Source organism: Rousettus aegyptiacus, unplaced genomic scaffold (assembly GCF_014176215.1).
Source record: "Rousettus aegyptiacus isolate mRouAeg1 unplaced genomic scaffold, mRouAeg1.p scaffold_m13_p_9, whole genome shotgun sequence".
Classification (NCBI taxonomy): domain Eukaryota; kingdom Metazoa; phylum Chordata; class Mammalia; order Chiroptera; family Pteropodidae; genus Rousettus; species Rousettus aegyptiacus.
This window is the reverse complement of record NW_023416312.1, coordinates 78,493,249-78,565,337: the sequence shown is the minus strand read 5'-3', so window position 1 is coordinate 78,565,337 and position 72,089 is coordinate 78,493,249. Positions and strand designations below refer to the sequence as shown.

Here is a 72,089-nt window from a genome sequence, read left to right as displayed (position 1 = left end):
GTATCCAAAAATATAAAGATAGTTTAAGGGGCCTCTGGGACAACATCAGGTGTGCCAACATTTGCATTATAGTGTTACCAGAAGGAGAAAAGAGAGAGTGAAGAAATGAAAACCGCTTTCAAGAAATAGTAATGGAAAACTTCCTTAACCTGATGAAGGAAATAGACATACAATGCCAGAAAGCACAGAATCTCAAACAAGATTAACCCAAAAAGGCCCATATACAAGATACGTTTTAAATAAAATGCTAAAGGTTAAAGACAAGGATAGACTCTTAAAAGCATCAAGAGAAAAGCATCTAGGTACCTAAAAGGGAGCTCCTTTAAGACTCTAAACTGATTTCTCAACAGAAATGTTGCAGGCCAGAAGCAATTAGTATGGGTTATTCAAAGTGATGAAAAACATGGACCCACAAACAAGATGACTCTACCCAGTAAAACTATCATTTAGAATCAAAGGACAAATAAAGAGTTTCTGAGATAATAAAAGGCTAAAGGAGTTCAGCACCAACAAGTCAGTCTTACAGGAAATGTTGGAAGGACTTCTTTAAGAAGAAATTTTTTTTTAAGATTAAAACTATGAATACTAAAATGGCAATAACTGCATATACATACACAATTATCAAATATAAATGGACTTAAAGCTCCAAAATGGTGTAGGTGTTAGAGGCTTTGTTCATCCCTCTTGCAACCAAATCAAAGTTGTGACAGAAATACGGAGCAAACAACAAGGAAAGTTGCCTGGGATCTAGATGAAAAAGCCCTGCAACTAGGGAGAGAAACAAGAAATCACCCTGCAATGGAAGAAGGCAGGATGGGGCAAGGATGAGAGGCTGCCCAGTCCTGAGCAACTGAGTGGGACAGAAGCTGTGGCAACAGCAGCTGGCAGCAGCAGATGCCTCTGATAGGGGTCGTGTCTGTGAGTGGACTTTTGCTGTGACGGATCTGCTCGCTCTGAGCACCAGTACCAGGTCGGCTGCATGGGGGCCACCAGGGACTTATAAGAGGACACTGAGTTGTCGGAATGATGGCCCGAAGCTAAGGTCTATTTGAATAGCAGTGCCAGCGGCATCCAATGTTCCTCTGTTGAGCCATCCCCACTTCCATCGTGCAGACTCAGTGGCATTATAGCTGAGATGTCATCAAATTGAATAACGGAGGTCGCTCCACCTAGAGGATTCCCTAAAACTACACTACTCCAAACTCATGGCCTCACTCAGGCCACATCCAGGTGTATCCTAGGCGAGTCAGGTGCTCCTTGCTGAGCAGTGCCAAGACACACTGGTAGCAGCTGGTCTCAGTTTCTGGTGTGGTTTCTTGAGGCAACTGTAAGTGTACCATATGTGAATTGCTTGCTGAATCTTAACAGGTGGCCCCAGAGGGGCACAGGCTGGGGATAAACTTGGCCTGCAGCTAAACCTCTCTCAGGACTGTGCCACTGAACACCTACTACACAAAGCCATGCTAATAAGACTGGGATACTTAAGAGCTTTGCTTAGAAACAGACACAGAAAGGCAGGCAAAATGAGAAGACAATGAAGCAGAAACTATAAGAGAGAACAGAACAGAGATCCAGAAATAATGGAGTCAAGCAAACTAACAGATGTAAAATTCAAAACACAGGTTATAAAAATCCTCAATGAACTTAGGGTAAATGTATATGAACTCAGTGAGAACTTTAACAAAGAGATAAAAATAAAAATAAGATGTACAATAATACACAGGAGTGGCCACAGAGAACACTAACTCCTGCCCATTCCGGAGGCAGCCTCCTGCACTCTGGATCCGGTGAGGCACTGCCATAGAAGCGCCTGGGGAGTGCAGGTGACAGTGGCCTAGTAGCCGGCACCACATCAAAGCATGCCTGAGTGCCATCGAGAGCCGCCCTCACCCTGAGCCTGACTCTGCAATTGCGGTCACCACTTCCCTCCAGTGAGCAAAGTGCCACATTGTAGTTATCTCCCTGTGACTGGGTTTAGCGCCCCAGCTATTCCTCCTGGCATCATTACTCCACGAAACACAGACTTATTCTGGCAGAGTGTGTGCTTTACCAGACGTATTTCTTAAAAGGATTCTCTGGATAGGATCTTTGGAAACATGGTGGAGTGAGAGATGTCCCCTTGAAACAGCAATAGGCTGAACATCTAAAACTCAATAAAAAAAACACTCAAACTGCACAACAGCACATCTGAGCGTGGGATCTGCGCATAAGAGCTACCACAAGTCAGAACACCGGGTGTCAGGAGGTGGACTGGGAGAAATAAAGAAGCTGCTTCTAGCAGCCATCAGAACTCCCTGTAGGAGGAGAGGGAGGAGAGAAGGAGCAGCCAGTTCCCTGAACAGCCCTGCATGGGAAAGGTGCGAGCACCCTGAAGCCAGCAGCAGGGCCCAGTCATTAGGGCAGAAGGAAGAGAAGCGGAATGGCAGAAAAATAACAGTTGATTTTTACCAGCCATGGTTGAAAAACCAAGGCTGAGCCGCTGCCCCCAACCTACAACCCACAAGGCCCCTCCCCCCATACCCTTTGAGATCCAACACCAGGGAGCCCCAGGGGAATCTGAGGAAACGCTACTGAAACTGTTGCTAACACTGAGGACTGAAACCAAGGTTAGCAAGCGTGACTAAATATCTATCAGAAAAGAAAAAGGCAGTTTTAAGACTTTATATAAAACAGGGATTCAAGAGTCTTAGACACCACCTACTGGAAACCAAAAGAAAAGCGCTTTCTTTGTAGGAGGCTAAAGAAAGACCTTTATATAATTAATCTTCTTGTGGAAAAAAGCTGAATATATTTCCATTAATGCCCAGGGAGAGAAATAATCCACTAAACACCAGGAACAACAAAGGTGACAAGACATTTCAGAGGGAGGGGGGAAATCTCCAGAAAATAAGATTATAGACATAGAAATATGCTAATTATATAACAGAGACTTCAGGATTGTACTACTGAAAAAAACTCAGTGAGTTCTGAAATAAGTTATATTAACAATTTCAGGAATTGAAAAAACACCTATTTGAGCAGAGCAATGAACATGAAATCCTTGAAAAGAAACAAATAGAATTTCTTGAGATGAGGAACACACTGCAAGAGTTGAAAAATGAAATAGCAAGCTCAGGAAATAGAGTCAACCAAATGGAGAAAAGGATCAGTGATATCGAAGACAGAAATTTAGAAATAAATCAGAAGGAAGAAGGGAGAAACCAAAGAATGAAAAATAATGAAATAGAAATTCAAGGACTAGCTGATACCATCAGAAGAGGAAACATAAGAATAATGGGCATTAGCAAAGGTGAGGAAAAAGAGCAGGAACTAGAAAGAATTATCAGACAAATAGTTGACAAGCATTTCCCAAATATAAGGCATGAGCTAAAGCTTGGAATTCAAGAAGTCAACAGAACACCCAATATTTTCAACCCCAAAAAAGATCTTCACCAAGACACATTGTATTAATATTATCAAAAATCAATGACAAAGACAAAGTCCCAAGGCAACCAGGGAGAAGATGGTAAATTATAAAGGAAAACCAATTATATTATCCTCAGAGTTCTCAGTGCAAACCTTAAAAACCAGAAAAGAATGCAATCAAATGTTTAAACTATTAAGAGAAAGGAACCACCAGCTTAGAATAATGTCTCCAGCTAAGCCCTCTTTTAGATATGAAGGACAAATTAAGACCTTTCAAGACATACAAAAATTGAGGGAATACTCTACTACAAGGCCTGCAAAGCAGGAAATACTGAAAGGGGTCAGTTCACCTAAAATGAAATGACAAAATAAAGTACATAATTAGGAGTAAAGTGACTATCAGGCAAATAGAAACAGAGGAGTGCAATCCTTACTAAGATCAGGACATTATAAACTTAAATAATAAGAAGAGAATTGTTACAACATAGTAATGAATGTTCAGCATTCATAGGGACAAATTGAGATAACAATGACTGAAAGGGAGAATTCGAAGATCCAAATTCTCAAAAAGGAATGGAGATAAGTCTCCCACAGAAGAAAATGGACAACTGTATACTTTCCTTTACATATTTGTAATGATAATCACACACCAAAGATTCAGACCTGAAGTATATAACATAAAACAAGAAGAACCAGAGGGAAAACCCACAAAAGCCAACCAAAATAAAGAAAAAAAGAAACACAATAACAAGGAAACAATGGAAACACCAAGCTACCAGAAAGTAAAAGATAAAACGGCTATAAAAAGACTTCATATTTCAATAATCACCCTAACTGTAAATGGGCTGAACTCACCAATAAAAAGGAACAGAGTTGTAGAATGGATAAAAAATAAAACTCAAACATATACTACCTCCAGGAGACAAATCTCAGCTCCAAATACAAATATAGACTCCAAATAAAAGGGTGGAAAATGATATTTTGAGCAAATAGCACTCAGAGAAAAGTGGGAGTAGTGGTACTTATATCAGATGAAATAGATACCAAAATAAAAAAAGTAAACAAAGATACTGACGATTCATGATAATAAAGGGAATCATGCACCAAGAAGATATAATACTTATTAATATCTATGTTCTCAATCAGGAAGCCAGGAAATATGTAAAGCAATTACTAACAGAACTAAAAGGAGAAACAGACCAACACACTACTATAGTAGGGGACCTAAATACCCCACTGTTGGATATGGACAGATCATCCAAACAGAAAATCAATAAGAAAATCACATCCTTAAATGACACATTAGACCAACTGGACATAATTGACATTTACAGAGCCTTCTATCCCAAAACAGCTGCTTATACATTCCTCTCTAGTGCACATGGAACATTCTCAAGAATTTTCCAAATACTGGGACAAAGAGGCAGCCTCAGCGTATATAAGAGGTTTGAAATCATACCAACCATATTCTCTGATCATAATGCTTTGATACTATAAATCAACTGCAAAAAGTAAGAAGAAAGAACCACGAATACATGGAGATTAAACAACATGCTACTGAATAATAACTGGGTCAGAGAAGAAATAAAGAGAGATCAAGAGATACATAGAAACGAATGATAATGATAGTACAACATATCAAAACTTTGGGTCATGGCAAAAGGTGTCATAGGAGGAATGTTCATATCATTACAGACCTATCTCCAAAATCAATAATGAGACCCAATAAACATCCTAATGCTTCATCTAAAGAAAAATAGAAAAAGGAGAACAAATGAAGCCTACAGTCAGCAGAATGAAAGAAATAATTAAAATCAGGCAAGAAGTAAATGAAATTGAAAACAAAATATACAATAGAAAAAATAAATACAACAAAGAGCTGGCCTTTTGAAATGGTTAATAAAATTGACAAACCCCTAGCTAGACTCACTAAAGAAAAAAGAGAAAAGACACGAATGAACAAAATCAGGAATGAAAGAGTGTAAATCATGACTGACATCGCAGAAATACAAAGGATCATACAAGAATACTATTTTTAAAAAGTATATAACATCAAATTTAATAACCTAGAAGAAAAGGACCAGTACTTAGAAAATACAACCTTCCTAGACTGAATTAAGAAGATCTGGAAAATCTAAATAGACCCATTGTCAGTATAGAAATTGAACCAATCATCAAAAAACCATCAAAAAGTAAAAAAGTCCTGGACCAAATGGCTTTACCAGTGAATTCAAACAAATATTCAAAGAAGATTTAATACCTATTCTCCTCAAACTTTTTCAGAAAGTCAAAGAAGAGGCAATACTTCCCAATGCATTTTATGTGGGCAATATTACCCTGATACCAAAACCTGATAAAGATAATACAAAAAAACAACAACAACAACAACAACAATAAAAACAAAAAAAAAAACTACAGACCAATATTTCTTATGAACACAGAGGCAAAAATCCTAAATAAGACATTAGCAAACCTAATACAGCAACATATTAAAAGGATTATACACCACAATCAAATGAGCTTCATTCCAGCGGCACAAGGATGGTTCAACATATGCAAATCAATTAATGTGATACACCACGTAAACAAATTAAAAATATAAGAATCACATTATCATATCAATAGATGCAGAAAAAGCCTTTGACTAGATACAGCATTGATTTATGATCAAAACAGTTAACAAAATACATATAGAAGAAAAATACTTTAACATAATAAAGGTCATATATGACAAACCCTCAGCCAACATTATACTTAATGATGAAAAACTAAAAGCCTTCCCTCTAAGATCAGGAACGAGACAAGGCTGTCCACTATTGCCACTCTTATTCAATATACTTTGAGGGTTCTAGTGAGTGCAATCAGGCAAGAGAAAGTCTTAAAAGGCATCCAAAGATGAAACAAAGAAGTCAAACTGTCACTATTTGTGAATGACATAATTCTCAATCTAGAAAACCCTAAAGACTCCATAAGAACACTACGAGAAATAATAAGAAATACAGTAAAGTTGCTGGATACAAAATCAGTGTTCAAAATCCATAGCATTCTTATACTCTCATAATGGAGTGTTAGGAAAAGAGATGGAAAATATAATTCCTTTTGCAATTGCAACAAAAAGAATACGATATCTAGGAATAAATTTAATGAAACACCTGAAGGACCTATATAATGAAACTACAAGTCCATATTGAAAGAAATCGGAGAAGTTACAAAGAAATGGAAAGATATTCCATGTTCTTGGATTGGAGAATCAACATAGTTAAAATGATCATGTTACCTAAAGAATTATACAGATTTAATGCATCCTCCATCAAAATCTCTTCGACATTTTTTAAAGAAATAGAACAGAAAATAATCGGATTCTTACGGACGAACAAAAGACCCCGAATTGCCAAAGCCATCCTGAGAAAAACGATTGAGGCTGGAGGCATCACTCTGCCCGACTTCAAAGTATAGTACAAAGTGACAGTAATCAAAACGGCATGGTATTGCCAGAAAACAAACACACTGAACAGTGGAACAGGATCTAGAATTCAGAAGAAAACCCATATTTATATGGGAAAATAATTTTTGAAAAATAGGAAAAACTTACAGTGGAGAAAGGAAAGCTTCTTCAATAAATGGTGTTGGAAAAACTGGAAAGCCAACTGCAAAAGAATAAAAGTGGACTATTGACTATCAACACATACCAAAATTAACTCATAATGGGTTAGGGATATGAACATAAGACCTGAAGCAATAAAATGCATAGAAGAAAACATAGTAATGAAACTGAAGGACCTTGGACTTAAAGCAGATTTTATGAATTTGATCTCAAAGGCAAGGGATGTAAATGTTAAAATAAATGAATGGGACTACATTAAGCTGATAAGCTTCTGCTCAGCAAAAATCTTTCAACTAGGTAAAGATACAGCTAGCTGAATGGGAAAATATATTTGCAAGCAATGCCTCCCATAAGAGCTTAATATCAGAAATATACAAAGAACTCATACAACTCAATAACAACAACAACAACAACAAACTATTCAATCAAAAATGAGTAAAGGACCTGAACAGACACTTCATCTTAGAGGACATACAAATGGCCAACAAATATTTGAAAACATACTTAACATGTCTAGCTATTAGGGATATGTAAATCAAAACCACAATATGATAACATCTCACATCTGTTAGAATAGCTATAATCAACATGACAAGTAATAACAAATGTTGGGGGTGATGTGGAGAAATAGGAACCCTCATACTCCACTGGTTGGACTGCAAACTGGTACAGCCACTATGGAAAATAGTATGGAGGTTCCTAAAAAAACTAAGAATTGATCTACCATAAGATCCAGCAATCCCTCTATTGGATATTTACCTCAAAGACTTGAAAACTTATATCTGTAAAGATATTTTCACACCACTGTTGATAGCAGCATTATTCACAGTGGCCATGACATGGAAGCAACCAAAGTGTCCTACAATTGCTGATTAGCTAAAGAAGCTGTGGTACATATATGCAATGGCATATTACTCAGCCATAAGAAGAGATGAAATACTGCCATTTGCAACAACATGGGTGGACCTCGAGATAATCATGCTAAGTGAAATAAGCCAGACAGAAAAAGTTGAAAAATCACATGATACCCCTTATATATGGGATATAAACCTAAGAGCAACAAAGAAACAGGACAAACAGAGACTTGTGGACATGAACAATGGACTAGTGGTTACCAGAGTGTAGAACATGGGGAAAGATGGGGGAGGTAGACATGGTAAAGGGGGTCAAATATATGGTACCAGAAAGATAGCTAACTATGGGAGGTGAACACACTGTGTAAGTATATATATAAGCCTTACTGTTAAAGTATACAGCTGAAACTTATTGGATTTCATTAACCAATGTCACCATAAAAAGTAAAGAAAGAATTTTTTTTAAGTGTGCAGTAATTATATTGAGGTAATCACTATGATGAATACTTAACACTAATACTTTGTTTCATTCCCCAATTTTTTATTAATAGTTCTTCCTTTCCCTTGATCTAAATACCACTTCTATCATATACTCATTCCTATGATGTGTAGTTTCTTTTCTTGATTCATCTCTCTTTCCCCACTCCCAACCTCAATATCACACTGTTTTTATCTTAATAATATACCTAAGAAACTAGTGACTAATACAGACATTGCTTTTTTCAAATTGTTCTGATAAATACTTCATTATTCCATGTATTTGAGAAAAAGCTAGTTATCATGAGGAGTGTAATTGCTTTGAATTTATTAGTAAATTTTATAAGAATCAATATCTTGACAATATTTAATCCTTACCTTTCAGCATTATGTATATCTTTAATTTACATTATACTTTGGGCATTTAATAAAATTATAAATATAATTTTTAAATAGGCCTTACACATCATTTGCTAGACTTGTATCTAGTTACCATATGTTTTTTTGAGATATGATTTTTTATTTCAAATATATATTCTGTTTGCTGCTTCCAGGGCATATATTAAGTACAACAGTATTAGCTTTAATATTTGGTCTGACTATTTGCTTAGATTTTACATTTAGATACTCATCATCTTTTTTTTTTTCACTGAACCTTATGAAAATTTTTTTTTCTCTCCCAGGCCAAAGGAAGTGTCTTTTTTTTATAAGGTTTTTAATAAGAACGCTGAGGTTCTTTGTTTTTAATTTTTACTTTTCAATTAAATTTGGTATTCGATATTTTTATATTAGTTTCAGTTGTACAGCATAGTGGCCTACATTCATACAATTTATGAAATGATCACAGCAACCAGTCCAGCACCCAAACTGCACCGTACACAGTCACCACAGTACCATTGACCATATCCCCCATGCTGTACCCTATATCCCCATGGCTATTTTGTAACTACCAATTTGTATTTACTCCCTTCATCTTTTTCACCCAAACCCTCAACAACCACCCCCCTTCCATTCTGGCAATCACCAGTTTCTTCTCTATATCTAAGAGTCTGTTTTTTTTTTATTTTCCTTGTTTCTTAGATTCAACATGTCCTTCTATATCTGACTTATTTCGCTTAGTATAATACCCTCCAGGCCCATCCAGGTTGTTGCAGATAGCAAGAGTTCATTGTTTTGTTTTGTTTTGTTTTGTTTTAAAGACTGAGTAATATTTTATTGTATATATGTGCCAACCCTTCTTTATCCAGTGATCTATTGATGCACACTTAGATTGCCTTTATATTTTGGCTGTTGTAAATAGTATTACAGTGAATCTGGGGGTTCATATATATTTTTTTGAATGAGTGTTTTTGTTTACTTTGGATAAATACCTAGAAGTGAATTCTGTGGTTCATAAATTAGTTCTATGTTTAATTTTTTTCAGGAAAATCCAAACTGTTTTCCATAATGGCTGCACCAATTTGCAATCACACCAACAAAGCACGAGAGTTCACTTTTCTCCACATCCTTGCTATCGCTTGTGATTTTGTGATGATAGCCATTCTGAAAGGTGTGAAGTGATATCTCATTGTGGCTTTAATTTTCATTTCTTTGATAATTAGTGATTTTGAGCATCTTTTCTTATCTGTATTGGCCATCTGTATGTCCTCTTTGGAGAAATGTCTATTCAGGTCCTCTTCCCACGTTTTAATTGGATTGTTTGAGTTTTTAAGGTGTTTATTTACCTGAGTTCTTTATAAATGTTGGACATTAACCTCTTATCGAATATATCATTGGTAAACATATTTTCCCTTTCAGTAGGTTGTCTTTTTGTTTTCTTGATGGTTTCTATGCTGTGCAAAAACTTTTAGTTGATGTAGTCTTAGTTTACTTTTTCTTTTGTTTCCCCTGCCCAAAGAGATAAATTGGAAAAAAAATATTACTAAAAGAATATTGGAGCATTTACTTTCTATGTTTTTTTCTAAGTTTTATGTTTTTAATTCATTTTGAGCTTATTCTTGTATATGATGTAAGAAAGGGATCCAGTTTCATTTTGGTTTTTGCCTGTATCTGTCCAGTTATTGAGCAGACTGGCTTTACCTTCATTGTATATTCTTGCAATTTTTTGTCATAGATTAAATGACCATGTGGTGTGGATTTATTCTTGGGCTCTCTATTTTGTTCCATTAATCTATGTGTCTGTGTTTATGCCAGTACAATGCTGTTTTCATTACTATAGCCTTGTAGTATAGTTTGATACCTCTGACTTTGTTCCTATTTCTCAAGATTGCCATGGTAATTTGAGGTCTTTCATGGTTCCCTATAAATTTTTGGATTATTTGTTCTAGTTCTGTGAACAGTTCCATTGGTATTTTGCTAAGGATTGCATTGATCCTATAGATTGTTTTGGGTAGTATGAACATTTTAACCATATTAATTCTTCCTATCTATGAAAATGGGTTATGTTTCCATTTATTTATGTCTTCTTCAATTGCTTTCCTCATGACTTATACTTTTCTGAGTACAGGTTTTCACCTCCTTGGTTAAATTTATTTCTAGGTATTTCATTGTTTTTGATGCAATTGTAAATGAGATTGTTTTAGTAATTACTCTTGTGATAGTTCAATATTGGTGTATTGATTTCTGCTACTTTAAGGAATTCATTTATCAGATTTAATAGTGTTTTGGTGGAATCTTTAAGATGCTCTATCTATAGTATCATGTCATCTGCAAATAATGACAGTGTTACTTCTTTCCAATTTGGATGTCTTTTTCTTTCTTCTTTGATTGATGTGGCTACAACATTCAATACTATGTTGAATAAAAGTGGTGAAAGTGGACATTCTTGATTTGTTCTTCTTAAAGAAAACACTTAGCTTTTTACCATCGAGCGTGATGTTAGCTATGGGTTTGTCATATATGGCCTTTATTACATCGAAATATGTTCCCTCTATTCCCACTTTGCTGAGAAGTTTTATCATAAATGGATACTGGATTTTGTCAAATGCTTTTTCTGCATCTATTGATGTAATCATATGATTGTTATCCTTCATTTTGTTTATGTGATGTATCATGTTAATTGATGTATGAAAATTGAACCAAACTTGCATTTCAGGAATAAATTCTACTTGATCATGGTGTATGATCTTTTTAATATATTGCTGAATTCAGTTTGCTAATATTTTATTGAATTTTATTGCCTCTATGGCCATCAAAGCTATTGGCCTATAATTGTATTGTTTTGTAATGTCTTGTTCTGGTTTTGGAATGAGGGTAATGATGCCTTTGTAAAATGAGCTTGGGATTCTTCCTTCCTCTGAAATTTTTTGGAATACTTTGAGAAAGATGGGTGTTAATTCTCCTTTGGATGTTTGGAAAAATTCACCTGTGAAACCATCCAGTCCAGAATTTTTTTGTTTTTAGGGAGTTTTTTGATTACTGACTCTATTTTATTAGTAGTAATCAGTTGGTTCAGATTTTCTGTTTATTCTTGACTCAGTGTTGAGAGATTGTATGTTTCTAGGAATGTATCTATTTCTTCCAGATTGTCCAATTTGTTGGCATAAAATTGCTCATAGTATTTTTCTTAACAATCCTTTGTATTTTTGTGGAGTCACTTGTTATTTCTCTTCTTTCATTTCAGGTTTTATGTATTTGGGTCCTCTCTTTTTCTTGATGAGTCTGGATAAAGGTTTACCAATTTTGTTTATCATTTCAAAGAACTGGCTCTTGGTTTCCTTGATCTTTTGTATTGTTATTTCGGATTCTATTTCATTTCTTTTACCTCTGATCTTTATTATTTCCTTCCTTCTACTCATTTTAGGCTTTATTTGCTATGCTTTTTTTCTCATTCCTTTAGGGGTAAAGTTAAATTGTTTATTTGAGATTTTTCCTGTTTCTTGAGGTAGCCTGTATTGCTATGAATTTCCCTCTTATGACTGCTTTTTCTGTATCCCATAGATTTTTGGTCTTTTTATTTTCATTTTCATTTGTCCTTTAATTTCTGGAACACCCTGCACAGTTGATCAGGGAAACTGTGCTACTGGGCCACACTGGACACCTACTATATAAGGCCATCCAACTAAGACAGGGAGACATAGCAGAGCTACCAAATACATAGACATGAACACAGAGAGGCAGTCAAAATGAGAAAACAAACAAAACAAAATGTCTAAAACAACAGGAGAAAACTCCAGAAAGAGAACAAAATAAAATGGAGGCAAGCAACCTACCAGATACAGAATTTGAAACACTGGTTATAAAGATGTTCAGGTATGGGAGGGATAGATTATCTTGGTGAGAAATTCAACAAAGAGATAGTAAGCATACAAAAATACATAGAAATCAGAAAAGATGCAGCCAGAAAGGAAGAATATAATAACTGAAATGAAGAATGTATTAGAAGAAATCGGTAGTAGATTAAATGAACCAAAAGACTAAATTAGCAATTTGGAAGACAAGGTAGCAGAAAACACTCAATCAGAACAACAACAACAAATAATAATAATAATAATAATAATAATAATAACAACAACAACAATAATAATAGTGTAAGAAATCTCTTGTGTGAGTTGTATGTACCCCTCTGTTGTTGATTCTTCATTGTTATTGGAATATCAGTGGATGGAATTGACTCTCAGCCTGATTGGCTGTGACGATTAGCCACACCCACTGGGTGTGAGCTGCTGTGTAGGGGCTGAACCCATGGAGTGGGGTTTGCTTGAGCAGGTTTGTTGCCTGTTGGAACCACTCTTTGGAGGTGCACCTTGCGAGTCTAATCAGGTGGTTCTCTGTTGAGGTCTCACACAAGACTCCAGAAAGGGGTCCCATGCAGGCCAAGATTGGCTACTGCCCCTGACCCACCTGGGGCTAACTAGTCAGGACTACAAAGCTATTTGTGTTTTGTCATTGCATGAGGTGGACATGCAAGTATGCGGGAGAGGCCACACAGTGAATTGAGGTCGACAGCCACTGGTATTGTGGCTGGGGCAGCTCAGTGAAAGCCTCAGGGCACCTCCAGGCCTGTGGCTGCCTTGCCTGCTATCTATGAGACTTGGGGTACCAGAGTTGGATGAGGCAGGATCTCAAGGAATCTTTGGGAGAGGGGAGCAAGTGGCATTCCCCAGGTTGCTGCAGATTCAGATTTGCTGCCAGTGCTGAGCCTACGGCCACTCACAAAAGTCTGAGCTCACACTGAAGCCAGCTCCTGCTTGTCTTGGGCTCGCAGACACCCGAGATGAATCAAAAATACTACAGCTAAGGCTGGGGCTTGTTGTCCACCACAAAAGAAGTGTCTCCTGAGGTGTGCAAACTGAGGTCTATTAATAGCTGGGGAAGGAATCACCTCCTGCTGAGACCATGGAGTGGGGCTGGTTTCCCAGTAATCATTTAGAACTGTCAAAAGGCAAAATGTGAGTTGGGTGAGGTGAGGTCTCAGGGAGTCATTGGGGTTGATGAAGCAGATCTCACACGTAAAATGTGATTTAGTTTTGGCTGTGTAGGGACAGCTACTTAAGTCATGTTTGGAAGAAGAAAATTTTTGTTCCTTTTCTTCTGAATTTTGTTCTTATTTTCCTTTTCTTTTTGCATTGACTAGAATCTCTATTGCGATGTTGAAAAGATACGAGAATGGCCATATCTATCTGCTTGCTGATATTAAAGAATGCACCTATTATTACATTGTGGTGTCTAAATAAGTTTTTGGTAGATACCAGTAATAGAGTTAAAGAAGCTTCTAGTTCACTGTAATTAGATGGTAATTTTATTAAAAGCTTTTTATTAAATTGTATCTATTAAGAGTATACTATTTTATTTCTTTTTTTCTGTAAATGTTATTAATTAATTTTCTAATATTAAATCATTCTTAATTTCTGGAATAAAACATAATTGAGTTTGTTTTTATTTATTCATTTTTTATTAAGTTTATTGGGGTAGCTTGATTGGTACAATTATATAATTTTCAGGTGTATGTTATAATTTGACATCTATATATTCTATTGCATGTTTACCACCCAAAGTCCAGTTTCCTTCAGCTACCATGTATTTAATGCCCATTACTCACTTCACCCTCCCCCTAACCTGCTATATTAGACTCCCTTTACCCAATCTACCTCCCCAACTACCCCACTCCCTACCCTCTGGTAACCACTAGCCTATAGTCCATATCCATGAGTCTCTGTTTGTCTCGTTCCTTTGTTGCTCTTAGGTTTATATCCCACACCTAAGGGATATCATGTGATTTTCAACTTTTTCAGTCTGGCTTATTTCACTTAGCATGATTATGTCGGGGTCCATCCATGTTGTCGCAAATGGCAGTATTTCGTCTCCTCCTATGGCTAAGTAATATCCCATTGTATACTTGTACCACAGCTACTTTATCCAGTCATTAGTCGTAGGACACTTCAGTTGCTTCCATGTCCTGACCACTGTGAATATTGCTGGTATGAACATCAGTGTGCAGATATCTTTACAGATATGAGTTTTCAAGTGTTTGGGGTAAATACTCAGTAGAGGGATTGCTGGATCTTATGGTAGATCAATTCTTAGTTTTTGAGGGATCTTCATACTGTCTTCCATAGTGGCTGTACCAATATGCAGTCCTACCAGCAGTATGTGAGGGTTACTATTTCTCCATATCATCTCTAACATTTATTATTACTTTCCTGTTGACTATACCTATTCTAACAGGTGTGAGATGGTATCTCATTGTGGTTTTGATATGCATTTCCCTAATAGCTAGCAATGTTGAGCATCTTTCCATATATTTGTTAGCCATTTGTATGTCCTCTAGGTAGAAGTGTGTTGAGGTCCTCTGCCCACTTTTGATTGAATCGTTTGGGTTTTGTTGTTGTTGTTGTTGTTGTTGTTGTTGTTGTTGTTGTTGTTATAGAGTTGTATGAGTTCTTTGTATATTTTGGATATTAGGCACTTATTGGAGGTGTTGCTTGCAAATATATTTTCCCATTCGGATGCTTGTCTCTTTACCTTTTTAACTGTTTCTTTTGCTGAGCCTGAGCTTTCTAATTTTTGCTTTTACTTTCCTTGTCTTTCGTATCAAATTCATAAAATTCTCATTAAGTACAAAGTCCCTGAATTTAATTCCTGCATTTTCTTCTATGCATTTTATTGTTTCAGGTCTTATATTCAGGTCCTTAATCCAATTTGAGTTAATTTTGGTGCATGGTGCTAGAGAACAGTCTAGTTTCATTCTTTTGTAGGTGGCCTTCCAGTTTTCACAGCACTATTTATTGAAGAAGTTTTCCTTTCTCCACTATAAGTTTTTTTTGAAAATTCTTTGCCCATATAAATATGGGTTTACTTCTGGATTTTCAATTCTGTTCCACTGGTCTGTGTATCTGTTTTGCTGCCAGTACCATGCAGTTTTGATTACTGTCACTTTGTACTGTAATTTGAAGTTGAACATAGTGATGCCTCCAGTTTCCAACCTCGTTCTGGAGGCATAATATGGTTGGGTTTTATTTTTTGATACATTCTGCAACTCTGTGCCTTTTTATTGATGAGTTCAGTCCATTTACTTTTAGGATGATTAATAAAAAATGAGGTCTTCTTATAGACATTTTATCTTTTGCCGTCTGGTAGCTCAGTGTTTCTATTTCTCCTTTTTCCTTGCGTTTCTGTTTTCTTTATTTGGTTGGATTTTGTGGTTTTCCTTCTGGTTCTTCTTGTTTTATGATATATTCTTCAGGTCTAATATGTAAAGGAAAGTTATACACACACACACACACACACAGAGTTGTCTATTTCCTTCTGCATGTGCCTTATTTCCATTCTCCTTTCTGAATTTGGATCTTTGAATCCTCCTCTTTCAGTCATTATTATCTCAGTTTGTCCCTATGTATGCTGAACGTTCATTACTATCTTGCTATAACAATTCTCCCTATTATTTAAGCTTATAATGCCCTGTTCTTGTGAAGGATTTCACTCTTCTGCTTCTATTTGCTTGATAGTCTCTTTACTGCTAATTATGTAATTTTTTTGTCATTTTGAGTTAGGTGAGCTGACATCTTTCAGTATTTCCTGTAGCGCAGACCTCATACTAGATAATTCCCTCAATATTTTTTTATGTCTGGAAAGGTCTTAATTTCTCCTTCATATCTAAAGAACTTAACTAGAGACTTTATTCTAGGCTGGTATTTTCTTTCCCTTAATAGTTTAAATATTCTATTCCATTCCTTTATGGTTTGTAAGGATTGCACTGAGAAATTCAAGGATATTCTAATGAGTTTTCCTTTATAAGTTATCGTTTTCTTCTCCTTGGCTGTCTCGAGAATTCTCTTTGGCATTGATTTTTGATAACTTTAATACAATATGTCTGGTGAGTCCTATTTGGGTTGAGATAATTGAGTGTTCTGTTGACTTCTTGAATTCCAAGCTCAAGCTCATTCCTTAGATTTGGGAAATTCTGATCCACTATGTCTTTGAAAATGTTTTCTAGTCCCTGCTCTTTTTCCTCACCTTTGATGATGCCCATTATTCTTATGTTTTCTCTCCTGATGGTATCAGCTAGTTTTCAAATTTCCCTTTCATTATTTTTCCTTCTTCAATTTCTCTCTTCTTCCTTCTGAATTATTTCTAGATTTTTATCTTCAACATCACTGATCACTTTCTCCATTTGCTTGACTCTATTTCCCACACTTACTATTCAATTTTTCAATTCTTGCAGAGTGTGTGTGCGTGTGTGTGTGTATCTTCAGAAGTTATATTTGTTTCTTGAAGGTTTCAATCTCCTTTCTCTGCTCATCTAGTTATTTTTTTTCAATTCCTGAAATTGTTAATATGAATCATTTAGGAACTCCCTGAGTTTTTCAGAAGTATCATCCTGAATTCTGTCCCTTACATCTCATATTTCTATGTCTGTAAGCTTATTTTCTTGAGATTTTTCTCTTTCTTTCTGAGATCCCTTGTCACTTTGTTGTTTATGGTATTTAATGAACTATTTCTCCGCCTGGGCATTAATGAAGTATATTCTTCTTTTTTTCCAGAAAGAAAATTATTATATAAAGGTCTTTCTTTAGTCTGCTGCAAGAAAGGCCGTTTGTTGTTGTTGTTGTTGTTGTTGTTGTTGTTGTTGTTGGGGGGGGGCTTCCAGTAGGTGGCGTCTAAACCTCTTGAATCCCTGCTTTATATAAAGTGTAAATGATGCCTTTTCATTTTCTTGTATATATTTAATCACGCTTGCTACCCTCAGTTTCAGTCACTGTCAGTGTCAGCAACAGTCTCAGTAGCACTTGCTCAGATTCCCCTGGGGCTCCACGGTGTTCAATCTTGGAGGCTATGGGGTCTGGGACCCTCTGGATTGAAGGTTGGAGGCTGTGGCTCAGCCTCAGTCTACAACGGGAGCTGGTGAAAATCAACTGTTGTTTCTCTGCGGTCCCGTCCCGCTTCTCTGTTTTCTGCCCTGATGACTGGGCCCTGCTGCTGGCTGCGTGGAACTCCCAGTGCTTCCACGCAGAGCTTTTCAGGGAAGTCTCCACACCTTCACCCCTTCCCCTCCTCTTGCCGGGAGCTCCAGAGGCTGCCAGAGGCAGCTTTTTTGTTTTTCACAGTCCACCACCCGACCCCCAGGGTTTTGTCCTTTGATATCTGTTTTGTGCAGATCCCACACTCAGACATGCTGGTGTGCGGTATGGGTGATTTTTTTGTTGTTGAGTTTTAGATGTTCAGCTTATTGTTGTTTCAAGGGGAGAGATCTGAGGGTGTCTCTCACTTCACCATGTTTCCCAGAATCCTTGAGTTCTTTTTCAAAAATATGTTGTTGCACATGTTTGCTAATATAGTACTCAGTATTTTTGCATCTGTATTTATGATATTGGGCTATTATTGTCCTGTATTTTGCTATTCTTATTAATATTGTTTATAAAGTTATAAAATTCTCATAAAATGAGGAAAAACACTCTTTTTCCTATTATCTGGATCTATTTGAATAAAGAAGGTGATTATCCATTCCTGGATGGTTTGCAAACACACCTTTATAGCCCTCTGGACTTAGTACTTTGTTCCAGAAAGGAGTAGATCTGTAATGTTAATTCAGTATATTTAATGTTTGTAGGACTATTCTGAGTGATTGAGCAAATTAATCTAGTTTTATTAATAGATGTTTACCTTGAAAATTTATCATTTTATCATTTTTTTATTCAATTAATATTCTGTTGTAACCTCAAAAGTTCCTATGCACCCTTTCAATGCTAATACTATTTATGTGTCCTTCTATTTACTCAACAATGTTGTCCAAAGTTCCTATATCTTATTATTTTAAATATTTAGTATTTCTTTTTATCCTTTATTATTTCTTTCTCTTTTCTTTGAATTAATATCTGCTTTTCTATTTATGATTTTCTTCTATTTTATTTTGGCTTCATATTAATGTTTTTAACTTTCCAAAGTGAATGCTTGCCTTAATTTTCAATTTTTCTTCTTTTCAAGTACATTCATTTTAGGCTATGAATGTCCTTCTAAATACTGCTTTTTCTGCATCCTACAAGTTTTAACTTATAGTGGTTTCACTGTTCTTCAGTTATAAATATTTAATAATCTCCATAATGGTTTCTTATTTGAATCATTTTGTATTTAGAAATTTCTTCCTTTATGTGTTTATAATTCTCACATATAAAGTCTGCACATGCAAACTTTATTTTGATGACACATTGACAGGTTTGCATGCATGTAGAGAAGTCCCTCCCAGCATGAGACTGTCCAAAGGCTTTGGTGCTGATGCATTTGCTACCACCCAGAAGGGCATAAGGGCAAGCAGGGAAGAAAAATCAGAGATGGAGCTCATGTGTCTAGGTGATATATCTCAGTAGTGCTGCAGGGAGTCTCTGAATCAGAGAGCTCTGAGAGTCTGTTGTGATTGGGAGTCTTTATAGCCAAAGGGTTTATCTTATCTATGGCTAACAGATGTCTTGCTATTCCACAAGGTATGCAAAGCAGGTAGACTCTAAATGGCTAAAAGTCTGTTTATTTAGGGTATGTTTAAAGTAATTGGACATATGAAAATTCGAGTTCAGTGCCAGAGGGAATTTGGGCTAAGGGATCTCAGTATGCTGTGTAGAAATAAACAACCCGAAAGCCAGTATACAAAGGCCATCTTTGGCTCATTTATAATACAAGTAAAAAAAAGTCATGTGCACTAGTTCAATATATTATGTTGCCAGAACTGCTATGCCTAGCTTTTTACCAAAGAGCATCAGACTGAAATACTCTGTAGTTCATATATACTGGGCTAATTCTTAAAGAGCTCTTTTAAACTTTAGTAGTAATTTCACAATGAATGGTAATAAAGTAGTACCTGTGCGGCTATGGCCAAGACCTGGTCTTCCTATAATGAGCCAAATTTACTGAAATGTAAGATGTTTGAGGGGAATGGAACTTGGATTATCTGGATCTGATGCGTGATTTTAAAGGTGAAGAAATCAAGTTACAGAAAGGTTAAATTAATTATTTACAGTCACATAGTTAATTAATGACAGAACCAAAAATAGAATCTACATTTTTTGTTTCTTGGTCTAGTACTCTTAATACTATACCATAACAGTTTAAACCTATAAGTTGCATTAATAATTTTATGAATAGGTTCTATCACCCAATTGTTTTGTTCCTACAATATTCCATTTATTTATTTTAACTACATTTCTCATTTTGTCTTTATCAAATCTTATTTTACAATGATGGAAGCAGAGTAAAAATATAAATGGATATAAAACCAGGGTTAACATCTAGGTGTTGGTTCCCAACTTCTTCCTCTTTGAGCTACACAGTAGTAATAATGGAGATATAGTTATTGCTAGTAGAGATACAGTTAATGCTACATCGCTACACTGAAATTTCATCTTGACCAGCATTTTTCTTGCTAAATCAGTTACATGAAAATGTTATTGGAAAAGAGCAATAGTGAACAGTTTTTATCAATTTTAATTCATCCTTAGCAATGAGTGGTCATTTCAGTGGGTGTTTTTATGAGTACAAAGAAATTTCTGCTTGCTCTCTAACAACTCTAACTTCACAAGAAAGAGAAGGCGTATATGAGATATGAGGGATACAAACTAAATAGACTTTATTTTGTTGTGCTCATTATTGTTTTGTGTTTAAAGTATAGCAGAAAAGAGCATTTACCATATGCTCTTATCCTAACTCTTGTGACCCAGTCTTTTAAGCATGCCAGCCTTTGCAAATATGTTTATTTAACCACTGTCGGAAGTTATGAAATTGAAGTCAGAAATGCTTACAAGTTGCTTCAATGTTCTTCTTAAGTTTAGGCACATTTTCCTCTTCAAATGGTATGAGTGACATCTTAAAAGCTAATTTTGGCTTCTCAAATAAAAAACAAAGCTGAGTATACATCCTAAAAATTTACATTTATACACAGACATGAGAAAAGTAAGATAATCTGCTGTTAAAGATGAATATTTCAGACATATTTAGAATATGCATATTTCAAATAAGTTATACTGATAACCTGTCAATCATGGAACACAGATCATCTGTAATAAAGCACTTTACCTGACTCATGTTAATTTCATAGAATAAGGTATTCTTTTCTTAGTTTATTAGTCATCTTGTATTGTTTTTAGAACAAAGTGTTCCACAAGAAAAATAACACTGATGACCAGACAACAGCATTTCATAAGTGTCCCTGGCATTAATCAGTGTGCTTGAATCCAAGGAGCTATTATTTTAGCCACGTTTAAATCCTGATTGCATTTTATTCTGCCTTGGCAAGGCTCACAATGTGATCTTCATTAGAATGTATTTTAAGCTTTCACATTGCTGGAATGACCATTATTTGTAACCTGCACCGTGAGAAGTAAATCCTCTGGAAGATGTTTATATACAGAGTCCCAGGCTCCAAAGTTTGACTTCTTTTTGTATTTGTTTCATTTTTAGCATTTTTCAAAGGCTGAAAGGAGGTTTAAAATATAACTATCTCTGGAAACAAAGCATATTAACTGGAAAATCTCAGATCCCTACCAGTTTCAAATAAATTTGAAAATGCCTGCTCAATTCCTCCAGTGCTGTCATTCTAGTGAGTAAATATAAAGTAGATTGGGTATATCCAGGTATCTTGGTCCATGCTAGAACTCTACAGAGTTACTTCAAATGCTTTGGGTAGTTGGAACTGATGTTAAAGGGCCTATTATCTTGCAGCTCTTTTTCTACCACCTGCACATTTGTGTCCCCACTCTGGAAACTCTTTTAATTCACTTCAAGAAAGGGGTTCAAGCCCTTACACTTGTTATATTCCACTTAGCAGTGTGAAGCTTTAATATAAGAAACCACTTATGATGAGTTTTTCAGTAATTATGAGTTACATCAAGTTTGTCATCCATGCCTGACTTCCCACAGCATGCACCCTTTTATTCTACTAGCCATTCAGGACTTATTTATACCACATTCTATAAGGACTTTCGCATAGTGTCAAAAATCATGGCATTCTGAATCAGGTAGGCTTGAATTTGAATCATAGCTCCCCACTTTACAAGTTTATGACCTAATGCAGCAGTGGTCCTCAAAAGAAGGTCATTATATACTCTGTCCCCCACCCCTAAGCCCACAACATTTGGTTATTGTAGCTGGTGAGTGTAAGGTGCAGCTACTACGAAGAGACAAGGGATGCTGTTAAACTTCCTACAATGCAAAGGATATCTTCTAAAAAAAAGAATTATTTGGGCCAAAATTTCAATAATACTCAGGTTAAGAAGCTCTGATAAAAGGCAAATGATTTAAAATTTTTGAGCTTCCTCATATTTAAAATAGGAATAATACAGCTAACTCTCAATTTTGTGGATTAAACTGATTATTTAGGCATTAACTTTGATTGAAGTTCAGCAAGTAGCCTGGGATATACACACAAGGGAGTGGGATATCACTAATTTTGCCTCTAGAAGTGTAGGAGCAGAGAAAGCAGAAACACTTGTGGTTAAAGCAGGGATAGAGGCAGAGGTCCTCAGTTTAATCAGATATATTAATAACTTGAGTTAGTTCCTGAGCTCTTCTAGAAATAGTGCCCCCTTTCTCATCGTATTTCTCATTAGTGACTCTGATGGTTAGACTTTCAGACCCAAATAGGAAGGAACACCATGAAAGTGCATTACAAGAGACAGCTTTCTTCCAGTTAATCCTTTCAGTATCTCACACAGCATAACATGGAGATAGCTAGCTATTCTTCTGAAATAGAATGCACCCTGTAGGCAAGCACATAGGACATTTATAATACCAAACACTTATATAGCACTATGTGCAAGGCATAACATCTAAGTGCTTTACATTATTCGCTCAGTTTAATCCTCACACAAAATCAGCGAGGTAACTAACAATACCTTCTTTTTATAGGTGAGGAAAGTTGAGCACTGAAAGGCTACATAATTTTCCCAAGTTTACACAGATGACAGTGGAAGAGCCAAAATTCAAACCCAGGATATCTGGTCCCAGAGTCTTCAGAATTTCTGTGCTCTTAACCACTATATAAATCTGAGTCTCAAATAAGAAATACAGAAGGGATTTGGAGTGCAACAATCTGTATTCCAAAAGAGGAATCTTGCTATAAAGGCAGTTGGAGTTTTATGAATTGAGTGGGGAGAAAGATGTACTTCGAATTCATAAAAGCAGGTCAGACTTTAAAAGTGGAAGTTAATGTAGCATAGTGGAATGTACACAGGCTTTGAGATCAAAAGCTCTTAGTTTAAATTAGATAAAGAAATTTAGTGACCATGGGCAAATTACTATAGTCTCTGCTCCTCAATTCTTTTGAAGGCCAAATTAATGAAATTTGTAAACTACCTTAGAAAATGCCTGGTAAATAATAAATATTTTATAAATGTGCAGTCTCATCCTTGTTTCCCAACATTCTGCTCACATTTGTCTTTTCACAAAGGAGACTAGACAAATAAATGTTCTCCTTAGAGGGGCCTAATCTACGAAGATCTATATCCTAGATCACATAGAGGAGATGGTGGCCTAGACAATATAGAGTGCTACAAATCCTCACTGTGCTTAGATTGAGAATATATTTCTGCTATCTTTAAGTATTATGTCTCCCTACCTCGCGAGTAAGGATAATGTGGCAGACTCACCATCATCAGAGATTCTACCTAATAATGATCACATATTATTAGTGAATCAGAAAAGCAATTTCATGGTCACCAAATTTTAAAAAAAATAATGAAATATAAAAGATAAGTTTAGAACACCTAGCAATGAGAATAAATATTGTATTGTAAAAAATTTATGTGGGCATTATACACATACATATGCACATATGATTATATACACATGCATATATACACATATATACTCATGTGTATCTCTATATACACATATATCCAAAGGATGGTATCAGCAGATACCAGAGCCCACAGGAGGAAATCCCGCTCCTTGGAGTTTTTCACCACACAGTAGCTCATACACTGTGGTTATGTCTTATTGCCACCGCCAGTTGGCCTGAGGGTCAGTCCCTCCAACTGGTGAGACAATAGCAGTCAAGACTCAACTACAAGAGGAGTGCCCACATACCCATACAAGGGACACACCTAGAGTACCCAGCTCAGGTGATCAGGCACACTGTTCTACTGGTCCCTATAAGACACCTACAATTTAGGCTACCATGCCAAGAATGGTAGGTGTAGCAGATCTTCCTAATTCATAGAAACAAACACAGAGAGGCAGCTGAAATGAGAAGACAATGAAACATATCCCAAACGAAAGAACAAGAAAATTGCACACACAAAAAATGAATGAAATGGAAGTAAGTTTCTACCAATGGAGTTCAAAAAACTGGTTATAAAGATGTTGAAGGAACTTAATAAGAACTTCAATAAAGAAATAGCAAGCAAAAATAAATAAAAAATGAAAAAAAATTAAGAATACACTAGAAAGAATCAACAGAAAACTAGATGAAGCAGAGGATGAAATCAGTGACTTAGAAGATGAGGTAGCAGAAAACACCCAACGGAACATCATTAAGGTGAATCCCAATCCATTATGATTGATGTCCTTATTAAAGAGGGAAACTATGAACACAGAGACTGAGACACACAGAGAGGAAAGAGATTTGAAGAGGCACTAGTAGAAGATGGCCATCTATAAGCTAAAAAGACAGGCCTGGAATAGGTTCTTCCCTCACATTCTTCACAGCCCAACTCTGCTTACACCTTAAGTTTAGACTTCTAGCTTCCAGAACTGCAAGAAAACAAGGTGCTTTTTGAAGACCACACGAAAACAACAGATGGAGCTTTAAGATGTTAGAAAAGCTCTGCTGAACTATGCCTCCTACAAAAGTTCAGGAAAATTAGTTTCGTTTAAAAATAAGTAACAGAAAATGATAAAAGAAAAATTCAAATGAAGTTATTATAAAGAAAAAAGAGAATAAGGAGCAGAATGACACCTCTCCTCTCTCCGTGGGTTTGTCATGTAAGAGAATTTTTGGCTGCAATTTTGAGAATTCATTATGTTGGTTGTAATTGTAAAGTGCTTTAGGGTTTTCCTAGTTTTGGGTCTGTCAGGTGATCAATTCATTATTTCTCTATGTTTGCTCCTTCACACATTGCTCAGGTCTTGTAATTGTGATTTGCCGTCAGCCTCTTATATTTAGGGCTCATGCTTAAATTTAATTTTTTGTAGATGTTATCTGTGAATTGATCGATTAATATATTTTATGTACAGCTCACTCATCAGTTCTGGTTTCTGTGGTATGTCCCTGCACAGCCTTTGGGCAGAAGCCCAGTTCTGGATACCTGGTCACAGCCCCTGGGATGAGGGGCTGCACTATGACTTCAAGGGAAGAGGGGGTGTTAGGTTCATAAAGGATTTTGGTTTGCTTGATAAGTTGTGTGAGACAGATTCATTACCAACAAGCCTAGGATAAGAAACCTCCAACACTTGGGGCACCCAAATGTAAAATAAAATAAAAAATAAAAAAATAAAAGAATTAAAAAAATACATTTATATTATATTATATTATATTATGTTATATTAATTGAAAATAAGACCATAGGTATAAAGTTTCAATTATGCTAGATGAAAAAGTTTCATAGACCTGCTGTACAACATCGTTTTTATAATTAACAATATAGTTAAATATTATGGTTAAAATTTTGTTGAGGGTAGATCTTGTATTATTTTGCCACAATACAAAATAAAGCCATAAAACATTATGCACAGGATGTTTAAAAAAACTATCATGCCTATCTGTGTGTACATATATGGAATTAAATATACGAAAATATAAACAGTGGTACCTTTAGTAGCGAATTATGTTTAAAGCTTTGTTTTCTTTCTTTTTCTATGTTTTATAATTTTTCTAAAGTAAAATTAAACTACATTTATAACTACATTTATAAACAGAGACATACTCATAAAATTGATCTCTTCTGTTTCAGATCTCCTTGGTTCTCTCTTACATTTCTGATATCAAAGAGGACTGGTTCATCAGAAGACAAATCTGTCCAAAATCAGACATCTCCTTCATTTGAAGCATGGATTTACCCCACAAATAATCATTTTTTACCACTTTCACCATTTCAGTATTTTGGTCTTCCCCAGACACAATTCTTTCAACCTTAAGGCATATAGAGGAATGCAGAGTCCTTTGTTCCTGTCCCTTCTGCCACCAAGGCTGCTTGCTGCCTCCCTTTGCCTACCACAGGAACTTTTTCCATCCCCACACCTGTCCTTATACTAGCTGCTGATGCTCCCACAGGAAATGCTTATTCGAGCCCCTTCTGATTCTGCTTTTGCTAGTGGGAGTGAAAGGAGTTACATAATAAGTGGTATATTAATTGTGAAAATGGAAATGGGAGTTTAAAGGCACTGCTCCTGCATAGGGTCCAGTAGTGGGTATAAAGTGAAGAAATGGGTGAAGAGGTGTAGTGGATGAGAAAATTGCTATGATCCTGCACACAGAATTTTGCTCTCTTGCTCTAAGGCTGCCACAGGATCTCAAATGCCTCTTCACATCTCCCCTGCCCTTTCTTGCTCAGAAATACCCATATCCCGCCTCCATCACCACCATTTTCATAAGTGCCTACAAGTACTGGGCCCATCTTACATCGGTAATAGCAAAAGCTGCTGCCTGGTCTGATTCACACCCTTCCTCCACCACCATTTTTACTCTTCTTCTATTGCGCTGGCACTAAATTTATACCCAGCAGGAAAAATACCTGTGCATGCTCATCTTTTCAAATGTACAAGGAACATTAGAATCCACAAAAAAATCATAGTATATCCTCTCTACCCCCTCAAAATAGGTGTTTGTTCCCCACAAGAGCTCTCTTCTTTTCCTGTATTCCTATCCCAGGTAACGAAGGCCTTCACTGTTAGTCATAGCTCTGAGAGAAGAGAGATTTCTGGTACAACAGAATCATTTTTGTCAACCAATCCTTCACCTCACCATACCCATTCCAAGAAGGTGTCCAGATCTTTTCCTCTTTATCTCAGGGTAAGCTTATACTACCAGCCTGTATTTGGTTGGCTATAATCCTGATCATTTTGTCTGAATTATGTTAATGGAGAGAAGAGTGGCTTCTAAAACAGAGAGAAAGGAAAGAGAATATGGCTATGATACCCAAGTACTCCTTACTCCATGCCAGGCCCCCAGAAGTTACATATAATGGGGTTGGACCCTAGGCATCAGGGCCTCCAGCATTGGCAGATACCTCCAACCCCTACTGGCCCTAGAGAAGTAGACATGTACACCTTCAAGTGACCATGCATACTTGGACAGTGAGAATGCCAGGAATGACCACAATGAACTGAAGGCTCCATAAAAGTCCCTCCCCATCCCATTCTATGGTACTTATCAGGAAGAGGGGCCCTTCAATAGTGAATGATTTTGAAATATCCTTCACCTCAATGTAATAAAAAAAAAAGTTGCAGATTTAAGCTGCCACCTCTGAGCAAACTGCCCTAAGATTCATACTACATAGAAGACACAGCAGACAAGTGCACATGTTTTATTACTAGTTAAAATCAGAAAAACCGTGACAAAGGTTGAACTTGGTGAGCTGGGATCTTATGAGGGAAACTTGAGGACATCTTTTGTTCAGACTGGAAGCTGATCTAACTTTCCACACCCTGGTCACTACCTTGACTTCTTCCTTGCTTGTAGCATCTGCCTTGGGGGAGTAGAGAGCCCACAAAGAATATACCAAGTGAAACACAAGGGGCTGAGGGGCATTCACAAGAGTGCTGATATCAGTCAGTCTATTTTAAATCACATTACTCTTCCCAAGAGAAGCACAACATCTGTCCTTGGACTCCATGTTGCTCTTTATCCACTCTTGACTAGAAGGACACTTGAAATGAAAGTGGTTGAGGCTGAGGGCTAGAGTGTAGAGCTAACACTCCCCCAAACACTCCTCTTCTTTAAGAGAGTCGTACAGTTGTCTTTCAGGCAACCAGAATAGCTGTCCCTCTCAAGGGAGGAAATCAGCAAAGTAAAGACCTGCTTGCATTCTCGTGAGGCCACTTTCCCGATCTTTGCCACTGTTCAATTGTCTCACCCAGGACCAATAAAATGAGCAGTTATATCACTCAAGTCCTTTCATGAAAGTCTCTTTGATGTTGCTCCCAAAACTGCAAAAGTATCTGGATGTTATATCAATTGGGTTTACCCAAAGGCCACATTACATGCAAGGAAAAGAAGTCATCTCTGATCTATTTTGTATTTCAAATTGTGCTGTCTCCTGTAATCTAACAAAACTTACCAAAAAGATTTATGTTGTTATATACCAGATAATACCATATAGTTCTAGTTCTTAATACACTAGGTATCAATAATGTTGTTTAATGAGTTAAATAAAATTCAACAAATTTGCTCTTATCTATAGAATTTAACATTGAATCCCCACTCCAACTCTTCTGAATTGCCTGCTTGCCGCAACAGAGAAAATAAATGTTAATAAAACTATTTTGCCTTTCCTCCCCCCTAATAACTACCAAAGTATATCTACTTCTCTGACTTCTCTCTCTTCTCTGCTCCAGCCAGTAGGGGGTCTCACTAAGGCGTGGGTCAGTCAGAATTGAGGTGTGATTTCTTTGGGCTCTTGGAAGATCTTCTATTGGGACAGGTTCAGCTTCTTAGCAACAAGCAAATTCTGTAGGGCTCAGAGACACAAAAACAGGCCCTCATCTGGAAAACTTAAACAAAGACAGGAAGCAAACATGAACATTGCAATAGTTTACAAAGAAAAAAATAGCATTTTCAAGAAAAAAGCAGTGCTCCCAAATTCGATAGAGCATATAACTCTAAAACACACATGGCTGTTCCCAGCCAAAGACATGGAATTTCCAGAAAAAAAAAGAGATTAATAAGAAAACAGAAAGGGGTGGAAAAAGAGGGGACGGGAAAGGCTTTATGTATGACTTCAGTGTCTCCAGGGAGTCACTCAATCAACATCAGCAATCCCGAATCCACCACCTGTGACCTTAAGTGCAATTAGCAGAAATTCTCTATTTAAAGACTAAGTAGATGTCAGAAGCACAGTGGTGTGAGAACTATCCCCTGATCTCTCCCCTTGAAACTATAAGGAGCTGAACACCTACATTTAAACAAATGACACATCCTGCACACAAGCACGTCTGAGAAATCTGCTCATGAGAGCATCAGAAGGTGCGATATTAAGGCACATGAGACAGGGAAGCAGAGAGAGACAGAGTCAGGTGCTGCAGAAAGCAGTACAGAGCTCCAGGAAGGACAAGGGGTAGAGAAACAATAACATAAGAGTTTCCTGGTCCTTTGAAGCCCCCAACAGTCTTGCCTGAGAGATAAGCATATTCCACACAGCAAAGACCAGGGAGCAGGGCAGAGACAAAGCATGGAGGAGCAACAACTGTGCCTTAGCAACCATCTTTGCCAGGAAGAAACCTGAGTCACAGAGCCCGGTTGCCATCCTCCACCATCCCAGAGTGCACCCTCCCCCTGCGGTACTCTCCCAGCCTGAGCACCAAACCAGAGGGGACCGCTCCAAACGAGAACTGAAACAGTCCCAGATAAAATGGAGGTAATATAGACGGAAAGTAACTGAAGCCTTACTCAGCATCACTGGAAGGAAAACAGTCATACACAAAGCTGACCTCTTCCAATTTACCCCATCCCCATCAGTCAGGCTGATTCACAAAGAAGTAGCAGAACAATACGCCTAACAGTGGGAGTAGTACCAGGGCTTCAAGGCCTTTTCAGAGGCTTGGAATCCCAACACCATTCACATTCTGCCACAGCAGTGGAACCCTGGGACTGAGTCAAGCTGGGCACAGAAAAGATACACACGCTTCAAGAGAAAAAAAGGGCATCCTTAATATTAAAGCAGGTATCTAGCAGGCTTGAGCACTGCAGGAGGCTTGGGTGCCATCTTCTGGAAATCAAAAGAAAACCTCTTCTTACCAACCTTCTAAAGAGAGATCACTCTGAAACAATTTTTTTAAAAGACAGATTGCACTTCCATTAATGCTCAGGCAGAGAAATAGTCCATCAAACACCATGAACAACCAAGGTGACAAGGTAGCTCAAAAAAATGAAAAATCTCCAGAAAATAAGCTTAAAGATATAGAAATATGAAATTTAAATGACAGAATTCGAGATTGCTCTTCTGAAAAAAATTCAATGAGATGCAAGAAAATCTTGATAGTTCTAATAACATAGAAACAAAACTAATGAACAATGAGAATACTTTACTAAGGAGATTGAAACTCTAAAAAAGAACCAAATAGAACTAGAAATAAAGAACTCACGAAAAGAAATGAGGAATGAAATAGCAAGCCTAGGAAACAGAGCTGACCAGATGGAGAAAAGAATGAGTGATATCAAAGAGAGAAATCTGGACATGATGCAGATGGAAGAAGAGGGAGACGTGAGAGAGAGAGAGAGAGAGAGAGAGAGAGAGAGAGAGAAAATAAAAGAACTCTACAAGAACTACCTGACACCATCAGGCAATACAACATAAGAATAATGCACATACTAGAAGAGGAGAGGACAGAGGGAACAGGGTGATTATTCAAACAAATAGTTGATGAGAAATTCCCAAATCTATGGAAAGAACTGGATTTCTGAATTCCAGAAGCAAAAGGAACACTCAATTAACTCAACCCAAAAAGGCCTTCTCCAAGAAACATTATATTAAAATTGGAAATAAATTAATGACAGAATTAATTTATTCCTTCATTAAAAATCAATGAAATAATTCTCAATGCAGCCAAAGTAAAAAGGACAGTAATCTATAAAGGAAAACCCATTAAATTATCATCAGACTTCTCAGAATAAACCTTGTAAGCTAGGAGGGAGTGGAACCACATATTCAAACTACTGGAAGAAAGAAATCACCAGCCAAGAATAATATATCCAGCAAAGCTCTCCTTTACATATGCAGGAGAAATAAAGGCATTTTCAGACACACATAAGCTGAGGAAATTCTCCACCATAAGGTCTACATTATAGGAAATACCGAAGGGGGTCATTTAACCTGAAATAAAGGGAAAAAATATATAACAATGTATAAGAAAATCAACAGGCAGACAGAAGCAGGAAAGTGCAGCCCTTATTAAGAACAGGGTATTATAAGCTTAAATATCACATAATGGTTAAAGATTAAGAAATACTTTGAAAAGAAAAGAAGACAATAGCTACTGCAACTTACAAAGAAGGGAAAATGCAAGATGACAAAAACAGAAAAGGAGAGGAAGTAAAGGTCTGAATCTGCAAAGGAAAATGGAAATAAGGCACACACAGAAGAAAAAAGATTACCGTATGTATGTGTGTATATGTGTATGCATGTGGTAACCACACATGAAACTCCAGAACTCAGATACATAACAAAAAAACAAAAACAAACAAACAAAAAAAACCCCCACAGAATAGAGGGGAAAATCATAAAACATCAACAAATGAAAATAACAGACAAAACACAAGGACAAAGAAACAATGGAGATACTAAACTACAACAAAAGAAAAGATAAAATGGTTATAAGGAAACATCATATTTCAATAATCACCTTAAATGTAAATGGACTGAACTCACCAATAAAAAAGCACAGAATTGCAGATTGGATCAAAAAATGAAGCCCAACTATATGATGCCTTCAAGAAACACATCTCAGTTGCAAGGACAAATATAGACTGTGAAAGGGTGGAAAATGACATTCCAATCAAGTGGCATCCTGAGAAAAGTGGGTGTAGCCATACTTGTATCTGACAAAATGGACTTCAAGATAAAACAGCTAATGAGAGACAAGATGGACACTTCATAATGATAAAGGGAACCACGCATCAAGAAGACATAACACTTATTAATATTTATGCTCCCAATCAGGTAGCCCTGCAATATATAAAACATTACTAACTGAACTAAAAGGGGCAACTGACAAAAACACAATTATAGTAAGGGACCTAAATACCCCACTATCAGCTATGGATAGATCATCCAAACAGAAAATCAGTAAGTAAATATCAACCTTAATTGACACATTACACCAATTGGACATAATTGAAATTTATAGAGCCTCTCATCCCAAAACAACATTATCCTTTAGTGTGCATTAAACTTTCTCAAGGTTATACAATATTTTGGGGCACAAAAGTAGCCTAAACATTTTTTAAAAGACTGAAATCAAACCAAACATGTCTCTGTCCACAATTCTTTGAAACTAGAAATCAACCATAAATAAAAATTGAAAAGAACCACAAATACACGGAGATGAAACAACACACTACTAAAGAACAACTGGGTCATAGAATAAATAAAAGGAGAGATGAAGAGAAACATAAAAAAAACAAACAAAAATGAAAATATACCATATTAAAACTTTTGGGACACCATAAAAGAAGTAATAATAGGAAAGTTCATATCATTTTAAGCCTCTCTCAAGAAATAAGATCCCAAATAAATGACCTAACTTTATGTATTAAAAAATAGAAAAATAAGAACAAATGAAGCCTAAAGTCAGCAGAAGGAAGAAAATAATAAAAATTGGAGCAGAATTAAATAAAATTGAGAACAAAAAGACAATAGAATAATTAATGCAACAAATAACTGGTTCTTTGAGATGATTTATAAAATTGGCAGACTCCTGGCTAGACTCACTAAGGAAAATAGAGAAAGGACACAAAGAAAATCAAAAATGAAAAAGGAGATTCTATGACAGATACCACAGAAATACAAAGGGTCATATAAGAATATTATGAAAAATTATACTCCACCAAATTTAATAACCTAGAAGAAATGCACAAGTTCTTAGAAATATACTATCTTTCTAGACTGAATCATGAAGAACTGGAAAATTGAAATAAACCATTCAATAGTATGAAGATTGAAACAATCATCAAAAACTTTCCAAAAAGTAAAAGTTGAGGACTGGTTGGCTTCACTAACTAACTCTATCAACTGTTCAAAGATTTAATACCTGTTCCTCTCAAACTTTTGAAAAAATTGAAACCAAAGCAATACTTCTTAACTCATTTTATGAGGACAAGTTTACTCAGATACCAAAACCTGGTAAAGATAAAACAAAAAGAAAACTATAGACCAATATCTCTCATGAACACAGATGCAAAATCCCAAATAAAATACTAGTAAATTGAAAAAAACCAACATATTAAAAAGATTATAAACCAAAATGAATTGAGCATCATCCCAGGGACATAGACATGGTTCAACAAATGCAAATCAATTCATGTGATACACCACAAGAACAAATTAAAAATAAGAATCATATGATCATATCAATAGGTGCAGAAAAAGTCTTTGACAAGATACAGCATCCATTTGTGATTAAAACACTTAATAAAATGAGTATAGAAGGAAAGTACCTCCACATAATAAAGGTTACATATAACAAAACCTCAGTTAACAAACTAGATTGCTATCTATTGCCATACTTCCAAATTAACTCAAAATGAATCAAAGACCTTAATACAAGACCTGAAACAATAAATTGCATAGAAGAAAACAGGTATTAAATGCATAGACCTTGGATTTAGAGAAGATTTTATGAATTTGACCTCAAAGGCAAGGGAAGTAAACACAAAAATAAATTAATGAACTCTATCAAACTAGCTCTGCACAGCAAAAGAAACCATCACTGAATCAAAGAGGCAACCACTTGAATTGGAGAATATATTTGCAAACAATGCCTCTGATAAGGGTCTAATTTCCAAAATATATAAAGAACTCACACAGTTCAACAATGAAAAAACTTACAATTCAATTAAAAAAATGGGCAGAGGACCTGAACAGACATTTCTCCAAGGAAGACATACAAATGTCCAACAGATATATGAAAAGATGTTCAACTTCACTATTAGGGTTATGCAAATTGAAAGCACAATGCGATACCATCACACACCTGTTAGAATGGGTATCATAAACAGGACATATAATAACAGATGTTGGAGAGGTTTTAGAGAAAAAGGAACCTCATACACTGCTGATAGGACTGTAAATTGGTACAGACACTATGGAAAACAGTATAGAGGTTCTTCAAAAACTAAGAATAGAATTACCATATGACCCAGCAATCCCTCTTCTGGGTATTTACCCAAAAAACTTGAAAAAATTTATCCATAAAGACATATGAACTCTGAAGTTCATAGCATCACTATTCACAGTGGCCAAAACATGGAAACAACCACAGAGTCCATCAATAAATGATTTGATATAGAAGTGGCACGTATATACAATGGAATATTACTCAGCTGTAAGAATAGATCAAATACTGCTGTTTGAGACAGCATGAATGGATCTTGAGATTATCTACTTACTATGAGAAATGTCAGATAGAAACAACTAAGAACCATATGAATTCACTCATATGTGGAATAAAAAACAAGTAACAAACTTGACAAGCAATCAGAGACTCATGGACAATGACAGTAGAGTTGTGGTTAGGGAAGGGAGACAGGAGGTAGATAGGGATCAGAGGGGTCAAATATTTGGTGGTGAAAAGAAATTTAACTTTGGATGGTGAGCACTCAATGTAATATACATATGACATATTATTGGATCGTACACTTGAAACCTACCTATTTTTATTAACCAATGTCACCCATCTTAATTAAAAAAATAAAAGATAAGTATGATACTCAAAAGTGGTCCATCTTTGTTAAATAAGAATATAAATATTTATATATTTGTGTGTACTCAGAATGATAAAATGTGGTTAATTTAGGTAATGGGATAATAGATTATTTAATTTTCTGTATCATAATTTTGGTTTTCAAATTTTATGTGAAGTAAATGTTACTTTTTGATCGGAAGAGGGTCTTAGGAAATTGGTTTTTCTTTGGAGTGTTCCCATTCTTACTTACTATCCTGAAATTAGTGAGTTTTTCCTGAGTCTAGGCCTTCACTCTGAACTTTCTTTCAGACTTTCTTGTATTCATAGCAGGTCTTTCACCATGAAAAATTCATCACTCTTCACCACGGGCAGCCCTAATTATTTGGACGGTAGCGTGAAGCAGACATTTCCAGGTGCTGGCTTTCTGACACATTTTTTACCCCTTTTGGTTGCTTGGACTTCTGCCCCTGAGGCTGTTGTTTCTTTGGTCTGTTTCTCAAACCACTGATCCTGCTGCTGCCCAAGAGGTACATCCCCTGGGGACTCTCTGGACCTTCTTGACTGTGGTTCTTGCTGTTTCCCATGGAAGATGTTCCGTGGGACATCACTGGACCTTCTTGGCGATGGCCTTTGCTGTTCTCCAGGAAGTACTTCTCCTGGGGCGTCAGTAGACCTTAACCTTGGCTGTGGCTCTTGCCTTTCCTCAGAGGTGACATTCCTGGTGACATCACTAGATCTTCTTGGCTGTAGCTCTTGCCGTTCCCCAGGGGAGACATTTCAAGGGACATCACTGGACCTTCTTTCCGGCTGTGGCTATTGTTCCCCAGGGGGAATGGCCCCTGGGATATCATTGGACCTTCTTCCTGGTTGTGGCTCTTGCTGTTCCCCAAAGGGGTTATCCCTGGGGACCTCTCTGGATCTTCTTCATGGCTGTGGATCTTGCCGTTCCCCAGGGGGAACATCACAGGACTTTCTTCTTGGCTGTGGCTTTTGCCGTACCCCAGGGGTACCCTTCCTGGTGACATCACTAGACCTTCTTCCTGGTTGTGGCTCTTGCTGTTCTCCAGAAGTGTTATCCCTGGGGACTGCTCTGGATCTTCTTCTTGGCTGTAGCTCTTATTGTCCCCTATAGGGGGCACCCTCTGGGACTTCTTCTTGACTGTGGCTTTTGTTGTTTCCCAGGGAGTACTTCGACTGGAGCATTACTGGACATTCCAGGAGATTATCCTCTGGGGATACATAGGACCTTCCTCTTGGCTATAGTTTGTGCTTTCCCCCAGGGAACATTCCCCTTGTATAGTCTCAGCATATTCCCACTGGCAATAGCACCTCTGGTCACATAGATGTACCGTCTCCTCCTAGGTCCCCATGGCAACCCACAGACAAGGTGGGTAAATTCTCGGAGGAGGCATCTGGGGGACACATGCTGCTGCTGCTGCTGCTGTTGCTGTTGCTGCTGCTGTAGCTTCTGCTTCCATTACTACTTAGGGTGGTAGAAATATTGAGTATGGGAATCCCATTGGGAATGGCACATGGAATGGGAATGGATGTGGCAGCAGCATTGGCAGAGGTTGTTGTATGGCTTGGACCCCGGGACTCGGGGATCCTGACATGTAAAGCACAGCTGCTGGGGCTGCCATCTGGGTCCTCAAGTGTAGTATTCCCTGCATCCCTGTAGCCGCCATCTTACCCTGTTCCTGTTCATCCATGGGCCATGCTGCGGCCCCACACTGTTGAGCTTCCGGTACAGGCACAGCCTCCTGAGGCAGTGGGTTGGCCTGAGCTGACCTCTCTACCTGGAGCAATCGACGGCGCAACACTTCACGCTCATCCCTCACCTGGTGCAGGGAGGCCAGAGTGCTACAAAGCTGCAAGGCTGCTTCCTCACACTCCTCAAGCAGCCGCTGCAGCTGGGAAGCCAGAGTCCAGGAAGCCACCTCACACTCCTCCACTTCCTCCTGCAGCCGCTGGACTCAGGGCACCTGCTGATCCCTCTGCCTTGCGGTCACACACACACTCAAGGCCAGCACACTCCAGGTGCAGGCCCTCTTGAGAGCTCGCGGCACCCGAGGGTCAGCCAGGACAGTCCAAAGCCAATCCTCTACCTCATTCCAGAGCCATGAGTAGAAGGTCACATAGAAATCCAGGGTGCCCCCGTTCATGAGGATTTCACTGTAGATGAACCTGATTAGCTCGTTGTGGTGGAACCCACTGGCATGGTCCCTGAAGTTCACAGCCATGGCTGCCGTATTCTATTCAACCGATCCCTCACAGGTGATGATTCGCCCCCCCCCCATCACCGCAGGTAATGGCTGTGGCTGCCGAGAAGTCCGTCCCTCACCTCTTTGATCAGTTCTAGTTCAGTCCTAGTCCTGGCCCCCTCCTCGGCCTCTCTCTTCCGTCACTCCTTTGTTTTCCTCACGAAGAGTAAAGCAGACTCTTTCACTACATCAACTCCTGCTGGGCAACGATGTGACACGTCACAGGAACAATCTATGAGTCACGCCACAAGGACTGCTAGGACTGACTTCCCTTGGCGGACCGCCTCCTATGGGGCTAAGAGGCAGAATGGCTGCACTGGGTACTGCAGTGCACGTGGATGCCCAGGGGGCACTGTGGAGCTCTTGGAGACACTGATAGTGGCCACTCACATACCCAAGGGCTAGAATGCGAGTTTCTCTCTCTCTCTCACACACACACACACACACACACACACACACACACACACACACACCTGGCATAAAAGTTAAAGTGGGTCAGAGGAGGTCATAAAACTTCTGGGAAAGGGAAGGAGTCGAGGTGGAGAAAACTGGGGTTTCAGGACCCTAGGTTCAGAGAGGTTAAGCAGGGTGTGAGCTTGGGTCTACAAAAACCTAGAAAAGGGGCAGGACAGTGAGAGGGAAGACTAAGCTCACACTACTGCCTTGGGGCAGGTGATGAGGCTGCATGTTGGAGCAGCAGTAGGAACCAGGTGAAGGAGAGCAGAATATGCCACCCCAAAATATACCACTTCAGCAACTGATAATTTCAAATTAAAGTTACTTAAGAAACAGCTGGTGCCAGAAGGGAAGCTGATCCTCCTTAGTCCCCCTGAAAGCAGAAAATAAACCCCCATATGAGAGGAGGGTAGAATACATCCTTATGACCAGAAATAGGGAATTTACTGTCAGAAGGCTGTATTAAAAATAAATAAATAAATAAATAAATAAATAAGTAAGTAAGTAAATAAATAAATAAACAAACAAACTTGATACTTCTTCACTAATTTTACTACTCCAAACCCAAAACTCTTTGTCTCGTGAATTCTTCACAAATGTATCATTTCTTTGGCTAAAAGACATAAAGGCTACCCGCTTTAGTCACTCCTTTGAGTCTCATATTTCTGCGGGACTCCCATACATATGAAGTTACTTTTTCTCCTGTTGATATATCAAATGTTAATTTAATTATTAAACAAGCTAAAGCACATAAAGGGAAGAAGAAAGAAGTTTTCTGCCCTTACACAGATTTAGCTGTGTGCACTGTATATGAGTGAAGGGAGAACCTGGGAACTGTGGAGGATTACAAGGCTAAAACCATTGATGAAAGCTGGCAAGGGACACTAGAAAGAGGACTGCTGTGATGGCTGAGTGGATAAGGAGGAAAGAGAAGCCAGATCAAGATGTTATAGGAAGCTATTAAGAATGAAAGGCTACAATAAGAATGAGTTACCTGCCTCAATGACAAGGATGGAAGGAGATTTCAGATTTCAGCATTCTAAACAAGAATTCTGATGGATGGTGAGACAGTGTTTATGAATACATATGGGAGAAGTACATCATAATGAAGATGTTATATTGCAGATGTTTAGAGGGGTTTCCAGAGGACACCACAAGCCATGTAGTGGGGATTTCCATTATAGAATGGGGGAGGGGAACTGCTCTTTACTCATCTTCTATTTTACCTCTCCATTGCCCTTCTGTCCTCAAGCTTTCTACATAGTTCCCACCTGTTTTGTCTCACAGAAAAATGTTTTCTCAACTTTAAAGATACCTGTAACTTGGATCCCAGCATCTCCCACCTACTCAGGGAGTTCGATCCAGTCATAATCTCTCTGCTCTCTTCTCTATTTCAGCCCCTTTCTCTCTACTAGCTCCTTCCAAGTTATGGTATGAGCATGTTCAAGCTTCTTCCATGCTGTGTAATGTTTTTGTCTACATTTTCTGTACCTTAATTTCTACCCATAAAACTACAGAAAATATTATAAGTGCACCACATAAGGGTGACCCTCTCCCCTATAATAATCCAAATTTCTTATAATTTGACCTTTCTGTGTAGTCTTTGACTCTTGACCACTCCCTTTTTGAAACTCAGTTTTCCCTCCTTTTTATTCTGTGACACCAATCTCTATTCATTTATCTTCTTTCTGGCCTCTCCTTCTTAGTTTCATTTTGCTGTCTGCTATGTTTCCATTCTCCCTTTAAATACTGATATCTCCCTGAGTTTTGTCCTCAGACTCCTTAATTTTTTCCTTGGCATATTCCCTCATTTCAGATACTCTTTCTATGTAATTCCATCTATTCTCTTGTCCTAAGCTACCATCCTTAATTGCTGAATACTCCCCAAATTTTTTATCCAGTCCTACTTTGTGTTTCAAACTTCAGTTTCACCAACCAACAACTTCCTAGAAACCTCCACCTGGTTCTTCCATAGGCACAAATTCTCTACAGGTCCAAAACTCATCAATACTATTTTGGACAAATGGCTTCACAATTTCTTAATGTTTCCTCAAAGAGTGGTTGCAAGGATAAAATAACAAATATATGAAGTATTTGTCACTTTCATAATGTCATTCTTATCAAGATTAAAGAGATCTTCATGTTGAAGGTGGCATTTTATCTGGGATTTGAACAATGGTTAGAAATTAGATAAAAGTAATGAGGAGGAAAACAAACCCAAATGTGACAAAAGATATTTCTCTGTCACTTACCAATTGACTGTGTGGCCAAGATTGTACCAGGTCACCTTGTCCTGCCATATCCAATTGAATTAAATTGCTCAATACATATGACAACAGCTTCATATACTTTCATTCTATTATGTTTTTAGAAGCTAGTATCTGGTTCCCCACTTACCTATCTTCTACATTTAAGCTATTTCCATGGATGCCCTTTGATAAAGCTGCATATTTGATACTTCCAAGGAGCCACCATGTGTGTACTGACATTGTGATATTTCCAGGATCTATATTGCCTTCTTGGCGCTGAAGGCATCATCTGACTCTGATTAGAAACAAAACATGTCCTGTATATGAAGGTGGAAACAGAAGAGTTGTTGGAGAATAGAATTAGGACTATACTTGGAAAATACAGAAAAGTGAAAACACATAGTAAGATATAATTTGAAAGGTAAATGATTTTTTATATAATAATAAGACAGTAATAGAACAATAAAAATAAATGGAAAATTCTGATATGACCCTGAAATATTAAAAAGTCACATCCAATGTCTTTATCTAGCTCTCTATATAAGTAACCATAGATAACAGTTTTTCCTGAAAATAACATTTTCATGCTTTAATCAGTTCAACTTGCCAAATGTTAAAAATAAATATTATAAGTTTCAGCACCATTTTGCTATTATATATTAAAAAAACATTTAGGTGTAACAGGGGCAACTGTCAATATTACCAACTCTAATTTCAAAATTAGCACTAATCATTATTGCATATTAAGTGAAAAATAAAGTTATTTCATTTAAACTGAAACTAAAGTTGTTAACTGATGATGCTTTCAATAATCTTTTGCATATTTGCATTATAAACAATAGTGATAGTGCTAATAAAAAGTTTCTCTATCATTTATTACTTATACAGTAATAAATAACAGATAACTTTTTAGTACTTACTATGTGCTGTGTGCTGTGCATATTTGGTGTGCTTTATCTTATGCAATCATCACCACAGCCAAGTGAATTAAGTAACAGTATTACCTCCATTTAAATAAGTAAATTGGGGCTTAAGAAAGCTAACTAATTTTTACAAGGACCTACATCTAGTGTGTGGAAGCCAGAACTAATAGCTTGATTGACCTGAGAACAAAACCCATGCTCTTAACAGTACACTCTACTGCCTACAATAACACATTTACCCAGAAATCTGAGACCCAAACTAAGAAAATCAATACATGATAGATGTGATAACACATGTGCAGAAGTCATACTAAAATAGAAAATATCAATCCAAAAGCAAGAACACAGCTTGCCTATAACCAATTAGGTAAACTAAACATATTTTTTAAATGACAAATGAAGAGGCATGAACAATATGAAACATAGGAAAGCAGAAGTCAGAGAGTACAAATTTAAATTGGCATTAAAACTTGTACAATGTAGAGGCTATTCTAACCAAAGCATGAGAACATTCCAGTCCCTTGACCAGATCTATCTCTGGAATGGAGACAGATGCATCAGACCACAAGAGTTCCATGACAAAATTCTGTAAAAATCATCTAACCAATTCTAGTTGTTTTCATTACGTGTTCACCTATTGTCTCCTATAATATTTGGACTTCCAGTATATCTTACAAGTATGGAGGGTACTCTCTGATCATCAACTCGTGTTGCAGATTGCTAGACTGTTGTGTTTATCATTGAAAACAAAGCAACCAGCACTAGGATTTTAGACAATTATCCTTTTTGAATTAGGCTAATGTAAACTAGTGCCTGAGAAATTGGTAACATTTGGATACCTGATCAAATCGACCATCTGACCTATAGAGCTGAGAAGCATATCCTTGGATGGGGTAGCCCCTCAAAAATACATCCATCCTAGGTGACAACACTATGTCATGATTTATGCCACCATTGGTTAACCTACATGACCTAGACTGATAGAGATAATCATTAAAATTTTGGAAAGTTTCAGATATGCCATTTGCAATGTCTCTCATTGTCTGAAATCCCTACAAATAGTTGAAATCATGAATAATAACATTTGGAAAAAAGCAAGTTTGGTTACATGCTGTAGTAACTGCCAATATCCCACTAAAGCAACACTCCTCTAAGATGTTCTACTTCAAGAATTGACCTTCTATAACTAATGCAAATTAGAGATTGATTTTAGATTGCTATGATAAAATACTATTGCTTTTGATCCAAATGTATAGGTCATTATTAGTCATATTTTAGTGGCAAGATTAGTGTGTCATATTTACCAGGACAGATATTTCCTACTCTACACCTGAGGTCTTGCTTTTGTTGCTTTCTTCTCATCATTTTTTTTGCCAGAGAGCTAAAAATATTAAATTATCCTTCTCAGACTGCAATTTAAGTTGACAGAAGTTGGATGCAATAATATGTTCCCATACCTGCTAGTATAGTTGTACGTCAGTGAGACAAATAAACCCATGAGTGATAGTAATCCATTTGCTATCAATCCAGACCACATTACAAATGGTCTTATGAGTGATGTTATAATAAAAACAGAAGAAATGTCTTATGTCTCTCCATTTCACAAGTTAATGATGCTCCTATAACATTTCTTTTATTAATAAATACCATGGATCTGCAGCTCACATAATTATGTAAAAAACTAAAGAAGAATTTTTTTTAATCTGTATCATGTCTTGGAAGTTAGAAATCCCAGTCCTCTTCTAACTGCTCTATGTAGAAGAAAGGGGACATCCTTCTATTAATGATAAATATTGCTCTTAGCTTCCCACTCAGTCCTCAATTTCCTGGATTCCAGATTCTGTACTCATTACTGTTTCATAACTGATCTTCCTAAGGTTACAAATAGCTTCCTAATTGTAAGTCATTTATCAATTGTAAGGAAGATTTGTCAACGCTTACTTTACTGAATTTCTCCTATATCGGTAATGACAATCAATCCCTCTTTCCTGAAATTTTTTTCTCTTGATCTCCAGAACACCACATTCCTTGAGTTAATTTAGTATATCTCCAGCTATTCTTTTTTTTTCTTTTGTGCATTTCTATCCTTGCATTTGCTCAGTAAATATTGATGTTTCCCAGAGTTTGTATCATTACTCTTATCTTCTCATTTTACACCTTTCCCCAAGTTCTCAGCCTTTACCTATATATTCATAACTCCTACATCTACATCTCTAACCTATATCACTCATTCAGGCTTAAGATTAATACTGAATGCATACTAAATGTCTTCCATAAACCTTAATACCACAACTAAACTCACCTGTAAATACCATATCACATACTCTGCTCCCTCCGTAATTATTTGGTAGCTATTGTCAGCATCTACTCAGTGACCAGACCTAGAAATTTCAAAGTCATCAAGATTCCTCTCTTTCCTTCCTTCCCCGTATATCCAATTGGTGGCTATAATCTCAATATTCCTTTGGTTTGCCATCACTTTAATATCCACATCACCTAAGGTAACCATCATCATTTGCCTAGACAAGTACATCTACCTAACTGTTCTCACAACCTCTTATATATTCCCCTTTAAAATTATCCTCCCGAAAGCTTCCAGGACAATCTATTTTAAAATTTACATGTAAGCACCATGCTTAAAAATCATTCAGTGTCCATACTTTTTACACAGTAATTCCCAAACTTCATATGTTATTTAAGCTCTTCATGATTGCTCTTATTGGCCTTACCAATATAATTTTTTTATTCATTCCTTTATCAAATGCTACATTCGAGCAATGTATTCAAGGCTTATAGTTCCTCACACATCCCTTCTTGCTTCTCATGTATTTCCTTCTCATGTGATTCTGCTGCTTTCTCTACCTAGTTTCAAACTCTCTTCACCTGGTTAAATTCTAATTATATTTTAATATTCAAAATAGGTAACACATTATCCAGAATAGGTGATCATCTTACCCTGACATCCCCACATCAGTTTTTTCCACTGTTTTATGCACCGCTCTATTTATTCACCTTTGTAACCTCAGTATCCAGCACAGTACTTGTTACATAATGCATGTCTACTGAATGAAGGAATTCCAAAGAGCAACCACTAGGTATTAAATGTAGAGATTTAATGAAGTACTCTAAACTCATTTTATCCTTTCCTTTACAAATGTCTAACCTTCAATTTCCATCTTCTCAGATTAAAGAAGCCCACTGTTTATAGTCTACTCTGGAAGATCTTACTCCTCAATCATCCTGATTAACTGTTACTTATATTTAGAACTTCTCCAGCTCGAACACATCTTCTAGATATGGGGGTAAGTCTTTCATTTTTTATACAAAATAGACTATTGTATTTTTTCTATTTAATATCCACCATGATTATGTTCAGCATTTTCTAGACCTTTTGACCATAGCAGTAGGCTAAATTAATGTCTTTGGCATTAAACAAATATTTAATAAGTGTATATTTTGTACTAGGAACTGATGATTCAGCACAACAAATGATGACAACTAAAAACAAGGCCCTTCCTCTTCTGGAGTTTGAATCTTGTTTTGGGAGTAGGAGACGTCAACACAGACGACAAACAAATAAAGAATGAACAATAAAATATGCATGGCAAGGCTATAAAGAAAATAAAACCAGTGGATACAATAAAGTGTTCTTGGGTGCCTGGAGAGGCTATGTAGACAGATTCACAGCTCCTTTCTATAGGTGTAACTGACAAACTAGGTACCTATTATCCTATGAATATAATTTGGATTATTTCCCTCAAACACATGCTGTGTACCACAATAACTCTCACTCTTTCATGCCCATTCACTTTTAAAAGTCATACTTACTTTCTTTTATCAATATGGCACATATTCCAACTCATTTGAGTCAGAAAAATGTTAAAAGCGGTCCCTCAGAGTCCCTGGTTGAATTCACTTACCTCTTAGTATTTCAGATAGAGTGATCTCATAGAGAATGACGTTTCTGTTTTAAAACATCCAACTTAGCATTTTATTACCTAAAAAGCTATGATGTCAACTGCTAACTTGGCAAATGTATTGCCAACTCATTCTTTCACGTAGCTTTATTCGACAAACATTTAGCAAACATTATGTTATAAATTTATGAAAATTAAAACCATCATTTAAACTGATGAGACATCCCAGTTTCCACTTAACTACCCAGAGAAGTACGTGCCTAGCATCAGTGTGTCTTTGTAGTTCCCTTCTCCTCATGTGCTCTGTAACTCCCTTCAAAGTGGTAAGTCTTGTGTTTTTTGTGTGTGTGTATGTGTGTGTGTATGCGCACGTGAAAAATTAACCCCAAATTTCCAACTGCTAGAGCTGGTGATAGAAATGAAGAGAAAAAGAAAATGAGAAGATCTAAGAAAATAGTGATTCTTAGCCAGCAAAATAGAACCTTTATGTGGGAAAGCATAATGATTATTAAGTGGTATTTGCAATAGTTAGAATTTCCAAATGTCTCTGGGTATGTCCTTTGTGAACATTAAGAGTCTACAGTAGTATTTTCTAAAATTGCCTGATCATAAGAAGTATCTGGGTTACATATAAGAGATACAGATTTATGGAAAGTGCTATAAAGAAAATAAAATCAGGCTCTCTCCTTCTGGTTATCATTTAGGAGGTAAAGGGATGGCAGGGAATCTGTATTTTTAACAACTGTGCCAGGTGAATAAAATGACATGCCAAGAGGAAACATTGTTCTGTATTACTTTCTTCACAGGATAAAGAAAGAACTTGTGAAAATGGATTGTAAATGTTTTCACAAATAATAGGTACTTGATAAATGTTTTCATACAATTTCCTTTCTTCTTTGTTTTTGTGGCCCCTTTATGAAATAGTGATATTTTAGGGGTTTGTATATCTCACCTCTAAAGCTCTGCTTTCTATGTGAAAGAGGAATCAAGTTCTTCTATGTTATTGTGACCTTCTCCCACAATTTTTCCATATAATCCCAACATTTTTACTGACCCAAATGCCATATTACCTATCATGTCAAACATTCTTTGTAGTTGAATTCTAGTTAGCATTTTGTTTAGGCCATTTGTCAATGTTATTTTGCATTTATCATGATTTCTATTTGGCTTTCAAACCTCAATATTTTTGTTAGGCCTAGAATAATGATGATTTTATCCAATTTGTTATGCCTTGGAAAGAATATATTGGTATTACTACAATAGTATTTTAAGCAGGGCAATCATAGTACTAATTAGGGGCAGAATTAAAACTGAAAAAAAATTCTTAATTCTCAGTCCAGTACTTTTTCCATACTACCTTGCCTCTCAGCATGGATTAATATAAACAATTATAAATGCTCATTTTAGAACAATGAACAAATTATTAGCTATTATTTATTCTAGGACATCTTTATACTGATAAATCTATAAACTATTTGTACTTAAACTGAATAATATTTGGAGTAAATGTTAGTTTAATTATTGAATTATCAAGTAAGATTTGTGGCATTATTATCTATTTCTAACCCATGTATTCTTTTACATATCAGGACTAGATAGGTCAGGTTTAACTGTAAGGCAGAAAAAAAAACATACTAAAATGTATTTATTTCTATTGACTTGAGTTTCTCATAAATGACCTCATAGGGAAACTTCCAGTAACACATAGGTTTTTAAATGTAGTATGTCACCTACTATGACTCAACAGAAGTTTATAGACTAATCATAAGTTATTTTTGAACTGATATCCTCCTTTATATTGTTAGTTTCCCACTCATATGCCCCATTTCCTAAACAAGATGATCAGCTCCTAGAAAGCAAGAACTACATGGTAAATCTCTGGTTTTTCTCCAGAACTTAGTAAATGTGATTTAGTAAATGCACACTATTTGGTTGATCATCTTCTCACAATGGGACCTCCTGAGATCATCTAACTGGTTTAGACCTCTTCCTAAAACTAGGTGAATGACTAAACCACAGTTCGCACACACTGGCAGCCTACAAGCTGAATCTTGCCTTCATATAATAGTTGTCACCAAGTTTTTAAAGGAAACAATGCCAGTAGTCTTACATCTACAGCTCTCTGACATTTGTTATCTGCTTGTCATAAAACAGCCACTAATGCCATTCTTTTGAATATATCTAGAGGTAAAGACTTTAATATATGAATCATCACCCAGATAATCAATAAATTTTACTTGGTAACCAACTCAAGCTTCTCCATTTTTATTATCTTTTCTCTTTTCCACTTCTTGGTAGTCAGACACCAGACAGCATCTTTTTACATTATAAATCTTATATTGGAAGACTACAACAAAATGACCCTTAGCCATCCATTTTTCAAGAGAAATAAGCCTAATTCATGTTACTTATCTTCACAAATTGATTTTCTTAGCTTTCATTCTATCTTCCGGCCTCCAATTTCACCTTCTCCTATACCCACCACCACCAGTGATTTGAGCTAAATGTAAACAGAACCATGTTAATTCCCCTAGCATAAACTCTTTCCCTGGCTCCCCATTGACTATATGATACATTTGAATCTCATTAGCATAGCATGCAAGGCCCTAAGAACCTCATTTATATCAAGTTCTTTTATGTAAAATCTCTCTGCTCTATAAATAAGACATAAAAAGTTATTTCTGGTGATAACTCTTATTATGGGCAAGGCTCCTAATATAAATTCTTCTAGATAATTAAGGGGAGCAGAAATTTCTCTTGAGCACACAAGGTCTCGGTTGCCTTTAGTGCAAAATAATCCACATACCACAGAGGCAGATCTCAGGTTAGATAGTTCTGAATCCCTACATAACAGTTTCTTCCTAGATTGATTTTGTCCACTGTTAACAAAAAAAAAAGCACAATTAATTATTAATTAAATTAATCTTGTTAATCTTTGTAGGTGCACCCAAAACTCCAGGTACACAGTTCTAATGTGTGTGGAGTGTTAGTGGAGATTATTTTTAATAAATGAATGGTCTGAAGCTATTTTCTGAAAAAAATCTCCAAGTTATCCATATATCATTTAAAATTATATATATATATATATATATATATATATATATATATATATATATATATATTCTTATAGAATCTTAACTAGTTCAGAAAATGGTAAAAAGAAAGATGACTTATCTGCTTTTGTATAACAGATTTTTAGAGGTTTAGAGATATACGGGAACCATTACAATCAATTAGTCTCACTTCCATTTTAGTGTTTGAGAAAACTAAGTCTCAGAGTTTGCATATTTGTCTAAGCTATGTAGGTAATAAGTAGCAGAGCTGGAAATCAAAGCAACTACTTCTGTCTATCTTCTCAGTGTTTTTACTCCACTACACTAGAAGGACTTAACCATTTTTTTTGTGTGTGTACCACAGACCCGTTTGACAGTTTGGTAAAGCTTATGAAACTCTTCTCAAAATAATATTTTTAAATAAAGAAAATACCTAGATTACAAAGTAACTGAATGTACCAAAACATAGTTATCAAACTATTGTGATATAGTAAAATACGCCTTCATTAAAGCTTTAAGATCTATTGACAGGTTTAAAAAACTATTCTAATATTGCAGTGGTGATGAGCATGATATTTTGAGATATCTGGAAGGACTAACTGTGATTTCTATTGATGATAGAGTGTCTGATACTTCTAATACAACTGTGGAGTTCTTTTTATTTACCTTGATAATGGAAGGAAGTGTTAAATTTCAGTAACAGAGTAGTGGAAATGAGAAATAATAATTTTCTCTTAAAAATTCATGGACACAAGATAATTGAACACACAGGTGATAAAATTGTATATAATTTGACACACACATACACACATATTCACATGAGTGTAAAATTAGAGAAATATGAATGTGATCAGTAGATTGTATAAATGTTAATATCTTGGCTATGATATTGTACTATAGTTTTGCAAGGAGTTACCATCGGGGGAAATTAGATAAAGGTTACATAGGACTTTTCAGTTAAAAAGTCATACTCTAGTTAAGAACTCTTGCACTAAAAAAATAATATAGTGTTTCCAAAGTGTTCTCGAAGATGTGTTCCAAGACATATGAAAGGTATTTAGAAGTTAAGAAATATTTTTTTAAATATATTTTTTGTATTTTTTAGTTATAGTTAGAACATGATATTATATTAGCTTCAGGTTTATAACATAGAGATAAGACATTTATATAACTTATACAGTGATCACCCTGATAAATCTAGTACCTATTTGACATTATACAGTTATTACAATATAGTTAACTATATTCCTTATGCTATACTTTACATCCTCACAACAATTTTGTAACTACTAATTTGTACTTTACGATCCCTTTCCCTTTTTTACTCACATCCACAAAACGCCTCCCATTCTGGTAACCTCAAAATGTTCTCTGCATCTATGAATATTTTTCTGTTGTTTATTTTATTCCATAGATTACACACATAAGTGAAATCAGATTGCATTTGTCTTTCTGTCTGACTTACTCCACTCAGCATGTTACCTGAACAGGTTTATCCATATTGTTGCAGATGGTAAGATTTTATTTATTTGTTTGTTTGTTTGTTTTTACGGCTGAGTAATATTTCATTGTATATATGTATGTGTACCACCTCTGATTTATCCATTCATCCATTGATGGACTCCCAGGCAACTTCCACATCCTGGCTGCTACAAATAATGTTTCAATGAACATATGGATGCACATGTCCCTTCAAAGCAGTATTTTGGGTTTCTTCAAACGAATATCCAGAAGTGAAATTAGTGGGTCCCTCTTTGTCTCTTGTTATGGCCTTTGTTTCAAAGTTCATTTTGCCAGGTATAAGGATTGCTATTTTATATATATATGTATATATATATACATATATATTGATGATAGAGTGTCTGATACTTTGATATATATATACACACACATACATATATATATATACACATATTTTCATTTCTATTTTCATGAAACATCTTTTTCTATCCCTCCCTTCATCTGTGTGTCCTTTGGTCTTAAGTGAGTCCCCTGCACACAGCACATGTAAGATTCCTACCTTCTCTTCCATTCAGCCACCTCATCTTTTGACCGGAGCATTCAATTCTTTTTCATTTGAAGTACTTGTTGATAGATATATTGTTATTGCCATTTTACCATTATTTTTTGTAGATATATTTTTTTTTCTTAAAGAAGTCCCTCCAACATCTCTTATAATACTGGCTTGGTGGTGATGAACCTTAGATTTTTTTCTATCTGGGAAGCTCTCTATCTGTTCTTCGATTCCAAATGACAGCTTTGCTGTGTAGAGTAACATTTGTAGTAGGTCCTTGCCTTTCATCACCTCAAATATTTTATGCCAGTCCCTTCTGGCCAGCAAAGTTTCTGTTGAGAAATCAGCTGACATTTCTATGGGAATTTCCTTTTAGGCAGCAGACTACTTTTCTCTTTGCTCAGCAAAGTATGGGGGACATTGAGACTAGATGCTGCTTCTTTGGATTTTGTGACTTTGAGAGATTTTTAGGAAAATCCGCAGCATGGGCCATTTGTATGAAAAAAAAAAAAAAAAACGCTGGAAGCAGCTCAGGTGGGCCGGAAAGTTGGGAGAGGCAGGGTCTCAGGAAATCACCACAGCAGGGTGACCTGTGTTAGCCAGGTTGATGGAGACTCAGATATGGTGACTACTTGCATGTTCACACCAAGAACGGGAGAGGGTCTAACAAAGGATCAATGGATACTGCCAGCACTTCTGTCTGAGGAAAAGCCACCCTCCAAGTGTTGCCCTGAAACCCAGCAAGTCAGTTCCTTTCTGTATGTCCCTGGCAGTCCTCAAGCAGTTGCCCTAGAATTGAAGCTCAGAGCAAGTGAGTCCGTCACCAATTAAGTCCGCTTGTGGGCCCTTTAAGAAATAAGTCTGTGACACCCTCAGCCTTCTGTCTCGCTCAGCCACAATCTCTGCTAGTTTTCACAGCTAGAGGTTGTGAAGATTTCTCTTCCCAGTGCTGGAACCCTGACCTGGGGAGCCCCTAAATATGCTGCCTACAAGAAACTCACTTCAGATTAAAAGACACACTGAAAGGAAGGGGATGGAAAAAGATATCGCCTTGATGAACCTAGAGGGTATTGTGCTGAATGAAGTCAGACAGAGAAAGACAAATACCAAATGATTTCACATACATGTGGAATCTAAAGAACAAAGTAAACAACAAAAACGGAAATGAACTCATATTACAGAGAATATTTTGAGCGGTACTAGATGCAGGAAATGGGTTTGGGAATATAAAGTGTAGCTTAAGGAAAATAGTCAACAATGTTGTAAAAATTTGAAAGGGGGAAGAGAGGTACTAGATTTAGTGGGGTGACTGCTTCATGAGATATATAGATTTTTAATCACTGTACTGTACAACGACTAAAACTAATATATTATTGTATGCTAACTATAATTGGGAAAACTCATTGAATTGAACAATGTAAATATGAGCAACTAATGGCGATACTCAATAAAGCTGGAAAAATAAATAAACACATAAATGCATAAATATATAAATACATAAATAAATACATAAATAAAGCTGAGATAAACACAAAGAAAAGAGTGGGCTACATAATTTGCAGTGCCTAGTGCAAAATAAAAATGTGGGGTGCCTTGTTCAACAAAGCAAGGAGAGAAGTATAGTTAAAGATACTAATATATTAATGTTTTCTTTAAAATATTTAATTACTTATAAAACATAATAGGGATAATAGCAACACATGAAAAATGACAATCTTGCAAATTGTAAAAATCTATTTTTGGTGTAATAATTTTATATAATACAGTAAATGATAATGCAGATGCTCTTCCACTTACGATGAGGTTACAGTTATGACCTTTTACTCATTGTAAGTTGAAAATACCATAAATTGAACATATTGTAAGTCAAAATGTATTTAATGCGCTTAACCTACCAAACATCACAGCTTACCCTGTTGTAGCTTAAACACAAACACAATATCCAAAAAACAGCAGGCAACACAAAACACTCACAATCCTGTGTTCACTGGGAGCTGTGGCTAGCTGTTGCTGGCCAGCATAATAGAAGAATACTGCAATGCATATTGCAAGCACTGAGAAAAGATCAAAATTCAAAATTCAAAGTACAAAAAAACACTGAATGCCTATCACTTTTGCACAATCATAAAATTGAAAAATCATAAGTCAAACCATCGTAAGTTGGAGACCATCTTACAATGTGATATCTTGATTCGTTGAAAAATTTTTCTCCCTCACTTTTCTGTAAATTCATTTATTTACTCATCAGGATGTATATTTGTAGACACTTCTTTTTTTATCTCAGCTGTATTGAAGTATAACAGACAATCAGTTGCTTATATTTATATCACACAATTCAATGAGGTTTTTTTTCAATTATAGTTGGCGTACAATAATATATTAGTTTTAATTGTATAGCATAGTGATTAGAGATCTATATAACTCACAAAGTGATCATCCCACTAAATCTAGTACCCCTTTTTCTCCTTACATATTTTTTATAACACTGTTGATTATTTTTCCTTATACTACACTTTATATCTCCATGACTATTTTGTATCTATTCATTTGTACTTCTTAATCCCTTGGCCTTTTTCACTGTCCCACAAACCCTCGTCCCCCATCTAGTATCCCTTAAAATATTCCCTGTAATATTAGTTTGTTTCTTTTTTTGTTGTTGTTATTGCTTATTTTGTTTATAGATTCCACATGTATGTGAAATCATTTGGTATTTGTCGTTCTCTGTCTGACTTACTTCATTCAGCATAATACCCTCTAGATCCATCAAGGCAATATCTTTTTCAACTCCCTTTCTTTTAGTCTGTGTGTGTCTTTTAATCTGAAGTGAGTCTCTTGTAGGCAGCATATGTAGGGGTCTTGTTTTCTTATCCATTCAGCCACCCTATCCATTGGTTGGAGCATATAATTCTTTTCTGCTTGATCTATTTGTTGATAGATATGTAGTTATTATCATTTTTTTTTCATGATTTTGATATATGTCTTTCTTCTTAAAGAAGTTTCTCTAACAATTCCTGTAGTACCGGCTTGGTGCTAATGAATTCCTTTAGCTTATTTTTGTCTGGGAAAATCTTTAATTGTCCTTCCACTCTAAATGATAGCTTTGCTGGACAAAGTATTCTTGGTTGTAGATCCTGGGTTTTCATCAATTTGAATATTATGTGTCAAATCCTTCTGTTCTGCAAAGTTTTTTTTGAGAAATCAATTGCCTGTCTTATGGGTGCCCACTTGTAGGTAACTAATCGTTTTTTCTTTTGCTGCTTTTACAATTACCTCTTTGTATTTAACTTTTTGCATTTTAATTATGATGTGTCTTGGTGTGGGCCTCTTTGGGTTCTGTTTTTGGGGATTCTCTGAGCTTCCTGGAGTTTATGTTGATATCCTTCACCAGATTAGGGAAATTTTCCATCATTATTTCTTCAAATATATATTCAACTTCTTGTTCTCCCTTTTCAGGTACCCTATAACAAAGATATTGTTCCCCTTAATTTTGTCCAATAGGCTCCTTAAATTATTATTATGTTCTTGGTTAAATTTTCTTGCTGTTCTGGTTGGGTGTCTTTGGCTTATCCATCCTCTGTATCAGTGGTTTGATCTTCTTCTCCATCCACTCTATTGATTCCCTCTAATATACTCTTCATCTCAGATAATGTATTCTTCATCTACAACTGGTTCCCTTTTATAGTTTCCCTTTCAATTTTTGTGTTTTTAACCCTTTGTTAAAGTTCTCACTGAGTTCATCTACACTTCAGTTAATTTCATAGAACATCTTTATAAACCAGTGTTTTGAATTCTGCATCTGTTAGACCACTTGATTCCATTATATCTTGATCTCTGTTATGTTCTCTCATATGGTTTCTGCTTCTTTGTCTTCCCATTTTGGCTGTCTTTCTGAGTCTGTTTCTATGTATTAAGCAAAGCTCCTATGTCTCCCAGTCTCATTAGCATGGATTTGTGTAGTAGGTGTCCAGTGGCATAGTCCTAAGAGGGGTTTAGCTGCAGGGCAAGTTTAGCCCCAGCCCATGCCCTTCCAAGACCACATGTTAGGACTTAGCAAGGAATCTACAGATGCTGTGTTTATATTTGCTTCAAGAGGCCACATCAGAAACTGAGGTCAGCTGCCACCAGTTTGAGCTGGAGGTGGCTTGGGTCGGCCCACAAGTTGGGGGAGGTAGAGTTTTAGGGAATCCTCTGGGCCAAGCGATCTCTGTTATCCAGTTTGATGAAATCTCAGCCATGGCAGTGCTGCGTCTGCACGCTGGGAGTTGGGAGGGCTTAACAGAGGAGCAATGGATACTTGCAGCACTTCTGTCCAGTAGAAAGACTTGCCTCCGGCCCTCCCTCTGACAACTCAGTGTTTCCCTGTGAGTTCCTTGTGTCCCCTGAGCAGCCCACCTGACGGTGGTGCTCAGAGTGAGCAGGTCCATCACTACAAAAGTCAGATTGCAGACATGGGCCCTTTAAGAGGACCTTTCACAGCAGACGGCTGCAGCTGCTGATTCCTCTGTCCCACTCAGCCTTTGGGGACCAGGCAGCCTTGTGTCTTCACCCCCTTTTACTTCCAACTGTTGCAGGGTGATTTCCTATTTCTCTCCCCAATTGTAGTGTATCTGTTCAACTAGACCTCCCCTGCCTCGCCCCTCTGCCCAGGCAACTCTGCTTGTTTTTTGCTCCCTGTTTCCATTTCAACTTTGATGTGGTCACAAGAGGGGATATATGAAGCTTCTATTATCTACACTATTTTGCCCAGTTCAATAGCCCATTCTTGTTGCAATGATTACTATGGAATAAGAGAAATAGAGATGATCTTAGCCATTCTTCAAGTAAATTAGTATTTTTAGTAGATCCAGCATTAAACATATGAGGCTATGTTGTTATAGTAATTGCTTTTGTCTGCTCAGGATATTTTCCCAGCCTCAGCTCTTATAGAAATTAACATGTGACCCAGCCTGAGACCATCACAGCAACCCAACAGTACTAATGTAGGGAGGAAGCAAGAGAACAAAAATCTTAAATCAATCTATATTCAGAGACTGCAATAAGCTGATCAGTCCTATAGCCAGACATTGAGAAAACCTTCAGAACAAAGGAAGGTTGCTGCTGAGATTACTAACAAACCATTTCTCCATGCCATTAAGGGAAAACAGAGTCTTTGAGTGTTGGTTTACACAAAATAAAATCATTCATTCACTATGGCTAAAACCATGGGGAACCTATGGATAAAAGGCTGGGAATTGCCAACAGGACTTTTAAGCTACATAGTCATACCTTTCCACCCTACATACACTCTTATCTTTTCATACTGTATGCCAATACTATCAAAGGAAAATGGGTAAACAGAGTCTTTAAACTGTAATTCACAGAAACTAAAGAATGATATATAAACTGAATTCCCCAGGGTCCCTCTCAGTGTCTTTACTCTATCTCTCTCTGTCCCTGTGTCTGTCCCCATGAGCCACTCTCGGGCTCTCTCAATCTCTACTTCTGAGAGGAGGCCACACTCTGTCTATGGAATATTACCCCTTCTCTAATAAACTTTCCTTTTGACTCTAACTTTGAATTGCATGTGAATTCTTTCTTGCTCAAAGAACACTCTCTCTCAATCCAGGCCTGCTTGGAGGAAATTTGCCCTAGCCTGCATCATGTATGACCCCAATGTTTGGCCTGGTAATAAGAATGTCATCCTTGCATGCAATTAGTCTTTCATCAGAATTTTTCTACTAGAGGTGGTGGTGGTGAAGTGTCTCTCTTACTTATAGTCAAGTAACTGCAGAGGATATCAAAGAACTATAAAGACGTGACTCTAGGGGTTCCAAAGGCTATTTTCTCCACCAAGTAGAAAAGCCTGAGAGACAGAAGCTAATATTCAAAGAAACCAATGGAAGAGAGGGATGGGAGAAAAAGAGAGAGAGAAATAAAGAAAACGGACCCATAGCACTGAGACCCTACTTTATAAAACTGAGATTCCTAGAGCTAGCTAGCTGCCCTGTCCTTGTAGTTTCTCTCTTGATTCAGAGCATTACCCTATATACTTTTGATACATTCATTTTCTCCATATTCTTGCTGTAGTTGGATTTCTATCATTTGCAATAAAAATAAACAAGACTAACAGACAGATAACAACTTTATATGATGAAATTTATAGTGCATATGTTATAAAATACATATAGTAGCTCATTCGACCTTCACATCAGTTCTGTGAGCAAGGTAGGATAAATATTATTTCAGATGTTCTTCCATACATTAGATGGCAAGCTTCATAAGGGAAAAAGTCTGTATCTTTTCTGATTGTATAATTACCCAATAATCGACTGTGTTTTAGAAATAATAAAACTGAGGCTCAGGGAATATGATTGACCTAGGTTATACAAATGGTAAGTGGCTGGTCAACAACTCATTCCCCTTGACATCTGGTATTTTCTGTTCTATGATGGGCCCTGTATTTGACATTGAAGACACAAAAGTAAACAAGATCCTTGTCCCTGCTCTCAAAGACTTCAGAGTCCAACACAATGGTTCACAGGATGAATTCTGATAAGCCCTATTTCAATCTGTTGAAATGACTGTCTGGTGGTAGGTTTGAGTTAACTATTTTTTTTTGAAAGAGTCTCAAGTTGAATGTTGTTTATCTATTTTATTATGTTTTAATTTTTGTCAAATGATACAATAATTTCCTGGATAAAAATGATCCACTGCCACGGGAAATCTTCCACATCCCATGCAGTACTAAAACCTGGCACATGATTAACTAGCTGTATTTCTGCACTCCGTATCTCTACTTCAATAGTCTTCTTCAGAGATGACATATTATGGTAATTAAAAGATTGTGTTTTTTCAGTCTACAGCCATGCCACCCTGAACAAGCCCGATCTCGTCTGATCTTGGAAGCTAAGCAGGGTCGGGCCTGGTTAGTACTTGGATGGGGGAGGCCACCTAGAAAGACCAAGTGCTATAGTGCTAAAAAATAAAAACTAAGGGATTGTAAGCTGACAAGTTCTTTGCAATCTGTGAGGTCAACAAAGGGTTGCCTCACCTAAAAAAAATGTGTTCTTGAGACTAATAGAGCTTGGTCAACTCATAGGTCTGCTACTTATGAACTCTACTAGTACTAGAAAGTTTCACAATCTTTTTTACGATTTACTTATCTACAGGATGGGGAAATAACAGTATTTATTTCACAAGATTAGATGTGAGAGCTAAATGTAGTTCACAGAATTAGATACCAGCAATGAAAAGCACTTGACCTACATTTTGCTATGTAATACATTTTAATTTTTTCCCTAACCCAAAATTAAAATAAACTATAATAAGTACTGACAGGTGATTAAATAATCAAAGGAGTATGATCTATAGTAAATAGAAAGCATGAGCAATGCTATGATAGTACACTTTAATGATTAAATAATATAAGAAAAGCTTCCAGACAGAGCTTTTTATGACCTTACTACAGAATATATTTATTTACTTCTGCTTTGATATTAATATTGTTACTACAACCACTTTATTTACATGACTTAGTTTATGAAACTTGCATGGTTAATAGAATTTGAAAGTTAAAATGCATTACAAAGTAAATTGTTAATTCTATAGTTGAGCTGGACAAGCACGCTCATTGCAATTTCTGTTTTTCCTCATTTACTTTCCTTTTGAAAATAACACTATCCAAATTTTGGAGAAGGAGAAATATTAAGTCTGTACATGAATTTAGAAGTATTAGACAGATTAAGTTAAATATCTTGTTAATTATAATAATTGTTTTTACTTTTTCTATTCTAATTTTCAAGAGATTTTAATAGCAAATTAGCATACACTGATTAAAATTTTAAATTGGCAAAGGCTTTTGATTTGGATAACATAAATTTTATGCAAAATATGTCACAGAAAGATTTATCTCAGGGTAGGATGATCCAGTACAGTGATGAAGATGCATATAGATCAGATACCAGCTTCATTTCTATAATATTTTTCTTTAAGAATAAATAAAGAGCTGCCTTCAGAGGCTGCCATTCTAAACACTTTTCATGAACATTTTGATAGTTGCTCAGTGGTGATGAATTTATTTAATATTGACAACTACTGTGGATATTTTGACTCGCTAAAGACTTATTTTGTTTCATAACATTTCCTTAGTATAAATCGGAGGTCTGCAAACTGCAGCCCATAGGGCAATTCAGCCTGCAATCTAGTTTTATAAACGAAGTTTTCTTGGAACATATCCACTTATGTCCAATCATTTATATATTGGCTGCATCCTTGTCTATGATGGCAAAGTTGTGACAGAGACAAAAGGGCCCTTTATAGAAAAGGTTTGCTGACCTCTAGTCTAAATCATTCAAACCACTACATTATTCTCTAATATCTTGAATCAGCCCCACTTCACTAGAAGCTTTGTCACCCGACTCTAGTCCATATGCTCAACGCTTTGAAAGGGCAAAACTCAAAATGTTAGCTTTTGGAGTAAGTAAAGTTTATTGATCAAGAAAACATCAAGCAAGAAGATGAGATTTAGCAATGCCTCAAATCCATCTTGCTCACTGAACTAGATTAAAGGTTTTTATAAGGGTAGGAGGAACAGGTATGCAGAAGTGCTGGTGGGGTGAGTTTTAATTGGAGGACCTTGAAAAGGCCATTTATGGTAAAGAGACATCAACACTGGACTTCCAGGACAATTAAACCTTTGCTTCTGAAAGGATTCTGATGTTCAAGTTCTGGTTATGGACTGGTCCTTTGGTTCCATAAAGGGAGTGGATATGACTTCTGTTCTAGGGCAACTGGAGGTCAAAATTCTCTCCTCTGTGCATGCTTCAGCTGCATAACTTGCAGGTTTGTGCTGTTATCTCTTAAATGTAACTTGGCATCTTATTAAATAGAATAGAACAATTTCGAGCTGGTTGTGCAGTTACGACTTCACTAATGCAAATGTTATTTAGGGACTCCTTTCAACTATGACAACATATTTTCCCAAATTCATTTAGATTTAGTATAGACCCATTGGTCACATCTAATAACTATATATTCATTGCATGCCTAACTGTTTTATTTGAGGTTCCCTAAAATTCTTTTAAACAATCTTAGTAGTTTTCTTTTGATCCTTATTGTCCTAAACCTCTCATACATGATAATTATGATTACTCCACCAAGAAAGAAATTATCTTTCATTTATTGGTTCTAATATGTGATAAAATCTTATTTCTCCTACCTTTATGTAGTCTTCTCTAGCTCATCTCCTTCCTCTCACTCTCCAAATGTTCTCCTGGACCATCTTCTAGTCTCATACTATATATACCATAGGGGATTCAGAATAAGTTACTCTAAGATGTGCCACTCTGGCATGCAGATTATTTCAAGCTGAAGACAATCAAGGCCCAGAACGCTCAGGAATAACCTTTCACTTTCCCTTTACCACGTAGGATAATTTAGACAAAGAACTTGTTCCAAGAAAGAACTATCATTATAAATGGTTATATTTTAATATGAACTAATTGTGATCAACAGGGAGGAACATAGAAGGCCCATTTGATCACAGTCCTTTCTGTGTCCCTATTGTTTCAAGATGGCCCGATATACATTTGTTTACTAAACATTAACCCTTTTCATCTCACTGTGAATTTCCTTACTCCCGGTCCTTAGTTCTAAATGACATATATACCTCATTTGGCTTTACCGTCTTTGGAATTTTTGTGCTTATATGAATTCCTTATGCACACATATTAAAACTTTATTTTCTCCTGCTAATCTGCTGTGTGTCATTTTAATTATTAGACTAGCCAAAATAACTAACAGAGGAAGGGAGAAAGTTTCTCCATCCCTGACAATATTTACATAAAACTTATAAATTTCTCATTATTTTAACTATTTTTTGTGACTGCTGACTCTAAAATAGACCACCAACAAAAATCTGTTGGTCAAACAAGGCTGAAAATTACTTATTATAATAAGGATAAATATCACCTTTACAGGGTCTTAGTAGTATCTTTGAAATGGAAAGTAAAAGGCAGATATTTATAAAGTTTGGGGGTTTGGTTTAATGTACCTCTTTCAATGTAGCTATTTGACTGTGCTATTGGTGCATTGAAAGAGAAAGGGGATCCTTGCCCTTCTCAAGATAAAAATCAAGAAAATGGGTGAAACAATTTCTCAGAGAGAAAGGTTTATTAAAGCAAAAGCTTGATGTACCAAGGGCACATACTCTGAAAGAGAATGGATGTGACTCCCCAAGTTCAATTGGCATAGCGTTTTTATAAGTTCTTGGAGTAAGGGATTGGATTAATTTTAATTGTGGGGAGGAATATTCTTAAGTTTTTCTGGAACAGAGTGGAGATTTTCTGGAATTGGGTTTCCATTCCATTTTTGTCCTTATATAGCTGCTCTGGATCTGTCATGGCACTGTTGGGTGTGTTGTTTAGTATGGTAATGAGGACAAGTTAAGCAGAAGACATCTCTAATTGGTGAACACTATGATTTGGGGGACTTTCTCTAAATCTGATTTTATCTACTTAAAACTGTTCCAACAGTTTTTCTTTCTTATTGACAAGAAGGTACAGCTTAAGTTTGCTTCCTCAGTGGCAGGTTTTAGCTATGTGACTACTGATCACAATTGGAATTGGACAATTTTGTCATGTAGATTTTTAGATAGGTGAATATATCAAGTCGAAAGTTTTAAAGTAATTATTATTGAATAATCATTTAATAAGTGAACAATTTGTCCATTGAGAATGGGGTATTTACCCTGATGAAGGGCATCTAGTTGATCCAGCTTATTGTTCAGATAAATACTTTTTAGAAAGATCCTGGAACAAACAATAAAGTTATTTGCAACTTTATTTTCCTAGGCAAGAATTTCCCAGAATAATAAAGTAATGTTAATATTGACAGCTTTAGTTCTTAATTCTATTAAGCAATATGCTTGCAGAAAGTTTGCTCTCACTTCTATTCCAATAAATTTCAAACAGCATCTGGAAAATAGTCTCATTTACTCTGGCTGCCTATTATCCCTCCTATTTCCTATTTCCATTTTCTATTTTTTTTTGATGGTACTTATATGTTTAGGAATCTCAAGTTCGAAGCTGAGGCACTATATGTAATTCCTTTTTCAAAATGGCTCTGAAGAGGAGCAGAATTTGCCATCCCAAAATATGTCTCTGTGTTATAAGGATTATGTTGAGCTGGTGAAATAGCAGACACAGGAGAAGCTCTGAAAACAGAGAAGTTACCTTTCTGTAAGAGACATTTACATTCATAAAGGAAATCTCCATTTGTAAGTGTGTCTCTTTGTACCAGGAAGAGAGTGATGACAAAAATCACTAGAAACTAACATCAGTGAAGAAGGCCCTGGACTTAAATCTATGCCTGGACTTAAATGCTTTTCCTGGTAACCTTCCATAACTGGCTCCCCCACACCCCACTATCTTTTCTTTGTCCTTCACTGAAGATGGTATTTAAGGAGATGGCTTAAGACTTTTCAGGAAGTTACTTAGCTTTCCTTGGTCTCTCTTGTGTGTACAGGAAGTGTATGTGTTATTAAGCTTCTGTTTGTTTTTCTCCTGTTAATCTGCCTTTTATTACAGGGTGATCTCAGCCAAGAACCTAGAATGGTAGAGAGAAAATTCTTTTTCCTTCCCCACAGCTCCCAATATTCAACTAGTCAGCATGTACTATCTATTTACTTTATGAATCTCTTTAATGAAACTCTCCAAATGGTGATGAGAATGGCCTAAGAAGAAAGTAGTTCAGCAGAATCACATAACATGAGACCAACAGATAGCCAAAGAAAATATTCACAGACACCGAAAAGAATATGAGCTAGAAAAGACTACAGAAAAGTAGGATAAATAAGACCTTACCATGTCTCAGAGCCAAAGAATGAGAGATAACTTATATCTTGGTGGGGTGATCATAATTGTCATGTATGAGAAGTTTAAGATAATAAGAATTAAAAGGAGAATGCTAAAGTTTTTTATCTGAGGGCTATTTCTTCCATAGATTGAGGAGGAAGGTAAACTACTAGATGAAACATATAGATTAAACAAAGTAATAGTTAATCATTAGCTTGAAGTTAAGGTTTGTAGAACTTCCAGAATTAGAACGTATAAAGAAAAGGTTAAATTGCGAGACAAATGAGAGAGAGAGAGAGAGAGAGAGAGAGAGAGAGAGAGAGAGGAGAGAGAGAGGAGAGAGAGAGAGAGAGAGAGAGAGAGAGAGAGAGAGAGATTTGGAAACCATCAGTAAAATGGGGAGTGAAATTAGCAATTGCATGAAATGTCTTGTTAAAAATCTACAACCAGTTAGAAGTTAGAAGGCCATATGAATTCAATTTTAGTATAAAATCAGGATTGAATAATATTTAATCACCAAATACCCCAAGTAGGAAAGAAGAGTAAGTCTTAGTTTGATTAAAATGATGAACCCTCATTATCTTTGTGAAGCAGTAATGAGTAAAGGCAATGTATTGTTGCACTGTGTTAACTTACTCCATAGGGTAGAACCTGTAGAAACCAGCAAGCTGACTGAGCATCCCTCAGTAACATCAATCCCTTTTCTCCCTTTGGCCCCCAAAATTCTGAGCATGAATAGTTTGATATTTTGGAAAATGTTTATTCTCATTTTCCTTTGGCAATAAATTCTCCACTGTCACAAGCCTAAATTATTTTGGCAATTCTGTGAATGTCAGATTCTTCTGGTAAATATCGGTGGCCTCCAAGGATTAGAAAATAGATTGGGTCTATCTATCCTCAACCCTGAAACTCACTACCAAGAAAAAAAACAATTATTAGACCAAATTCCACCAAAGATATCAGTATTTCTTGACAATCTATAGATAAAAGAGGTCTTTTTTTCTGTCCTTAAGTCCATCTTGCACGAAAGGTTCAATATGAAACAAATGCAGTTATATTCTTCTACCCTAAATGGCAGAATGTGGAAGCCTTGAAACCATACGAAGTGGTAAGATTCTCAATTAAGAAGAGGTACATGGTCAATAAGCTTCAAACTTGGAGCATTGTGCCTAGGACAGAGACTTTTGGGCTTGCTAATTTCTAATACCTCATTCATATAAAGGAGGTTGGTCCTCTTGCACTATTCCCAACCAATCACATATCCTAACACTGATATTTATTCCAATCAAAAATTATTTTTAGCATTCCTTGTGCAAATCGGCCAACCTTAAGGTGATGGTTTTATGTAAGACACTTCACCTGCTAATTTTCTAGCCCCAAAGTGTTGCTTCATATAAAGAGACTTAATATGGTAATTAGTCACCCCTAGAACTTTAATTAGAATTAACTTTTTTTTATCTTACTCATCACATTGTTTATTCAGTCCAGAAGTATTTTAAAGTAAATTACCACACAGACAATATAGTTCAGGGACTCTTGCAGAACCATATAGTATAAACAACAATAAAGCCCTCCACACCCTAGCTTGACTCTCAGCTCTGCCCTTTAATGTGTAATTGAGTGTTTATTCTCATTTCTATAGAATTTTAAATACAGTAGCATTATCTCTTTCTCTGAATGATCACAGCACTTCTGGATCTCTTATAAAATTCTTAAACCAGGGTTCAGTCTGTCTTAATCACTGCTTTGTTCATGGCTCCTAGAACAGTTTCTGATAAATGAATATGTCAATGAATGAACACATTACTGAATAAGTTGATTGATTCCAGGCTATTACTGAATCTCTCTGAACCTATGAAATTTCCTTATGTATAGAAAGGAATAGAAATAGTGTTAGGTTCATGAAGGCCCTATCCCTACCTCCCCGTAGTATGAGAACCAGACTTCTCCCTTATCTTTGTGTGGGAACTGGCCCTTGAATCCAGGTTGGCAACATTACATGCTCACCTCTGGCTTCATTGCACTCTCCTCCCTTCCACATCAATTTGCCTGACCCAAATATTTCCACCAAAAGGCCCACCTCAAGCCCCATATAAGTTTCAGGTCCTCTTACATTCAGGGCTAACACTATCTTCAGCTCAGCTAGTCTGTCACTCTGCTAAAGTAAATCTTGCTTAACCCCTTCAGCCTTGAGCGTTCCTCCTTTGGTGAACTTAACAAATAGTACCTAATTTACACCAGAGGTTCCCAACCTTTTTGGCACCAGAGACCAGTGCTTCTATGAAAATCTAATGCCTGTTGATCTGAGGTGGAGCTGAGGTGGTGATGATAGCACTAAGGAGTAGCTGAAAATACAGAAGAAGCTTCACTCACTTGCCCGCTACTCACCTCCCACTATACAGCCTGGTTCCTAACAAACTACAAACTGGTACCAGTCCAAGATCCAGGAGTTGAGGACCCCTGCTTTATACTACTAATTTGATATCCTTAACTCAAGTACACTTTACATAATGCTACCACATTAATTTTCTTGAAAAACTACTTTATACAACCTTACCACTGAGAGTACTTACATTATTGTTGTATAATTTTCACTTTCTTTGACTGATTTTCCCAATGGATTGTGAATTTGTTGGTTAAAATTTGACATTTAAATTGAGTCCTCAGATCTAGCACTGTGAGAAGCACATAAGAAGCCTCAGTGAACATTTGTTGAATAAATAAATTTGCCCAAGTCATTGAAATTGTTCAAAATAATTGCCCTCAAATATCAGAGTACCAAATTTAATGTTATACTTATTTTCAAAGTTTGCTCACTCTGAAGATTTCCACTCATGTTATTAAATTATATCATGTTAATAGTTAGCTTTTTACAGGCAACAAACTTCTCAGAGTAAGTTAACTGAGTCAGTTAATTTGTGGCTGTGTATACAAAGGCAAATGAAATGGAAAGTTGAATAACTGCTCTGTCAATTTATTTAATATTGACAGCCACTTTAGAGTACCCACACGGTTTACATTTCACTTAAATAGTACTGATAATTGTCTCGAATTTATAAAGAATGACCATGAATGTGTTCCTCACATGACTGATTTGCTGTGAAATGGAAAATTAGAACTTAAACAAAGATACTAGTACAAGGGTACTAGTTCTATAATTGTCAGAAGGAAATAGTTTTAAAGTACTTTTCCCTATTGAATAGTTACATGGCATAAACTTTGAAGAGAACACCATTAGGGACTATAGAGCTTTCAAGGAAAGGCACCAAAGAGTTGAAATTTTTACTTCACTATAAACTCATTATTTACAACTGTATGCCAACAAACAAGCTTAACCATTGTAACCACACACAAACTTCACTTCTTTAATATAGTTTTCTTTTAGTCTGATTCAAGTTGATTTTGCACGGATAATGGCATTGTGCTCACTTGCTTTTTTCCAACTTAGCCCTTATCCTCTGTATGCTTGACTCTTTAATCATTAAACTTGAGGATATAAGATTAATAGAGCCTCAGGTATATAATCATGAGGACAATAGGTTTTGGATGGATTTTAGACTAAGGATAACATCTTGGCTTTGATGCGTTTCAGCTCCAGGCCCATTGAGGCACAACGACAACCCTACCAGCCACTAGATAGGCTATAGGATCAGACGGGATGGTGTCATGGGTGATTCCAGAACCAGACATGATGATCAATTATTTCATTCCCCTCTAATCATCCAAACAGTAGCATCCACGACCCAAACTCTCTTATTTGCCATGATTACTGGTTTTTCTCTATATAATCTGTATTCCAGAGACACCTAGGGAGCCAGGCCTTTGAGCAATAGCTTGCCTATATCTCCAGGACATGCAACTCTCTAATAAATCTTACTTTCTTTGCTTCAAAACATGCATGTAATTCTTCTTTGGCTTAGACACAGGCAGGCAGATAGTCTTTTTTTTTGTCCTTATAACACCATTCTTTAGAAACATTTGTCCCACAATTAAAAAATTACTAGAGCCATGAAATTCCCAATAATTCTGACATAACTGTAAAATAAGCAGACCTTTAAATTCCTAATTTATAATTTTTAAATATAAAAAATATTCAAAAAGAAACATTTATATTTCCATTTATAATTCTTCCAAATTAAGATAATTTTCTCTCCATTTTTATCTTCATATTATTTTGCAAAAATCTGAAAATTATTCCAAAGAGTATAATATATTTTATCTTATTTTACATTAATTTCATATTGATAATCAATGCTATCATCCATTAAAATTAGTGAATTGACTTAAATTTAAAGTATATGTGACAATCGAATGCCATTTGTTAGTAAAAACAGAATTTTGCTTGGAGGTTAAGGTTGATCTAGTTACAGCTGAATCCTAAATTTAGTGCTAATCTTCCTGGATTCATAGATAAAATGGATACTGAACCATAAAAAATAAAGAATTCTTGCCATTTGCAACAACATGAGTGAACTCAGAGGGTATTATACTAAGTGAAATAAGTCAGACAAAGAAAAGCAAATACCATATGATTTCACTTATATGTGAAATCTTTTAAAAAAATGAACAAATAAAACAAACAGGAACAGACTCATAGATACTAAGTGCCAGAGGTGGAGGAGGATGGGGGGATGGGTGAAAAAGATACAGAGGAATAAGAGGTATAAATCCTACTTATTTAAAAAAAAAGTCATGGGGATGCGATGTACAGCATAAGGAACACAGTCAATATTTTTTATTAACTTTGTATACTGATAGATGCTAGACTTATTGTGGTTATCACATTGTAAAGAATATAAAGACCAAATTCTTATGCTGTGCACCTGAAACTAACATATCGTATGTCAATTATATTTAAACAAAAAATACATTTTTAAAAAGAAAATATAGTTATATGTGAACACTGAATATCTACTTTTCTTTGAAACGATAACGTGTCTGCAATTTAAAAAATGTTAAAATGGAAACATTAGGGAATTATATAGTTCTTATTTTCTGTAAAAGGAACCAAAAGTATTTGTTTGCAGAAACAAATGTTATTGGTATTAAATTATCACACGAATGTTTGATGAACATGACATAGATATGGAGGAATGTAACAGGCATTGACCTCCACTTTGATAGAAGGTACAGAAATATTTTTCATGTGGCCACTTCTTGTACAGACTCAAAAGTAAAATGTAAGGTCATGACAGAAAGTTGTTGTCTAGTTAAGGTTGGTAGAAAAAAAATGGAATTTAAATGCTATTGGGAGAATCTCAGGTTCCTGCTACAACATTACTGCGTAGTCCCAGCAGTCTCACAAATATGCCCTTCCCCCTCTTCAGTTATGCCAGGATAATCAAGATGACAAGAAGGATAACTTCTTTAAAGTTTTCCTTATTGGGTGCTTTTTGTCTTGAAACAAATAAAATAAATTGAATCTTGAATAGAAGTGAACTATTGGTATAGAGCTTGCAACAAGAAGCATCCATTGTGTTTCAGACAATCTTGATGGAGATATACCACATTGTCTCCAAAAAACAAATGCCAGATAGACATGAAAATTATGTGTCAGAGACTTGAGCTTAGAAGCTTTCACTCCATCCTAACAACAAGTAAAAAGCTGAACAAAAGAAAAATCAACAATTTTTCTTAGATCCTTCAGAGGAGTGAAGTCATAAGTCAAAATTGAAGAGATAAACAAGTGAATACAGAGAAGCACAACTTTTAGGGGTACAAACCCATGAGCAGAAACCTCTATGGGAATCAGTGGGGTAGGAAAACTTAAATTGTAATTGATCGATTGCTGGAAGCTCAGTGTGGACAACACTAAGAAATAAAAAAAAATAATAATCAAGAGAACCCAGTCACATGGGGGACCTTCACACTTCTGTGAGTTTTATCTCCAAGAGCTCTATCAGATCCTTAGAGTGAATATTGGAGAAAATTTGTTTCGTACTTCTAGCAAGTAGAGTTGAAAAGGAACCATTTAAAAATATACCAGAGCATTCTGCTTTTCTTAACAAGACTTGCTATGAGAAGAAATTATTTTACCAGAGCAGGGGAGGGGAACTATCCAACATCAGTCCCCTCTAGTCTTCTATGTGGAGGAAGGGAAATGCTTAACTACAGCCTCTTGCATACATCCAGTCCCAACTAAACCAGGGACAGAGGAAGGGTGCTGCCGGTTGGGGTAGCACTGAAAAGTACTGGTGAAATTCATAGTCTTGAGGCACAGACTCACTAAAAGACTCAGACTTAATCTCAAGACTATGGAATGCTTCGCTTCCCCCAACGTCATACCATTATCTTACTAAAAGTCTGTTTACTATAGTTCTTTTTATTCAGTATATCACATTCACCTTTTAACAAAAATTACGAGTATACTGAAAGACAAAAACAAAACAAAGTTTGAAGAGACTGAACAATCATCAGAACTAGAGTCAGATATGGCAGGAATATTGGCATAATCAGCCCAAGGAATTGAAAAAGATTGTGTTTAGTATGCTAAGGGCTTTAATGAAAAAAGTAGATAACATGCAAGAGCAAATGGATAATGTAATCAGAGAAATGGAAATTCTAAGAAAGAATCAAAATAAATGCTAGACATCAAGAACACTGTAACAGAAATGGAGATTTTTTTTGATAGGCTCTTTAGTAAACTGGGCACAGCTCAGAAAAGGATCTCTGAGCTCAAGAATATGACACTAGAAACTTCCAAAATTGAAAAGCAAAGATAAGAAAGGCTGAAATTTTTTCAAAAAGGAAATCTGAAAACTGTGGCACAGCTACAAAAGGTGTAAGATATGTGTAATTAGAATGCCAGAAGAAAAAGAAAGGATCAGAAGCAATAATGAATGAACATTTCCCCAAATCAACATCAGATTCAAGAAGTTCAGAGAAGAGTAAGCAGTATAAATAACAACAACAACAACAATAACAGTATATACAAATATAGAGATAAAGATATATCTTACTCAAACTTCAGAAAATCAAAGCTACAGCAAAAAACTTTAGAGAAATCAAAGGAGGCGCAGGGCAGGGGGGAGAACCTTACCTATAGTGGAACAAATATAAGAATTACATCCAACTTCTCCTCAGAAACCACACATGCAATAGAGTGAAATAAAATAATTCAGGTGTTGAGAGAAAAAACCAGCAACCCAGAATTCTGTGCTCATGAAATTATCCTTTAAAATTAAAGTAGAGATTTTCTCAGACTAAGAAAATTTGAGGGAATTTGTTGCCAGTAAACCAGCCTTGCAAGAAATTTTTTAAAACGTTCTTCAGAGAGAAGGAAAATGATATAGGTCAGAAACTTGGAAGAAGATTAGGAAATGACAAGAGGGGGTAAAATAAAAATTTCAGTTTTTCTTATTTATTTATTCATTTATTTTATTAAAATTATTGGGGGGATATTGGTTACTAAAATCAAACAGATTGCAAGTGTATAATTCAATAATACATCATGTGTATAGTATATTATGTGTTCAGCACCCGAAATTAAATTTCCTTTCATCACCAAATATTTGACTCCATTTACCCTCCCACTCTCCATTTTTCCTCTGGTAACCACTAATCCACTATTCATATCCATGAGTCTTTGTTTGAAAAACTCCCATCATTTTTCTTATTCTGAATTGATCTAACAGATAGCAGTTTATTCAAAATAATAAAAGAAACAATGCATTTAATTTTTTTTGTGTGTGTGTATAGTTAAAGATACTTATGTATAAGTAAAATGATTGACAGTAATAATATAGAGGATGAGAAGAAGGAATTAGGAATATTCGTTATTATAAAGTACTTACACTACCCATGAAGCAGTATAGTCTTATTTAAAACTGGACTTGGATTTGTTGTAAATGTATATCACAATCTCTGGGGCAACAACTTAATAAAAGAACGAGAAGTGTAATTGATATTCTAAGAAAGGAGAAAATACAATTATACAAAATGCTCATTTAAAACCACAAAAGACAGAAAAAGTGTGGAAGACAAAAATAGGAACAAACAACAAGGACAACAAATAGAAAACAGTAAAAAATATAGTATATATAAGTCCAACTATATCAATAATTACTTTAAATGTCAATGCTCCAAATATACCAATTAAAAGACAGATTTTCAGAGTGGATCTGAAACAAGACCCAACTATAATTCATCTACAAGGAACCAACTTTAAATGTAAAGACACATTTAGATTAAGAGTAAATGGAAGAAAAAAGGTATACCATGCTAACACTAATCACAAGAAAGCAGAAGTAGCTATATTAATTTCAAACAGCAGAATTCAGACCAAGAAAAGTTATCATGGATAAATAAGGGCATATCATAATGATAAAGGGCTTAGAGTATCCCAACTGGTTTGGTTAAATGTCGTGACCTGCACTGCTACAGGGTTAATATATCTGAGAGGGGGCGACAGAAGGATGGAGAAAAACGCAGAGACAGTATATACAAAAGCAGGGGACAGGTGGGACACTGCACTTTGCTTAGATACAGTGACCCCAAGCCAAGCTCAGTGTGTTTATTATATACTTTTGAAGGTCAAGGAGGGATGGTAGTTTTCTTCTCAGGACTTGAATAATTTCCCAAGGTGTGTCTGTACCCGGTTATCTATACTAAACTAGAAGCAACTGTTAACTGTTTTGCTTCTCTGTCCTTGGAAGATTGCTACACAGTAGGCATGGCTTTGCCAATGCTTCACTCACAAGATCTGCAACACAGTCAAGCATGGCTTTGCCAATGCTTTGATTAGTCAAGCATGGCTTTGCTAATGCTTCGATCAAGTCCAGCTCAGATCTGGCTCTCTACAGTTAAAAAGAGAATTTTTGTTACTGATTGCTTCATGTAAAAATATTTCAATGTGCCCTTGAATAAAATGGGCTCTGGAAAAGGACTTAGAATCAAATCTATGTTCTGCCACTTGCTAGCTGTTTGAACTTAAATAGAGATAATAATAGCACCTCTCTTGTGGGGTTATTATGAGAATTAAATGGAAATATATTACAGAGAGTAAGTATAGAGCATAAAACTATAAAGTATGTCTACCCATAGTAAGCATTTAAATGTTAACTGGCATTAAAAATAATAGTAATAAAGAAAATTTAAGACTGTAAACATTGCATAACCAAGGAAGAATTTACTCCACATAAAATTCATATTATAATATTGAGCAATTCATAATGTTTCTTTATGACTAGAATTATAATACCCTTTTAAAGAAATATTGACTAATTTGGAATTTTGTCTTATGTAAGTTTTGACTACATTGCTGGGGAAAGGTTTAACCTTTTAGGACTGAGAAAACTAGAAATGTTAAAGTTGCACATTTCCTCAAAGATTTACTTTATAGGAATCTGTTCATTTGCATCCAATATTTCTTTGATCTGCATGCTAGTTATCTATTACTGTTAAACATATTACCATAAAACTTAGAGCTTTAAAACAACAAACATTTATTATCTTGAGATTACTATTAGTCAAGGATCCAGGAACAGGCTAGTGGGGTTGGTTTTGGCTCAAGATCTCTCATGAGATTGTAGTCAAGTTGTCAGCTAGAACTGTAGTTTCTGAAGACTTGACAGGAGGCTAAAAGTCCTACTTCCAAGCTCATTTCTGTAGCTTTTAGCAAGAGACTTTAATTCATCAGCACATGGGCTGCTGCATTAGCCTGCTCTGACATAGCTTTTCCAAGAGTAAGCAATCCAAGAAAGAAAAAGAGCCAGCGAGAGAGAGAATGTCCAGGTTGATAGCCACAGATATTTACAACCAATGTCACATTTTATTGGTTATAAAGGCCAATTATGGCACCATGTGATAAAGGGCTACACAAGAGTGAGAATACCAGGAGATGGACATACTTGGGAATTATATTGGAAACTGGTCACCACAATCAGTGACTGTGGATTTGAATCCGTATGCCCATAGTTTCTTTCATCACCTATTCTCATTTTCTCCTAATACTTTAATCACATTACAATAATGTCTAGACAAATATACATTTCATATATTTTCACTCTTGTTGCTACAAGAATTTAATCATATTGCAAACCATAACATGCTCAGAAGCTCAAATATATACAAATGTATATAATTTTTTTTCTCAAATAAGATAAATTGTTTTTAAGACATAAATTCCCTATGGAGAGCTCACAAATTATTGTAGCACTGCTATTCCTGTATTGGCCAATAATTAACATTTTAAAAATGTTATTCTCATTATTAAATCATTGTTGTGACCACATGGAAACAGACACGAAGCCTCCCACATGAGATTCTGTGGAATCATAAATGAATCAACAAAATTAGCTTTGAAATGACAATTTTGTGCCTGATTCATGTCCTTGTGCAGTGTATCTATGTATGTTTGTGTATACTACAATAATTTTCACATTTAAATATTTTCACTAAAGTTTCTCTCTAGGATATCTTTAGTGCCTAACAAGTACCTGGCACACAGGAAAAGCCCTTTGTTTTTTTTTTAGATAAAAAATTTTTCCCAGAAATCTCCATCAGATTTCTACTTTTATTTGCCAAATTAGGTAACATGTCTATACCTAGATCAAAGGTAACTTATGACAATTATGATTCATTCTCTGAGGCTAGGAATGAAATTAGGGTCCTATGTTAGAAAATAAGTAGAAAATTCCTAAAATAAGACAGCCAAAATCATTAAGGTCTCAGAAAGTTTTACTAATTCGTAATTACTGAATATAGTACTAACTTCCTTCCTTGTTATAAGAAATTTCATGTCGTTGGAGGAAAACACAAAACACATACAAACCGAGCTTCTCTATATAGATGACCCAAGTGCTTAAAAAAAACTGATTTATTTCCACAAAAATGGTGATTTTCACCAATCATTTCAATTTTTATACGACCTCTCTTTCTTATTATTTAACAGCCTCTATCCAGGATCCAGGGGCAGATCCAAATTTTGTGGAGACTGAACTTATACACAATTTGGGGAACCCTCTTTAAGAAAAATAATGTACAATTAAGTTCAAAGGTGAACATTTGT

General features: G+C 36.1%; 1 protein-coding gene and 1 pseudogene across 1 annotated transcript; one reads left to right on the top strand and one right to left on the bottom strand.

Moving 5' to 3' along the window:
• Positions 1 to 35,051: 35,051 nt before the first annotated feature.
• LOC107500828 (putative testis-expressed protein 13C) lies at positions 35,052 to 36,617 on the bottom strand. Its single transcript, XM_016126476.2, is given in 2 exon segments — positions 35,052 to 35,571; positions 35,617 to 36,617. Coding segments are annotated over 2 exon segments (1,521 nt in total).
• A 19,467-nt stretch (positions 36,618 to 56,084) lies between these two features.
• On the top strand, positions 56,085 to 56,205 carry LOC118607953 (annotated as a pseudogene).
• The last annotated feature ends 15,884 nt before the right edge of the window (positions 56,206 to 72,089 follow it).